We start from the raw sequence: 72,089 nt of genomic DNA, 5'->3' as shown, positions 1-72,089 counted from the left end.
ACACGTATCTATCGCATTTCTTTCGGTTATAATGCTTTTAAGACAACCGTTAGACAAATCCCTGCGTCAGCAATAAAATTTAATTGAGTTAAATTTAGTTCAAAAAGTTGATTGAAGATACTTTACACATTAATTATTTTATATAAAAAGTTACGCTAGTTTCCCGCCGGTATTTTTACAATGAATAAAAAGTGCCTCGCTCGCACAATTGACAAAAAATAAATAAACAATATGTAATTTTAATCTTTCTTCATGAAACAAGACATTTGTCTTCCGCTATTTGTCATTACGGCTGAATAACACGTCACGCTGCCGAAAATAATCGGCTATTTTAATAACAACATTAGCGCTGTGAAAATGTCAATTGTGCATTTTCACGGCGATTGTTGGTCTCGGATGGTTGGTCTTGATGTTTCTTCCATATCTATAATCGAGAGCAATTCTATAATCGAGAGCAATTCTGCCGTGTGGAATTTAGAAATCGCCTACGTTTTACTCCATCACCCTTCAAAAAGCACAAAACTGTAATATCACTCTTCAATGAGCACAAAAACGAGACTTAACGCACCGCTGCGCACAATTCGAAGAAGGTTTGCTACTAGCTTCACAGTGGTGGAAAAAAGCGTATGAGCAGATGCGAAAGGGTCTATAGTTACGTCACTTGCTGCATCTTGCTGATTGGCCAATGATACAGAATGAACAAGGAAAACGATACTTGGGGAAACATCCCTTGGAAAAAAATCGTCATTTTTTCGTGTTATTGCGGGCCAGATGAAAGGACACCGCGGGCCGTAGCTTGCCGACCCCTGGTCTACTGCGTGTCTAGTGGCAGCGTATAGCTTCGCGTTCGGATACGCAACACCTTGCAATGGTACCGGTACTGCACATACACCCAGAAACTGAAGATTGCACTTAGCGACATGGTTCCGGTATGCTCATCTTTTTCTGTTTTGTCACATATTTGATCGAAGCAAAATAAACATGGCTATGAAATGAACTTGTGGCTGTGTGGAGCAGGCAAGCGTACCGTACCGGTAGTTGGTACCGTTGCCGTATCTAACTGTTTATTGTGAACCCACTGACCCAACCAGCTCAATAATAAGATGTTGAGTTTACAATGCTTGTATTTATTAGATAGTCTTTTACATTGCACACCATACAAAAAGATGTTATGCAATGGACCTACTGGGAGTCGAACCCCAGACCTATCTAACGATGGTTTCTGGCTGTTTCATGTCTGCTGTCCTATTATAACGCAGCAGTTCTAAACTGCTGTTATAATTGTTAGTAGGGTTGCATGTCGCCAGTTGCGTATCTAGGTATGGCGCCCATGGCAAAGGATTTAAAAATGCGCCCCCTACTGCGCTAATTGTTTCTTTTCTTCGATAACATGAAATTGATTGCTCTTAATCACGCATCATAACAAGCAATTTAATAACTACACAATAAACAATAGGCAGTAGACGCTCGGGCAATAACAAGATCTTGGAATATTATATTTCGTGACGCAAATTTGCCAATGATTTCATCAAAATTTGTTTTCTTGTTTTACCCTTCTTTATACTTAATATAGCCAGATCACAAAGCCTTCCTGGCTAATTGAAGGTATGACAGAATTAATTTTAGTTTACTAAACGGCCGATCGCAATTTTCTATGGATACTGCCAATGTCAGCAAAATTTGCAAAGCTATCCGGAGATTGGGGAAGTCCAGAAAAGACTCTTTGACACACACTGTTTTCTCGTCATAGTCTATAATATCTTACTGTTGGGTAATTCAATATGGCCCGCCTGATGCTTCTACAACCAAACTAAAACCAACATTTTGATGTTTTAGCTGAAAAATAGCTCGGGGAATTTGTTTAGATTGCGATTAAATTTAGTTTTGGCACGAGGCTAATTGTTTTCCACTTTCGCTTTTGTAATACTGTAAATATTGTCCATAATATGTAACTTACTACGTCACACTTATACATGGCCCGTCACTATAAACGGGCAAAATGTTTGGCCCGTGAACCAAACCTTATTGCTCAAATTTCTTTCCTCGCTGTAAAACACTCTCTCTCATTGACCAATATTCATAAATGTTCACTCCAGTACGATAGCAGAGCAAATATGAGGTGCAGTTAGTCCAGTACCGTATCAATTTCGGCTTAATAATGTTGAAATATGACATCACCGTCAATTGTGCTAAGTGACGGAACAAACTGCATTGACTTTATTGGACACGAAGTGGACATAACGATCGTTTCAATATTATGTTGTTGTTGTTGGACACGTAGTGGACATAGCGATCGTTTCAATATTATGTTGTTGTTGTTGTTCTCGTTCTTATTCTTTGACACGTTTTTAAAAAGTCGCTTTTCTCTTCGAATACTGGACCAATTGCTTTGAAATTTTTAGTGGTTGAAGATAAAATTTTTCCCCAGAAGGCTATTACTTTTATTCATTTTAAATATTTCTGTTAGCTCTGTGAGATTTGTTTTTGTTTGCTATGACGTCATTAAACGTTCTGCGAACATCGGACGCCATTTTGTGTCCTACTGTACTGCTTCGCTTGGTGTGAATAAATTTGTAGACTGTGATCTGACGGTACGGTGAACCGTACTGCGAACAGACGTGTCCATATATTTGGGCGTAGCTCTCTTGTTGTTGTTCTTGTTCTTTGACACGTTTTTAAAAAGTCGCTTTTCTCTTCGAATACTGGACCAATTGCTTTGAAATTTTCAGTGGTTAAAGATTAATTTTTTCGCTAGAAGGCTATTACTTTTATTTATTTCAAAATTTTGCGTGAATTCTATGAAATTTGATATTTCGTCTAAAATTTTGCTGTATTTTTTTTTATCCATGGGAACACGGATTTTAGTCAGTGTCATGACTGGCTGTACGTTTTGATTCTGCAAAATTCTTGCTACTGGAAATTCAGAACTTTTTTGAGGGTACCGGTAGCGTCAAAGGTACCGGTAAGGACTGATTCGCTTTGGTCTAACGTGTCCATATATTTTTGCGTAGCTCTCTTGTTTGAATTTGTTATGATTTAATTAGAAATACGAGTTTCATTTATTTTCAAGTTTTATTGAAACATTATACGTTTAGAACCTTTCGCGTTTTTTGCGCCCCCGCTCAAACTCAGACCATGGCACGAGTCATGGCTGCCATAAGGTCTCGGACATGTATTCCCGTCTCTGTTTTACTGTTTAATTATTATGCAGATACTGTTATATTTTTGAGGCAAATAAACATACATACCTGAAAATACCAAATAGGGTCCATTGCTTTAACCATCTTATAGCCAAATCCCATAAATATTCTGTAAGAGATCTAGTCCAGCGGTTCCCAACCTTTCTACCCTGGCGGACCGGTAAAATTAGATTAAATGTACTCGCGGACCAGAACAAAAATGAAATGGCCGGAACAGAAAAAAATAACATATATTTTCGTAATATAATGCAATGTCGGGCACTAAATATGCTTCTAGACAAAAAAGCACACTTAAAAACATTTCACCCGGAGAAAAACCATCAAATATTGTGCCGACCAAAAATTAAAAATGGTGAAGCATAAAGATAAAATAATACCGTATATTTGCGTAATGAAATGCAGTGCTGGGCACTCATTATGCGTGAGAAAGGTACGCATAAAACATCTCACATTAAAAACATGCACAATTAACTCCTGTGAGAATTTTGCTGCTGTTTCGTTTCCAATATATGATTACAAACGAGGCCTCAAAGAAGTTTTTGCAACACGTAGCTCTGCAGCCGCGTGCAGCCGATTTCTTTGCTTCGTTTTAATTGAATCTAGTGATAATTCTAGCGAAAATGTTTTTACGCATAACGCAGTAATTGGCTGAAAAGACGGACAACAGTTTGATTGCTCTATTACTTGGCGATGGGTATTCGTTATCATCTAAAATTGTGATATGTAATTCTTTTTTAATCTGGACTGTAAAGTAGGGTCGCCATTTTAATCAAGCCTCTTCTTTTTTGTTGGGTGCATCATATTAATCCCTCTGAAGTTGATCGACGCCTCAAACGAAATGAATTTACATTACCATGACAAAGTCGTCGATAACTTGGCAACAGGCTCAAAATCCTACTGTGTCTGGAAAAGATCTCTGCGGCCCATGCTTTTTTGCGCGTCTTGACCACCTGTGGAGTCGCAACAAGTTCATATCTTACTGGAATATTATACTGTTCTTGACAGTTTTCTGATTTAAACATGGAGATATGCATTACGTTTTATATGAATGGTTATATTAATCAGGAAAAGCACGCAGAACAGAAAAGCACTCGAGCCGATTTTCAGGCTTCTTTAATTTTGCGAGATTTGATGGAGCGCATTCGCGATGAATCGGAGCCGAAAAAGCGAAAAGTTTGAATGATATGTCGCGTAAGACGGCGCCGACATGTCGCGAAAGACGTCGCAATATGACGGAGGAATAGAATTGCGTAATGAGCCAACGCAACTTTGTCTACGGTAAAGCGATTGACCGGCAGCGGTCCGCGGACCAGCGGTTGGGAACCACTGATCTACTAGTCAACTCTCCAATGAGTAGCTTTTTTTATTCCTTATTTACATACGTTTAACTGTGAATCTTCATGATAAACTTGGGGTGAGCTGACTCCGATGATCTTATGGTCGTATCGCCCCCTCAAGTCTATACCGAATTAACTTTGTATATATTTTTTCGTATACCATTGTTTGTTCTCTGGTTGACAAAACAATAAATCTCTCTCTCTCTATGGTTGCGACTGGGAATTTTAGGAAATAGAAAAGTCGAAAAAAACCACAAAAGAAGGATTGTACAAGAGATATATTCAACAAGAAATATGACTTCAACAGAAGAAATACTTGGGAAAATTACCGTACTCCCGTCAATACCAAAGCAATTTTATCTGTGTTATGTATTTTTTCGTATTGATGGCTGTTTGTTTTTTGGTTGACAAATCGTAAATATATACTACGGACAAATTGATAAATATATCTCTTTCTCTCTCTGCTTCTCTCCTTTGCCAGTTAAAATGAAACTCATTTAACGCTTGAATACCATCATATGAAACAATTGTTGTTGTATGATATTTATATATTTGGTTTAAGCCTGTATAATATAAAATATGTACTTTGTCTGTATCCCTGAATCCATATACACTTGCGATTCCAATATGCTTGACTTGTGCATTCCCAGTAAATTGTTGTTGTTTTCTCATTGTGAATTTGGAGATTATTGATACATTGACACTATCGTTGCTTCCCAGTCATGTACCGAAAACATCTGTTTATTTGATATTTATATATATATGTATCGACAAAACGAAATAATCTCTCTCTCTTTTCATCACTGGATCTGGCAACTCTGCTGCCGGACACCGCAGTCTCTGCTCATTCACCTCAAAGCCCGTTTCGTCATATGATTCCCTCCTCTCGCTCAACTGCTGTCAAGATCGTTTACGTTTCGCCTCTCTGTTTTATATCCGTTAAAATCTGTGTAGTTCTGCTGGAAAATTAACTTTTCTACTTGCATCATGAGACTATCGAACATATTGTGCGGTTTTGTAACACTCTGAATCTTCTGGGGGCTTTACAAACTTGATGAACACGATCATTCAGTAATTACCGGCAGTGAATCCAGACCCCACTCACAACAGAATAATGAGAATCAAGCGATTGCATAAACAAGGAATAATTTTTGCATTCATTATGAAGATATGAGATATGCAATTGTGAAAATATGTCCAGGCAAAGCAACAGGAGTTGCTGAAACTGATTGAATGCTAAAATAGGTTGTTGAACGACGCAGAAAAAATTGAAGAAAGTTCAGAAGATGTTTTTTATAGAATTACTCACGGTAGGAAATCAATAAGAATTCTTGAATGGTGCTATGGATAATCTTTTTGCCTTGCCTGCTTACCGTAGATCTATTTTATAGTACACTGAGAAGCCATCAAATTGCATAACTTCAAACTAAAATTTTAAATTGGCATTTCTTGACTATAAACCATCCTATATTGCTAATGTATTATAACAAGCACTGGTATGTGTAAATGTAGTCTATTTGTAATGTTGCATATATAATTTTTCGTTAAAATGATGGAAATTTTGCTGAAAAATATCTGCCCGCTATTCAACATTTCAGAACGTTTAGCACATACTTCAGTACTTAGCAAATTTTGTGTCGTTTAGACAATAAATGCTGAAATGGTACAGTTAATACTATAACCAGCTTCAGAGAAATCCATTCCGATTTTATTTTATGATCATAATTTTTTTACTACGATGTGTACTTTAGTAATATTCGGAAATATATCTTTACATTATATCTCTCTCTTCATTACAGTACCAACATATATCATTGAAAACATGGTTCGGCTCATATTCATTGGAAATGAGCAAAATACAGGAATGTAGTAATTACAATGAAGGAAACCTTGAATCCAACAACCTTCACTTGAAGAACTGCTGTTCTTTTTCAGGGAAGTGCAAATTTTGTGCAGTTATTGTGATTTAGTATTATTGAAATCCGGATTTAAAAATATTTTTTTAAAATGTGTTCGAAATTCATGTATTGGGTTATGGCCCCGACTGTGATATACTTTTACTCTGCTAGGATTTGTAGTCAGGCAATTTGTTATTTGGAAGTAAATTTTCGCTAAATGTGATGGGGTGTTGTAGCGTGACTAAACACTATACTTTTTTATTGTTTTATTTTTTAAAATCGATTGAATTTATTAAAATAACCAAAATTGGAATGAATTAAGCCAGGGGTGTGCAAACTGCGGCCCGCGTAGAAGTGCCAATTTTGAATGACATGCTCGCGAAACGAGCTTTTAGTTTATTTATTTTGGAACATGCGAGCAATTTCAATCTCCTTGCGTCGCGAAGCTTATACCAGTATCCTGTTGCAAAGTACACAATGTTTTAAAAGCTTTCTAAATTATTTTTGTAATATTAGTGCTTCTACCAATGTGAGATTTTCTACATACGGAAGGCCGACAACAAAAAACGTGTAGTGACATTCGTTTATTTTGGGTTAATTTAATGCAGTGATTAAAGCAGAGATGTTCGATTCGAATTTGTTATTCGAATATCGTTTTTCGTGTTTGTAAGGAAACCGAACTCCTAGAGCCACCGCCATCGTTTTAATTTGAAACTTTTACACTTTTACATTTTTATCGTAATTGAAGACATTCATGTGCGACACGGCAGTCAATTAGCGCTGTCTTGAAGTTACACGTCGAGGATGTTTTTGATTGAAAATATTTTACAAATATTATTGTATAATCCAATTCAGTCGAGATAGTTTGTGCGGCATCGGCAACAAATCTAAAAGCAAATTGTGTTGTACCGGTAATTAATTGTTTTCATCCTCAACATAAAGGGAAATTTGTTTTATTATTTGCAATTTAGAGCGTATAAAATAGCTCTCAAATATTATTTAGTATTTATTGCGGCGTCGTTGATTACAATATCGTTCAGTTTAAGTTGACGGTATAATTTATATTCAAAATTAAAATCATAACAGGCTAACATAAATACTTAAATCAGCGCCAACTAAATAAGGAAAATCGGAATAAATTTATGGTCCAACCCTAACCTGGTACACATACTACGGTCGTAAAATCATACCCAGTAAAATCATACCTTATATAATTTCAAAAGTACCAGGATGTTGTATATTGAACTGCCTTTCTTACATATGACCCATATGTTTGTGGCCGTAGCCACAAGGTTACTTTAGCTAGATAGTACCATAGTGGTAAATGAGAATACCATAATCTCATTTCATTAAATAGCAAGTTTATTTGTTAGCTAACCCAAAATGGTTGGACTATGATCTAACGGGGAGGGAATACGTTAGTGACAACGATCTAACGTGAAGGGAAGGTTGTTAGACTAAGATCTAACGGGGAGGGAATACGTTAGTGACAACGATCTAACGTGAAGGGAATGTTGTTAGACTAAGATCTAACAGGGAGGGAATACGTTAGTGACAACGATCTAACGTGAAGGGAATGTTGTTAGACTAAGATCTAACAGGGAGGAAATACGTTAGTGACGACGATCTAACGTGACGGGAATGTTGTTAGACTAAGATCTAACGGGGAGGGAATACGTTAGTGACAACGATCTAACGTGAAGGGAATGTTGTTAGACTAAGATCTAACAGGGAGGGAATACGTTAGTGACAACGATCTAACCTCTGAAGGGAATGTTGTTAGACTAAGATCTAACGGGGAGGGAATACGTTAGTGACAACGATCTAACGTGACGGGAATGTTGTTAGACTAAGATCTAACAGGGAGGGAATACGTTAGTGACAACGATCTAACGTGAAGGAAATGTTGTTAGACTAAGATCTAACAGGGAGGAAATACGTTAGTGACAACGATCTAACGTGAAGGGAATGTTGTTAGACTAAGATCTAACGGGGAGGGAATACGTTAGTGACAACGATCTAACGTGAAGGGAATGTTGTTAGACTAAGATCTAACAGGGAGGGAATACGTTAGTGACAACGATCTAACGTGAAGGGAATGTTGTTAGACTAAGATCTAACGGGGAGGGAATACGTTAGTGACAACGATCTAACGTGAAGGGAATGTTGTTAGACTAAGATCTAACAGGGAGGAAATACGTTAGTGACAACGATCTAACGTGAAGGGAATGTTGTTAGACTAAGATCTAACGGGGAGGGAATACGTTAGTGACAACGATCTAACGTGAAGGGAATGTTGTTAGACTAAGATCTAACAGGGAGGGAATACGTTAGTGACAACGATCTAACGTGAAGGGAATGTTGTTAGACTAAGATCTAACGGGGAGGGAATACGTTAGTGACAACGATCTAACGTGAAGGGAATGTTGTTAGACTAAGATCTAACATGGAGGGAATACGTTAGTGACAACGATCTAACGTGAAGGGAATGTTGTTAGACTAAGATCTAACAGGGAGGGAATACGTTAGTGACAACGATCTAACGTGAAGGGAATGTTGTTAGACTAAGATCTAACGGGGGGGAATACGTTAGTGACAACGATCTAGCGTGAAGGGAATGTTGTTAGACTAAGATCTAACAGGAAAGGAATAACCAGAGACTACGATCCAACAAATGCTAACAAATTGCAAAATAACAAAGATTGCCATTTTGTGTAATGAGATTTTTTTTCTTATTTATCACTTTGATATTATCATGTTCAAGTTTTCTTGTGGCTATGGCCACATATGGATCTGAAGTAGAAATTAGACGATGTGAAAAGAAAGGCAGTACAATATACAATATCCTAGTATTTCTAGAATTGTTATATGTAAGAATTTTGTGCTTTGCTAGTGTCCAACTATGAATCCTTCTCTGCCCAGAATCCATGACAAAGATCCAAGGTTTGCGGAAGTTTTTACCTCAGCACCGAAACGCCAAGAGAATTAAATGTTGACCAATAAAAGCTGTTTAGTGTATGTGGATTTTCTTTTTTAAAGATAATGCCCACTTAAGTTAACTTCATTTTTTTCTGTAGAAAGTTCTGACTAGGATTAAAAAAGCTAAAATTTGAACTTCAGGGTATTTGTAAGTTTGAAATTATTACATGATAAGCCCAGACTCTACTTTACAGCTCTGCTTAGACCATCACCACCACTTTTGCCAACTGACCATCACACTATATAGAATTTTGTTATAGTTTTTTGAAATGATGGAGTAAATGTCCATCAATCTAATAAAAAGTTGAAGCCTCACCATACTGAGATTTAGTACAGAAGTGCTGTTATAACTAATGTTAACAAATAAGAACAATCCGCTATCGATATACTATTTTAATGTTACAACAGAAAAAATGTAGTTGGACATTGACAGAATAGCTAAAAAATCATTCCACAAAAAACTTTTATATATAATGTCATGAAAGCAAGGGAAAATACCCAAACTATCTAAACATTGAAATTTCAGACAAGCAAGCAAGCATATTTTCTTCAAAGTAAAAGTTGTAATTGTACATTCCACATGTTTGAAATGTTGAAAATTATAGCTTATGCCACTTTTTATTTTGTGTTAAAAAAAATTTTGTGTTATTAATACATCCTATAAATATTATTTTTTCAGCTGCGGTGTACTTTGTTCCAGAACATTATCCTGTAAATATGACACATGTTGAAACAGGATTTTTCTACCAGGTTTCTTTCCAGTAATTGATTTGAAGTTAACTGATTAGTTTTGAAATCTACTCACACATTCAGTTGGGATAATTTTCAAACTTCCCGTTTTCTTCAATTGCTATCATCCACTGCATAGATAAATTGGTTAATTCACAAAAAAACTATGGTTACCTCGTACGTTCTGGAAAATTCGAGTATACGATTTTGGTCCATCTGATTTTTTATTTTCGAGCGTTGATCCCATTTAGATTTGGGATATGTTGAGGTTTCTTTTATTCACAGAATAATTTATTAAAAAAAAATTATTTAAAAAAAATGATTTTTATCATTTGCACGCATTCTAAACAAAAATCATTGCGACATTGCGATGGACAATAGGTTTAGAGTGTGTTATTTTTCCAAATAATCACTAAGCGGAGAACTACCATATGCACATAGATGATATCGAATATATTGCGGTCACTCAGTTTTTCATCTTCACAATCCTCAAAATCCATTTACTGTGGACTCATTTGTGGTTATTTTTTCAATATTCACTTTGCTGGTTATTTCTTATTGGTTTGTTCGAATTTAACACTTTTTGTTTTGTATTCAGGCAACCATCCGTAAATTTATGATTGGCAATTTATCACAGAATTACAGCTTCTTGTCACATTTGGAATTGTTTGCAACTTCAACTTTGATGTAAGTAGAACTGTTCCAAAAACTACCCTACCTAAAAAACATCAGCAATAACAGTGCATATATGCTCAAGCAGTTTAGTATTCAAGATGTGAATTTGATTTCCATAAGCATTTGTAATGGGTTACATTGCAGAATGACTATTGATTGGAGAAAAATACAAATTTTTTTATTTTTATTCATAGTCATCCCAAGTCACGATAATCATTTCCTGGGCGTTTGAAAAACAAAGCATCAGTTTCAAGCAAGTTTCGTACATGCAAGGATAAAGTTGCATTGAAGCAAGAGTGATCACAGTGTGATGGTAATCATGATATTATTATAGGTCTATTGCCACACAACGACACCCTTATCTAATTTTTCGATTTTAAAAAAAGGGGGTCGATCTCGATTAAAAACTGAGTGGCTTCGAAGGAACATCTTAAAACAAATAACTGGCAAACTAATCGGATACCCGAAATGAGCTGGTAAAAGGACGGGAGGCTGTGATTACCATAAAATTAGTTTGGCTTTTCGAACCCTCTGTATAAATATGGAAATCCTATCATATATCTAAACCTAATGTAACCAATGCCAAAATAAATGATCTGATTTTTTTTTTGGTACTTCTGTAGTATGCGAATTGCGAACCAATATGGTGGACACCGGAACGTAGTATGTGTACCTGGTTAGATTTGTACCATAATTTCAGGTACAAATACTACAGGAGTTATGGTCTAATTCTAACCTGGTACACATACTACGTTCCGGTGTCCGCCATGTGGGTTCGCATGCTACAGTAGTACCCTTTTTTAATTGATGGACTTTTTCATTTATGTATATGTGTCACTACACATGTAGACAAATATGAAATATTGTTTATGCTGTTCAGTGACAATGGGCTTGCCATTCAGCGAATAATTCACAGAGTGGTGCAATTTTTTTAAACTAGAGGCAATAAGAAACATAAAAAGTAAATGGCTTCCTAGAAGAAACATTTGTCTCCATCCACTAGATGTTTAAAAAAAGTAGAGCTGTTGAGCCCAGCAACAATAATTCAGTAAAACAATTCAGGCATAGTTTATGAATAAAAAAATTATATTATGTTCAACCAATTTGAAAAATGGGTGCTCCCGAAGTATGAGAACCAAGATGGTGGACATCGGAACGTAACATGGGTAACAGGTTAGGGTTAGGCGATAATTTTTTCCAATTTTCCTTATTTTAGTCCTATTATCAGTTCGGAGACTAGCCAAGAGCCTCCCGTAGTATTTATACCTAAAATTATGGCCTAACTCTAACCTAGTACACATATTACATTCCGATGTCCGCCATCTTGGTTCGCATACTTCGGGAGCCCCGAAAAATGTATGTAACATGTTTCTACTTTTTTGTTCATTTGTTTCAATGACTGTAAGAAACCGTGAATTTATTCAAGCTTTTCTGTCTAAATAATTTGTATTTTGGAATATCTTCATCAATTTTTCCTGTATTTGAATTACCGTGTAGTAGTTTTGAATCCCTCGTGTCAGGACCCAATTGATCTATATACTTCAACATATGGTTTTCTTGATACTATCTCTCAAACTTTAATACTATCTATTTCATAGGTTTTCAAAGTGCTTCATACGTCGGAGAAACCGATGGTGGAGAAACTGTCCAAAGAAAAGAGAACAGCATTAATAAAAATTCGACAACAGTAGCGTCGAAATGTGGCAACAAGGCGACAATTCAGAAATGGCATTATCTATAGGTTCCAATGAATAATTATTTATTTAAATTTATAATAGTCAACCTCCTCACGGGCTCCATGATTAAGAACCCTTGAATCTATTCAATACTGCAAAATATGGCAGACTAAAACAGGACAGATAGGCTCAATTCATTCTCACTATTGTATTTAGAGCAGTGCTTTCAAGTATCTTTTCAGGATTATCTCATCTGACATAAATGTTTCTGTAACCTTAGTTATGTCCATCCAGCAATATGGGGCTTAGCATATCACCTTTCTGTGTAACCAATTTATTCAGTCAGCAGTGCAAACTGGACAGGAAAAAACAAGAGACAATGGTGATAGGCCCAAAGAAGCATAAAACGCATGTGCTGTGATGTGACAAACTGTTTGCTATTCATATACGCATGAAATTGGGTCTATAGTCTGGTATTAAATGATGTACTACAGATGAAGCAGCTACTCACTTAAAAACATATTAAACGGAGTTTCTACCCGTGATGGAGAAAGTTATAAAAGTGCTGCTGCATTACAACTTAGTGATAAAGTTTGATTGGTCTGCAAAGTGACTCGCTTCAAGATTTGGGGAATAGTGCATCTTGGTATTGATGTTAGGCCGGGTTCATGTCTTGCCAGTGGTTGTACAAAAATGGTTGAGGTCACAGAACTTGTTTGACCGACGAACAGTCGTGATTAGGCTTTTAAATTGGCTCTTTTGTTTTAATTCGAATAGCAGTGAAATACAATAAACACGTGTTGTGAAATGTAGAAAAAATGCAATATTTTCAAATCAAGGCGGTCACATTGCCAGGTTTCGGAATGTTGGATCACCCAAGGCTTGGACTGCACGCGAGTTCGATTTGGCTATCTTGCTGTATTTAAAAACATTTTATGTCATCAGTATTCAACACTAGATGTAGCTTTGAACAAAAGCTTGTGTTATTAGAGTTGGCCTCTTGAACAATTAATTACCCCAATTTCGGAGTTTTATGCCCATTTCAGTAACGAAAACAAAATTAATTTTTCCCAAAATCCGAACAAAGACTTCCCGTAGGAATCAAATTACTCCACGTTTAAGAACATAACAAGTTGCGTCCTGTCATTATCAAATTAAAATTTTATATTCTCAAGACCTTTGACACTGATTGAAATAATTATATTTAAGTTCCCATCCGTACGACGTACATGATTACCCATATTAAAATAATAATAAGAGTTTCTGTTTGCACTATATATACTCAATCAAACAGCAATAATATTAAAAACGTGATTATCTTTCAATAGGAAGCTAGTCTTGATAAATTTTACGACTGTACTCTGTGTGTTGTGGAAATCTATGAATAAAATCAAATAGTTTTCTAACGTACCTTCATTCACGTGGGCGTTAACGCTGAAGGGTGGGTGAATGGACGACTTTCAAGACTGAGACGGTCTACAAATTAGCACTATACGGTGACATCACATTCATTTACAATATATTTGATATAGTATAATCATTGGATTACATTATTTTTGCACCCATGACTATTGCATCTGCATACTCTTATACCCACGTACAGAATGCACCCATGAACATTTGAACCTTGGACCCATGGACATTTGTACCTACAGACATTTGAACCCAACGGACATACCCACCTAGGTTACGTTGTAAACGTAACGAATTTTATTTTCTCGTGCTCATATATAGGCTGTTTATGAATTGCATTTCTACCTTTTCATTCAAAAGAAATTACCATAAAATGGTATAGGTGGGAATAATATATAAGTAAACCACCTGTATATGTTGAGATTTAAGAATAATGTAAGACGTGGAATGAGTGAGCAAACATCTGTCTGTGTTTATGACTTTGTTTATTCCGTCTTTACTACTCCTGCGTAGGCATACAAGAAACAAATCGATAATCTTTATGTGTTTGCTATAATTTTTCTTGTTCTAGTTGAAATATGCTTGTCTGAAAAAATCTGACTTCTATTGAACGAAACATTACAAATATACATTTGTGTTGATGTGCAGCAAAACTCAAATCAAGCAGGGATCAAATCAAAATACAACAGTAATAAATAACGCATATTGGCCACTATGGTTTTTGGTTAGATTCTGGAATCATTATTCGAAAATGCCCAGCCCTAGTTGCACTTAGACATGAGTTGAATAGTAACTTCTTACATAATATCATATCTATCATTTCTTGTAGGGAGCATTGTTGGAGAGAAAAGGGCGAATAAGCGAAATTTTATAAAGAGTGTCGTCGAAGAATTCTCATATGGGCGAAATGCAGGAGATTCATGGAAACTGCGCGGCGGTGTGGCTCATCGTGCTAAGCGTATTTTTTTTACAAAAAGCAGTTGCAGCAGTGGAAACCACATGAAGCAAGACAATACATGCATGACATAAAAATTACCATGCCGATGAAATAAATTTTGGAAATTAGTGTTACCGAGCAATGACAATGGGTGATCCGAGATATATTTTCAGACGAGCGTTCTTATCTCAATGTAGCGGATGGAAATAACGTGTAATAGAATACAGCGTAACCGTAAAAAAAAATTCTGCATATTCGCAATGCGTTTGTCAATATCGACTGCGGGAAAGGGCATTTTCTTAGAAGTAAGATTCGTTAAAATGACGGGCTGGGGGGTCTCGAAGTGATTTGTGTAATCTAAACAAAACAACAGGTCTTGACTTGAAATTCGAATGGCCCATGACCTGAGATATATATATATAGAAACATTTTCTTAATATTGGCGAAGTCTAGAAATTCAATAACTGGAAGTTTCGGTCCATTAGTCAAGTTTTTTTTCAGCAAAAAAATAACGAGAACAAAACAATCAGTTTTACTGGGGAATAGAAGGTGCGGAAAACTAAACTTGGTTATTGAGTAAATGAAATGGTAACAGATGGCCCATGGTCGTCGTTTTGGCAGTGTATTCTGAAGTTTACCCCAGGTTCATATTTAGGTTAGTTTGTCGGATCATGCGAAGTGCGATCAGAGTTACGTAACCTCTCGCGTCGTAGTTTTAGGATTAATCTATACCATCTAGGGCAGGGGTATGCAATGAGCGGCCCGCGGGCCACAACCCGACTCGCCAAGCCATTTAGTGTGGCCCTTGTCAAGACTCAGATTTTTCCACCCACATCAAGCATGAAATCGTAATCCGACAGTTTATGTTTAAGCGTTGCGACAACTTCTGTCACAGCTGATGTTAACAAATTATGCAAGAACTCAAAATTTCAAGTAACCCAGTAAAATTATAAATAAATAAAATTGGATTGTAGGGATTTTTCAATTTCTTTTGTCCATGGAAAACCCAATTTTTTTTTTGTGTGTGGCCCAGCTAGATGTCTGAAATTGGTTATATGACCAACCGACAAAAATGTTCCACACCTCTGAAGTAGAGGCTCCAAAACCGTAGGAATTACGGGATAGGGTTTTCATATTTATCCTGGGAAGAAAGAATGAAGCCGTTAAGACGGCTTAATCATATAGCGAACCACGGTCTCCCGGCCGGTTACCAGTCCATGTCGGGTATGGGATTAGTGAACCAGTTCTTTGTTTCATAGGCATGGACTTGCTGGTGGAGGAGGCCAACTAACCACCCTTCGGCGGCGAGTCCTGTAATCCTCTCGCATGTTATTATCCTCCACGAGATTTGAACCCCCAAAGTGTGACCACAGGTGCGTTGGTGAGCGTAATTCAAACGCTTAGCGCCAGAAGCCACACCACCAAGCCTCATATTCTTTACGCATTTGCTTTCTGTAATACCTTGTTTCAAAAAGCTGTTGTCAACCAAATGTTCATTTAACTATTGGAATCCGCTACTCGCTTTGATCATTGCGTTCACGAAAATCCTTGTGAATGCCAACAAATGAAGTCAATGAATAGTCTTATTACGGCTTATAAGAAAGCTGACAATGATAGTACAAAACTATAAAGCTCCTGTACATTTTCACAGATATTTATTTTATATATCTAAGCATTTAATTCCGTCACCAAACCAATCCAGAAGCGAAGATGAGTTTTGTAAAAATACTTTTCTTCATTTCTCTTATCTGTGTCTTGTTGGCAGAGAAAATATTACGCGGTAAAATTTGTTTCGGATAAAATTTCTTGATAGAGTTCGCGATACTATTTACATCCAGCCTGGCTTATGCCACCTAGAAGCCTAGATCATTTTTGAGTAGATGACTATTGAATAAACAAGTATCATGAGAACTTTCTAAAATTGAAAATTTGAGTTGGCATTCAGCAATTTATCGAATAAATGTTTTTTTATCATTCTTCTATTCAATGGTGAATTACAAATTTTGGCCCCGAGTCAAAAAATAATTCGACTACACGAATGAACAAAAACGCATTTCACAAAATTACCAATTTTCGAACTCTAGTTGAAATTAATTTTTTTTTTGGTTACCATGTTGTTAATATCTTAAGCATTTAAATAAGTATCGAGAATGCCGGAACTTTTAGAATTACAGTTCGAAAACATTTTTATTTTACACGGAAACACATTCACATGCAATTCGGTAATATCTTCGTTTGGAAGTTGGCTTAAGTGGTTGTGGAAATCAGGGCTGCCTGCGAAAAACGAATACATTCTAGAGCAGCGTTTCCCAACCTTTTTTGATCGCGGACTATTTTCTCACCGGCAAAAACCTCTGCGGACTCAACGTGCGTTTATTGCAACCGTATCCTGTGTGAAGAAGTAATAAAACCAAACACAACAGAATTTTAACGAATTTCAAAATCGGAAATTCGCCGCAGTTACGCGTTTGTCAAAAGAGCCGACTTTTTAGTGTATAAATGGCTTTTTGTGTCGCACAATATTCAATCCACGATAACGACGAGAATTTGAAATGTCTTTCTATTTTAATTTAATTGTGTTCATGGATCGCGGTTGCGTCGACTTATGACAAGATGAAAGCATTACTTCTTTAAAATGCCACGGAAAGTAGCGAACATATTAAAGCGAGAATATATGGCCCGATTATATTTAGTTTTGTTAAATACTTTTTGCGATCTTGAAAATTTGTTATCTGCTATCAATTTCCAGAAAGTACAACTTGATTTAGTACTTATTAAAAACGTAATTAAAGTATATTAGTATATCAAAAAAACTATTCATCGCCTTGCTTTAATATTAATTTAATTGTGGTCATTATAATATGCGGTTGTGTTGACGAAATAAAAGCAATACTACCCATAAAATACCATGACAATCCGTGGACACAAATAGGCGTGGTGAAGTGCCCGATTATATTTTGTTTTGATTCGTATTTTTGTGAATTCGACAAATCTGAGCAGTTCGTACAACACTTACGGCGCTCCGGTACTGTACGTACCAATGTGGAGGCAGTAAAGCAAAGAATCCTAAGGGAAAATGCCCTATTACGTATACCACGGTAGCACCCGAAATTTTGCGATTTGCAATGTCTAAAAAGCGATTTTAATCGGTAGCGGAACATCATAAAACAAAACTTATGGTGTTTTACGTTTTATTTTTTGCATTCCCGCTTTTCCATTTGAAAAATTTGGGTTGCCACCATTGACACCAGAAAAAAAATTATTCCTCGTTGCTCGAGCTCGCGAGAAGCGCCGCTTAGCTATCCACGTGCGTGCCGACTCGTGTTTTCGTCGGGAATCCGCAAGTGACCTGTCGCTTCACCTGTTACCAAATTTTCGAATAGTAAATTGCTATTCTAATAGTTGAATTTTCGAATATATATATGCCCAGTCCTATTTAGTATTCAGTAATTATTGACTCGATTAATGTTATGTGAATAAACTTGCTTTTTATGTTTTATGTAAATTTTAATGTAAATCGTAACTTGGCTGATGGATAAGTTTCGCAAAAACCTTTGCGCCCGCAGTGAATTTCTGGCTCGTTGCGGACTCATTCAAACCCTCTGCGGACTCATTTGAGACCGCGGACTCGGGAAACACTGTTCTAGAGTCTAGACCAGTGGTTCCCAACCTTTTTTTTTATATCGCGGCACACATTTAAGCACTTTTACACATTCGCGGCATACCTATCACAAAACATGAACCTTTTCTACTAATAAAGCAATTTTGCTATAAAATAATAATAAACAAGGAAGATTAGATAAGGGGAATTTTATTCATGTATATACAGCATACCCTGTATTCAGTAACAGGTATAGAATAATAATGGTGAATTCTTTACTACTGCTGCAATTTGTGGACGAATGTGAGAGATAAACACTTTTAACGCAGGCGAGGGAGGGGGAATAATTTAGTCTATATTTCAACACATGTTGTTTCCACTTTACAAAATTATCATTTTCTGAAAGTGCGATAGTCGAGCGCGAACAAATGTTTAATAGTTACCGATATTATAACCGTTTTCTTGCAATAATGTAACGAGAGCGTTCGGAGTACCTCACATTATTGTAAAAGATTCGCGGCGGAAGGGTAATATAGAGGATAACCGTTTTCAGTTTCAGATATAAAATAATCGTCAATTCCACCATGCTTTCGTAACGAACATTGGGTATTTTAGGTATATATATAACAGACATTCTAATGTTGGTGAGCTATTTTCACCCGTCCTCTTTTTACAACGACCAATTATTACACCAACGTCGAACGACGAAGTTTGGCTTCATATTCCTGTGAGAACTATGCGTTCATATCGGCAACATATGTTAAACACAGCTAAAAAAGAGTGAATTTTTATCTTTTGCGCCGGCTTTGATCTTTCTCCCCACCGTTTGTAAATTCCCCGTCCCAATTTTAAGCTAACAATATTACCATTTCTGACGCCGGAATGCGGATATGTATGAAGACGATAGTTGACCTTCTTGTGGTTTTACTTTTCTATTGTGCCTGTTTTATTTTCGTATCAATTGAATAGAGAATAAAAACTCGAAAAAGTCATTGTGTGAATCCTGAAAGTTATTTTGATTTTAAATAATGATTCAAATTGGAGAATTTCCCACGGCACCCCTGACAATATTCTACGGCACACCGCTGTGACGCGGCACCCCGGTTGAAAAACACTGGTCTAGACAATCAATTTCATAGGACCATAAAACAGGGGATTGAATTACTATAGCATTACCATTGCTATAAGGCGGCTTACGGCAGCGGTAACACGCTTATCAAATAATTACAATATGGCCTTATCTGTTCAAAAAATACCAGTTTTCTGATAAACTGCGTACCTGGAACAATGAATGGTTGTAGTTGAACTATTTTCATCATTTTACATTTTTACTCGCACTCCCCGAGAAGCCTGGCAAATGTGTTGCACGAATTAATAAAACGGTTAAACAATGTCGATCTAGTAAGATTCCCGAGATCGACAAAACCCCCGCGACTAATGCAAAACACCCCCGTCACAAATTAGTAATTATCCATTTGGGGTAAATTTGCATTTTTAGCGCAATGTGTATTCCTGACCAAAACCCTAACTGGATATTTTGAGTGTTGGCGGGAATGTTTTTGGCGAGGGCTTTGTACAACAGATTCTATTCTTGCCCTTCCAAAAATATTAGCTCGTTACATATCGTTAAAGAGCCTTTATCGGAGCGAAAGGCGAGCATAGGCGTCGTAAAATGATATATATTATGTATATATTAAGTTGAGAATCAATTTTAAATATATATTTTGTATTTGGCAGCTGGAACCTGCGTTTCCAAGATCGTGAATGAGAAATTTGTTCAAGTTGGAGATTGCGAGGTAAAATTAAAGCTTCTATTTTTTTTTATCAAGTGGTGTTTTTGCACCATCAGTCTGAATCATTAGGCGAAATGACCTAGCGGGTGAATCATAGGGTTTACATCTCGGGTTCAAATCTTACGCGCACCACAACAGCCAGGGATTGATAAATTGGGCAATGTCGAAAGGGGAAGATTTCAGTCCTCAAAAAATAAGTAGTTTCTGACATATTGTTAAGATGCCAGTGGCTAAGTATACAGATGGGATGAAGCGTCGTAATGAAAAAGAGGCCTCAGCATCAGCTACCGATACGTCAAGAGTAAGCAACTTTTTTGGGGACATTGACATTGGGATGGTTACACGGTCCATTTCAATAGCCTCCTCCGTCATATTTGACAATCGGTTTAATTTTACCACTGGGACATCATATTTCCTGCAAATTATCTAGAAGATAAGAAATAATCTTGTTCAGACTACAAACAGACCACTGCCGTTTAAACTTCATTAAATTGAACTCCACGTCAATGGAGTTTGCGACACTTGCTTGGAAAACGAAACTGTCGAACATTTAATGTTACATTGTCCCCGCTATGACGTCCCATGATCATTTTTAATAAATCATTACAAATAACTGCCCCGTGCATATTATCAGTTTACTAACAAATCTATTTGAACACCCAATGCGTAATATCATAGTCCTGGTGCACAAAACTACTACGCCAGTTATAAATACCATTAGAAAATAGGAATAATAACTTCATGTGACGTGTACTGCCAATCCAGTACAATGCCAATGTGACACAACAACTTACGTGGTATAATCACTCTGCCAATCATCTGCATTATTTATTTATTTCACAGAAAAACGATGGATCCGGTGAGTCCTACTGATATATTTTAGTATTCAAAAATTATAACTTTCATGACCGCAATTGAATGACTTGAAACTTGTTTTACGACGCTTAATCACAGCATTTCGCCCCGAACAAGGCCGTGTACAAACATACACTGATATCTAACGATATATAAGGAGCTACTATTATCTGAATTCATGGAAACTTTGACTCATAGTGATCACTAAATTTTCCCTGGCGCGTAAGCGGGTTCACGTATTCACTTGTTGGACCAGTGTCTCCCAACGAAATTTTGTTGTAACTTTGTTTTTTAGTGCATTTTTGCTAATATAGTTTAATTTTTTAATCTTATTCAAATTCATATTGACATGCACATTATGAACAATTCGAATTATACAAAAGCCAGAGAGTGTGAGATCATATTTTAAGCGGGCAGGAAGCTTTTTCTCATCCGCAAATTTTCCCTGGCGTGTAAGCGTGTCATAGTATTATTTATCCAGGGTTAATGTGAGACTTTTTTACATCTTCCCCTAAACAAAGCCTGCGCAAACAGACACTCATAGCTGATGTGATTCTAATTTCAAAACCAACGGTGTCTCTCTAGGTAAATTAAATGAGCGAGGGCATTAAAATGCCCTGTGAAAAAAACTAATAGTTTCCCCATAATAGTTCCTTACATATCATTGGCTTTGTTCGGAATGAAAGCGTGATTTTTTTGCAGAAATCGCCGAACTGATTAGAAAGAATCTCGACGCGAAGAAAAAAGCTCAAAGTAAGACGAGGAGCTATTCTCATTACTTAATTAAATGTGGTTGTTTTATTGTCAACAAAATAGGTAAATTTCATCGCTACCGGTAGAAAATATAATGGTTGTTGGCGAGATAAACACACAAAGTTGTGACAATAACAGAATAGTCTTACAGGACGCGATATTTCACGAAGACTTTTGCTGTTTTATTTTAATCCATAGGAATACTTTTATAATACACGCATACAGGGACCATCTTTTACATTAAATGTTCAGTGGTCAAAGCTGTTATTGTTACTAGAAAGAAAGCTATTACTTTTTTTCATTCATTTCAAAAATATATCTGGGCTTCATGGAATTCGTTTTACACTTCGAAGTTCTGTGTGATGACGTCATCGAATTAAATATTGCGTGCCGTGGTTCCGTGTTTACATCTCAGTGATCTGGTGCATAATATTTGATAGTACTTCGTTTTGGCGTTCGTGTCCTATTATTCGAGCATTGCTCTCTTGTTATCATGAAATGACCATAAAAATGTTAAATACGAACAATATGATCTTTTTTGGCGAAATACCAGGTAGATGTGTCGGCTTTCGTTAGATCATAATTTTTTCTTCAGATGAGAAATTCCTGGAGATTTGAAGCTCACAAATTTAGTGCAGCGCGGTGGCCTAGCGGTTAAAGCATTCGATTTACGTATCGTAGACATTCGTATCGCAGATTGCACATTTCGAGTTCGAATCACATGCCCCTTCTCACTGATGATTCATCTCTCTAAAGTCTAAGGGTGTAAATAAATTGGGTATGAGCAATGGTGAAGATTCCGGTCCCTCCAAATTATAATATCTCTTTACATATAGTTAGATGTTAGTGGTTGATTCGTATAGGGCCTGGATATCCGTCGTATGCAAAATATATACCTGCCATTTCGTGGAAAAAGAATTATGTCACTCTCATTTAACCTTTTAATATATTTTCCAAGCATTCTTGTGGCAACGGCGTAGGAAGTATAGGATGAACAAGCATAAAGGACATGTGATTTAATATACAATATCCTCGTACTATAATAATATTGTTTTTAGAAAAGTGTGACGTCACATACGATTCGAAATGCTACCGAGTGGTAGTGTATAATATGAAGAACGTCACTTTCAACGACGCTAAATCAATTTGCAAACCAATCAACAACGGAGAACCAGCGAATATATATGACTCCTCCCATTTCCAGCTGATGCACGCTTTTCAACGTACACAGATCATCCCACCTAGAACAAGGATGTCAGTCTGGACAGGAATGAAGTACAGTGTGAGTTGGATACCGTATTACCGTACCGTACCGTACCGTATGCTGAATGGTATCCGGCAGAGTTTGAGCCTGGCCTGATATTTCATCTCAAATTTCGATGTTTCAACTCGACACGGGTCGTCATTTATCAAAAAATCGAAGTGACTCGAGTCATCTAAATGAAATGACTCGGACTCGAATGACCAGTGTTACTTAACTAAGTGATTGACTCAACTTCGTACTCGAGACTAGGATATTAGGTAGGGATTAATGCCCGAAAATGTTTAGTACAAAATTTAATCAAAGCCACAGATTTTGAAACTGTTTATTTATTTGTTTGATACAGAATGGCAAGATTCGGCTGTCCAGTGGGAAAATATCCTCTCTGCCTTTTAAATTGTGGTATCCTGGCAACCCGTCTTCCAAGCGATCATTTACAAATATTGGAGTCAATGTCAACGAAGATCCGTATTTTAATCAGGGAATGTTCAATAATCCACCTTTCTACAAGCTGCACGGCGTCATGTGTGAGATGTAAAATCGGCTCAGAACTTGACAGAACTTTGTACATTGATTGATCTAACAGACAAACACACATTGACTTGGATTTTACTGTAGTCTGTATAGATACAACTGTTCTGATGTCAGTTTTTCATTATACATCTTCCTTCATTGTATGTCTGTAGGCCGGGGGAAATTTATCCAGAATTTAAAAACAAAAGGCTAAATATTAAAATTTAAAAACAAAATATCATGCTTCTTAAGCTGGTTTTCTTATCAATGTTTAAAACAATATTTGTCAGAGTATTTCAATAAAAAAGAGAAGTTTAAAAATCAAAAATGATTGATTTTCTCATAACAGTTTTTATAAATTTTGACTTTTGATGTTGAAGATTTGGATGCCATCGAAACCGAACCTCAACTCCGGGTTGTAAAAAGTTTTTTGACTCCAGCACTGAACTGAGAAAATTAAATTTTGATAACTAAAGCTTCGGCGTATGGAAGCCTCCTTCAATTGACCGCTAAGAACACCAAACCTAATGAATGTCCCAGTTTCTTAATCTCTGAATGTGGTGGGGTGTGTCGATGGTGTTTTCATTTTAATCATTGGTAGTTTTAACGATAGGAATAATCTGTCCTTGCTGGTAATTTAAAATAAAAGGACATTTTATTGCAGTTATTGTTTAATTCATCCCGTTTGATAGCGTATCCAGATTTCGTACTAACACCTATCATTCCACTTATAGAATTTCTTCGAGTAATATCAACACCTTTGACATTAAATAGTTTGACAAATTTTGTTGGAGATGGTTCGCAAATAAATATGTGTGGAATTTGGAAACGAAGTTGTGAAGGCATTGTGGATGGCTACCTCGTCCGTCGTCCGTGTAAAATATCAAATTTTCTGGGTTTAGCAGTTTTTTATTTGAATCGTTCTGGTAGTGTCGTGAAGAAAACATGAACACGAAGAAAACTGGGGACAAATATATTGAATGTTCTCCGGTATTCGATCTAACGACTGCGAGGTTTTTGAACACAGTTGAGGTAACAAAAAATTTATCAAAATTGTACGTTTATCAATGGCTAATATTGAGTGCCCCATGCTGCAAAACCGCGATACGCCCAGACGCTGATCAGCACAAAAAATCGCTAAAATTGTTCCAAATTTTGTTGCAATACTCGAATGTATGCTTTTTCAGGCGACAGATAATTTGTCAACAATTTCAGTACGTTTATGTTAGTTTCTAAATAAATTTGAATTTCCTTTGAAGTTTCCGTGAGGTAAATGACCCATAAATTCGCCCATATGAATACACCGATATGAGGTAAGGTGAGTTCGGAAGAAACTGTTTGTATTTTTTCTTTTAAACTGTGATCAATTTGATGATCTCTGCGTTTATAGAATGTGGTATAAGAGCATCGTATTTCTATGTTTTTCCAGCTCGCGTTCGTAGGCAAATTTAACACTTTTTTTAAACTTATTTATGCGTACCGTATATCTCTGTGGTGCAATAGCTCACTTGCCTTTCCCATCACGCGCCGCATTCGTCCACGAAACTCGTCGTTTTTCGTCACTGAATTGGTTGTGCACCATAGATTCTATGACATAGAATATAAGCTTTCTTTTTTTTCCACTGGTAATTCAGCCAGAACTTTCGATGGAAGTGTATTTTGAATTATTTTCAAAACTCGTGTTTGTGGTAGATGTCCTAACTTTTCGCCTGATTGAAGTTGTGTAGTGTCAATTTTGGAGTCTTGGTTGTCACTTGTCACTGTTTTATTCTGCATTTTTTTTATATGGTTCGAAAATTGTCACCAGAGGAAATGTCGGATTTTCTGGGCGTTGATTGTGCATAGTTGTGTGTGTGTTGTTTTCATTTGGTGTTATTAAATCGATACATTTACAATTTCCAACATTTTTTCTTGAAAAAGATTGAAATGATTGACGAGTAAATTTCCCTTGAAATAATTGGTGGGAGACCACATGATACGTGCCATAGGGGCCCTTGTCGATCTCACGTCCCTTCCCACGACTTTTCTATTGTATGAGATTCCCTGAATATGGCCAAGCGCTACAATCGGCATTTCCGATGTTACAGGGTTTTCCATTGCGGTGCTGGCTGGGTAGAAATAGATAAATTCATGAAAATTTCCATGTTGCAACCGTCCCGCGGCACATCATTATAATTCGATGTAGCCTAATTAGAATTACCGCTAGGTCATTACATAAAACAAACTTTTTTGTAGAGGAATCATACAATTCAGGATACTACAACAGCTCTAGAGTGAAAGCTAGTCTTATATATATATTCATGTGAAATTCCTTTCCTATATAGGCTATACCAGTGGTTCGTTTCATTTCGTATTTTGGGGATTAGGAATTTACAAGTGGGTTTTTGCGTCTATAATACAATAGCGAAGGTTATCTCGCAGTCTAGTAAAACTACAGGTTAGACGGCCTACCGGGGAACTATTTTGACTGGTAGATTCCAAATTCCATTATGATCAAACAATTCATGCACAAGAAAATGAATACAATGGACCCCGCGATCTCAAATAACCTATTCAGGCAATGAAACAGTGGTGAACGCTGAACAGGGAATTTTATTTTCAACGGAAAGTATGCAAACAAAGTCGCTTTTTTTTCAATTATCAGCCATGTGTCGTGGCCCCCCTTGAACTGCTTTGTGGCCCCATTGGGGAGCCCCCGGCCCCGGGTTGAGAACCACTGGGCTATACCCAAGGCGATAGCTCTGTAAAACCAGTTCCAGTTCCACCAGTGGCCATTCTCATCGTCTTGTACTGATTAATTCAATTCATTAGGTTGTAATATTTGCACGGATGTGGCATTTTTGGCGCCAACAAAGATTTCAGGAACCTCGAGGCAAAAATAAACACTCTGTAGGTTTCAATTAAGATACTCTCTTGTTACCATATAAATTGCGATTGTGCTGCAGCCATCGCGTGAGATGCAGCATATGTCGCGATTCGCTGTAAAGCGAGATTGGCATTGTATTCACCACCATAGAATGCACAATTTCTATAATCAGAATTGTAATCATTGTCCACTCCATTCAAAGTTTTGGTGCCAAATGGATGTCTCACATTCTGTGCACTCGAAGCAGTCATGTGTGCACTGATTGTCGCACGTATTACAAGCATACATATTTTTTATGAATATGAAGTTATCTGCGTGGCAGGATGATGCTAAAATACATGTGAAATATATCGAATATGATAAAGACAAGGAATAAAGCGAGATATAATTCTCAAAGCTAAATTTAATTAAAATATTTGGCCTAAAGAATGGGATTCGGATTAAAGATTTTTGTCTGCCAATATTGAAGCGAATCATGTTTGGACCATTTTCTTAGATCAGGGTAGTTCAAGGATGTCGGCCTCGCGGGCCACATTATTCTTTTTGTATTGTTCGCGGGCCACAATAGTGCCAAGAATAGGTAAACAGTGCAATGGGCTACAAAACAAACATTTTCATTGTCCAAACACAATATTTATTATTTGTCATTTATCAAACTAGAACATGTAAAATCCACCAAAAAACTCAATAAAACGTGCAAAAATCTTACTATATCTACATTTAGTGTAAGATTTCAAACTCACGACAAAGAAAGTTTTACGTTTTAGTTGTTTGTTTGAATTAGTCATCTTTCTTTTCAAACCGATGTTTCCAAAATAACTCACTAATGACTGCAGATTGATTGATTGTCGAATTTTACCAAATTTGAGATACAGAAGGGTAATTAGCAAATTTTCTGGGCAAACATATGGGCAGCAAATTTTGTAATACTGTTTAGGTTGGTTGCGAAAAAACACCCGGCTAGAATTATATTGTTCGGCCATTACATTAATACCTAGTTATCAGACATAACCAACCAAGACTATTAGGTTCCTCGTTTGATTTTTAGTGTTTTATGAAGCCTATTTTGTTAGCATACATTCCCGACAAAAAAGGAAGCCAGTCTACAATATACACTAGCCGAGCAAACTATACAACTTCGATAGTTGCCTCAGCTAGCCATAACACTAGTCAATTCAGTAACATTAGTGATGTAACAATATGCTAAAAGTTTTTCTGGTTATTTTTATGAGTGTGATTTTTTGTTTTTCCTTGCGACGCGGGCCACAGATAATGAAGAGGTGGGTCACTTGTGAACCCGCGGGCCTGGGTTTGGACCACCCTGTCCTGGATTATTAACATCGCTCTCATATAAATTTTCTTCTAGAAAACCTATTCGAACGGTACAATCCCCACATTATAATTATACGCCGTAAAAACTTCCAATCTACCGACAACAAATTTATATCAGCTGTTTTACTGGGTTTCCTCTCGCCCGGGATGAATATGTACAGGTATATCCTATTCAATAAATAAAAAAAACGTGGTTCGCGTACCGGTAACCACTGATAGGTTACGGGTTCCTGCACCATCAAGTACACGCATCTGAAACTAATAACTGGTCAACTATTCCTACACCCGACATGAACTGGTAACCGGACTTGGGGCAGTGGTTTTCCATATGCTTGAGTCTTCTTATCGATATTCTTCTTCGCGAGATAAATATGAAAATCTTATTATACTGTAATATTCGCATTCATCTACAATCTGAACAACTGCCTGTTCTTAACGTTGTTACGAAAGTAGTGTTGTTCTTCATGAGCACCCACAAGATGTCAATCTCGTGCCTTCGGTTAAACATAAAACCGGCGCAGACAACGGATTTTTCGTTCGTTCAGTCGTTTGTCAATTTTGCGTCTGTCAATACTGCAATATGATTACCTGAATACCTAAATACAGGTAGGCTTGTGTCATTGTTTATATGTTCCGAGTTACTTCGTTTATTTCCATATCTAGCCTGCAGGCCTGATTCAAGAAAAGGGTGGTCGCAATACTCATTTGGGTAGTCTATCTCGTGTTTTGTTCTGCATTTTTTGTTGTACTTTCTTCAGTTCTTAGTTTCTTTTATTTGATTGTGTTTAATTAAGTACCGGTATATGTTTAATATTGTAATATTCATTCCTAAGTCATTCCCGTATTTTGTGTTATATTTTCTTTGTGCGATTGTGTTCATTTACAGAATTTTGGAATTAGGTTAAATGTGTACCGTAATATTCGGATATTGGCTCATTCCATTGCTATATTCAGATATTTGCTGCTACAATTCAGCTACAAGTTATTGCTGACTAGGTGACAGGACCCGTCAACTAAAACAAGCCGATATCTGTTTTTGTAATTCTGTAATTTGTGATATGTAATTAAATTATTTTTTCATAATGCTGTAATGTGTACTGCGCATAGGGCAGTAGGGCCATTGCCATACCCATACAGCCATAGGCCTACTCCAAAGACTGAAAGACAGCAAGAAACCGATTTTATTACTGGGAAACCGAAGTTACAATCTCTTTTTCAAACATAAATAACCAACCATATACCTGTATACTGATATAAAAATCACATCAATGTTTGGTAGCACTTGTACATGCAGACATGTATACAAATAAAGAACTATGTTTTGTAATTACTTATGAACTCTGACATTCTGGATTACTGGTACTGATGTTCAGTAGAAGTGTGTCTGTGTGTTTACTCCAAATAGCCGAAATAAGCAAGAATATGTGTGACACCACTAGTACTGTAGTAATTAATGGGTCTGGTATAATTTAGTACCTCACGTACTTCTGTAGCCTACTTCTAGTTGACCTGTCCCAACAATTTTTGCGTATGTCATTCCTAACCCCCACCTGACTATGTCATCCACATCCAAAAATTACGTCACTACGTCGTCACAATGACGTTATAAGGCCCGCTCACTGGAAGTACTTGTGGTAATAAACTATACTAGACCCCAATATTATCTTGTGTAGCTGTGCAGTTTTGTCTTTCAATTGTGAATGGAAAATAGGGTACGGCTGTACTGGTATCATGGATTGCAAAAAAAAGTTGTTGACATTGCTTCATGTGTATAAAGCAGAAAAAAATAATAATTCCAGATGGAAGATGGATTTCATCATAATCGAGTCAGTACCACATATATAATGTGTGTGTCTTATATGTATTTAAACTGTAAATACAAATAATGTACAGATAATAATGTTCCACATTGACTTTAAAAAAGCATTTGGTATGTTACCCCATAGCTGCAGTCCCTCAAGAAAGCTTTGTTGAAGCTGCTGACGCTTCCTCTGCAAATGTTTAATTCAAACAGATCAGTTTTGATTAAAGTCTATTGCCCTGGAAAGAAAGTTTGGGGTCTACCTTAGTGCCTACTCACTGCCAAGTGCTGAAGTGATACATAATCATTCGAAACTTATCAAAAACGAATTATTTTATAACATTGCCATTTTTTTAAAAATAAATTGTTTTGGTCTTCTGTCATTATGGACAGACACAAAAATGTGACTTGAGCAAGCTAATTTGATTCCACTAATGTGGCGAATTATCTCTTGATTTCATACTTTACAAACCATTGTTTTGCTCCATCATGGAGTAATGGTTTAAAATTGGTCGCATGCAGAGGTTTCAATAATCTTTTAACTTTCCTCAGAGAAGAGTTGTGTAGGTATGGGTATCTCTGCATTTGTTCAGTCACATATTCAATTTTTTCCAGGGAATTTTGTAAGCTAATTAATTACTTAGCTGCTATCTTGAATATATAAACTGAACTTCATTTCTCAAACAAATTACACTCAGTCAATTACATATGAGAATTTCACTATTAATTCTTGCAAAATAGCTAACATTGTGATACATCCATGTGTGCATGTTGAAAAACATGTTTGCTATTTTTGTAATGCAATAATCAGTGACTTTTCGAAGCCGAGTAAAATGCTTCTTTTTAATAACTGCTGATATATCAATATATATTTGGATCATCATCTTACTTACATACATTGCCTTGATTAAATCTATTCCTTGACATTATTTGAATCTTGAATTGAGCAGTTCAAACAAAATAATAACAAATTAATTAATGGATCTTTCAAATGGAAAAGAGGAGGAATCTGCAGATGTTCTCACTAACCAACTGAAAGGAATGTTGAAAATTAATGGAAATTCGGGAGGTCAGTATTTAATAAGATTAAATATAGCCAGTGATGCAATTCAAAGTTTTAAAAAAAAATTTTGTGCTAAACTCTGGTTTCCTTATTTCAAAAAATGTATGTGTCACTAGTTTCAATGTAAGCTACATTAATATCATGGCATGCTTCACATAAATAGGCTATATAATTTTTTATAAGTGTAACACAAGTCCTCTTACAAAATGCAATTGAGAAAACTGCAGCATAACTATATCTGTTTTCAGATTCTGAAATTCAAGAATCAGAACCCTCACCTAAAACAGAAAATTCTGAAGTCGATTCAAAGAAGGTAAAGTGGCAATACTCAAAATAATAAAATTTATTTTAGTCATATCTAAGTATGTTATAATCAAATAAATTGCTCATGTTATATATCTGTAATATGGGATTTGATTTTGAGAATTGAACAACTTAATGATTGAATATTCTCACAGATATTTGTTATTACAGGATGCTGTGGAAGAAGAACCTTCCGGATCATTGGATGTGGGTGGTTCTCAAAGAATGTAAGTAAGACTGAGAAAATATAGTTCTATTTTATATATATATATGTATAGTCATTCCATTTAAATGACAATTGTAGTATATACAGTTTCATTTTCTATTTTGATATATCCACATAAGTGCACTCCAGAAGTGTGTGTACCAATATGGAGGTAACTAATTTTGTTTGCCTGATTACATCAAGTTGTGTAGAGGGACTAGAGCTTATGGGCAGGGGGTATATTCACTTGGCTAACACAGACAGTCCCCGAACTCTTAATAGAACTAAAATAAGCAAAATCGGACTAAAAGTATGGTGTAACCCTAACCTGGTACACACACTACCCACATAAGGGCACTTGTGTTTCAATCACATCATGATAAATTTACAGGAACATTATTAAATCATTCATACGAAATCCTACATATGGCTCGTTATCTACTTCAAGGAAAACCTACTTAATGCAGCTTCCTTTTGATATTGCCTAATTGTATTGATTCCTAATTGCTGGATTCAGTGCTTTGACTTTGGTATATTTGATTAAACCATTTAAAATTGATTTTGCATGGCATATTAATGTTTTATATAGTTTTATAATATGATAGTCTTTTTGCAGTTCTGTATAACTGGAAATTTTAATGTGTAAATATCATATTCTGAAAAAATGTACGCCATTAGGTATGAATATTAAATATTGTAGTATGCTTTTCAAGTCAGTTTCCAAACGAGTTGAATTTCAATACATGTGTCTAAAAAAATATCAAATTTAGTATTCTATCACTGCCATTCTGTTCTGACATGAGAATACGCAATTTTATCCATATATAAATATATTTCATTTGTATATCATTTAGTGATCTGTCCCAAGTAAAAGATGGTGAATGCGTTTCCATATATGGTGATCAAGTCTCAATAATAACAAGCGGAAATGCCGATATGGAAGCAGATACCTCTGGAAGTGACAAGGTGCGAAGTTTAGTTATTATCTGCAATCTTGCTCCCTGTGATATTATTTATCATATTTTTTGATTATCATTGATTTTTTTCAGGTCAGAATTAGTCCAATCACAAAGTTTGAATGGGAACACAAATATTATCCTGGAACATTGGTATCCGTAACAAACGACTATACAGCATATGCTATTAAAAGTATGTTTTCATTATATGTTTATGAATTTGTGAGACTCTGATGTAATTTGAATTTTATTCGTATATTGAAATTTTGAAAATTGTTTAGGTCGATCATATGCAGTTCGTGTCATTAGTCGGAAAAACACATCGGATCGTTTGTTACTACGTGGATTTACTGCTCCAGTGTGCGATGTTGCTTTTGCTCATCCGACATCTTCTCTCATATCAGCAGTTGATGAAGAAGGAAATTTTATAATTTGGCAACTATCACAAAATGGGGACAGCACTATGTATGTCAACAATAAGTGCTTGAATATCAAGCAATTTCTGTAACGTTTCGCCTGACCAAAATCAGACTTCCTCAGGTGTGAGGAAGTCTGATTTTGGTCAGACGAAACATTACAGAAATAAATTTGTGTTAGTGTGCAGCAGGACTCAGCATGGTATTTTTATTCTTGCCACAGCATCCTTGCATTATATGCATACACTAGTACAAATGCATTGAGAAAGGATTGGGAGTTAGTCTTGTGCAATCTCTACTGATAGTTATAATTTCTATTACTAATAATATTTAGGTCTACGAAAAAACTTCATGTGAAGTCTTCAGATCCGAGTGCTAGCCCGTATCACAGATTAGTATGGTTAACATACATGCATTGTGAAATAGATGGCACTAATCCGGAAGAAGAATTATTGAAATTAGATGATGACACGGAGGCTGATCCACTAAATCAGAGGAGACTTCTTGTTGTCACTCATGGAAATATTGTGAGTTTAGTGTTGATTTCTTGCTCATATTGATGATATTGAGGGTTTTAAGGCAAAATAATAAAAATTGAAATTTCAAATTTTTTTTGAATATCTCCAAAGAAATAGGTGCTATAGTTTGAAGCAATATTCACCAAAGTACCCCAAAATCACAAATAAAATTTTTTTTTATTGGAATGGCTTTTTCAAAATTCTATAATATATTGACTAGTGATATAATGATATATGGCCAAGTTTATAATTAGATTTTAGCATTTTTAAATGTTACAAACAAAATTGTGCAAACTTCGAAATCAAAACAAATCTAAAATAATATCATGCATAATATAGATGATTTTCATTCTCATTTGTAAGTAACCTTTAATCTTATTATATTTGTATACTAATATTCAATTCTATTCAGGTTGAAATATGGGACATTAATTGTGCATTTGAAATAGCTCACGATGATGAAAATGAAACTGACAGATCAAAATTGTCATCAACATTTATGACAATAAAGGGACATGATGATGTAAGAGAGAATAATAACTTGATATTTTAGTATTTTCCTTTCAAAATTGAATTACAGTAGCTATATAGACTGGCGCAGTGTGTTGATATTGTAATATTTGTACTATTTCGTTTTGTCTATTTCTGGCAACACTGCCTGTTAACTTCTTTCATTGTTATTGTTTTACGCTTCATTGATTTTGTATCTGCTGCTGGCTTGGGATGATTGCAGCATGGGTGCTGTGCAAGCTAATATATATCTATTCTGATCGTGTAATATAAGGTTGTATTATATGATAATAGTCGAATTAACATTGGTAGCAGAGGAAAATGACTGCAAAACAACTTCAACCACCAAAGTTTGGTGAAGATTTGACCTACATGGAGTGGGTAAATAAACTGGACATGTGGAAAGCGGTGACTGAGATACCGGTGAAAAAACAAGGAATTTTGGTGCGACTTTTGTCTTTAGATGGCAATTCTAAAGCTGAAAAGGCTGTTTCTGATCTAACAGCGGATGAACTGAATGTGGATGATGGTCTAAGCCTACTTATTGAAAAATTGGATGTTGCTTTCAAATCAGAGAAGACTGATTTAGCCTATGATGCATATACTGCATTTAATTCCTACACTAGGCCAGCCGGTCTAGCAATGGCTGATTATATATTAGAATTTGAGCATTTGAATTCTAATTTGGTAAAGTTTGATATGAAATTGCCTGATGCAGTTTTGGCATTCCGAATTATGGATGGTGCACTATTAACTGAAGAACAAAAACAGCTTGTATTGACAGTTGGCAGTGATTTAAAATATGAGTCAATGAAATCTGGATTAAAAAGAATTTTTTCAAAACATAATTGTACCGGTAGCACCGGAGGAAGTTTGTTGTCTTTATCACAAACAAATGATGCATTTGTGTCACAAGGTGCAGCTTCAACTGAACTACCGATACCGGTAACTTCAAGAAGAAGATATACTGGGAATACCGGTAATAAGTTTACCAGGAAATCTGATTATCAGGTGAAAAGTAAAAAGGATTTTGATCAAAACATGAATCCAATTGACAGAAATGGCAATATATCAAGATGTTCCATCTGCGACTCAAAAATGCACTGGGCTCGCAAATGCCCTCATCAAAATCGGGAAGTTTTCTGTGCTGATGACTCGGATGATGAAGAATGTGAAAATGTGCAAATGGCATTAATGACCAATGAAAACTGTCAAGAAATCTTCATTTCAGAAAATGCTGAATATGCTATAGTTGATACCGCATGCACAAAAACTGTGGCAGGAAAAACCTGGTTTGAGAAATACATTGAACTTTTGGAGCCTGAGATGCGCGAAAACATCAAGATATTTCCCAGTAGTCGAACCTTTAAATTTGGAGATGGCCGCACTGTTAATGCTATTAAAAGAGTAGTAATTCCCATTCAAATTGGCCGTAAAATTCTGGAATTGGAAGTGGAAATCATAGACACCCATCTTCCATTGCTGATGAGTAAAAGATCTCTGAAGAGAGCAGAAACTCACCTGAATATGAAGAATGATACGGCTATGATGTTGGGACAGGAAATTGCACTCCATTTATCAAATAATGGCCACTACACAGTCAAAATACTGCCTAGGAAAAGGCGTTCAAAAGGTCACAAAACTGAAATTTTATTATCAGAAAACGGGTCAAAAAGTTACAGCAAAAATGATATATTGAAAATTCACAAACAATTTGGGCATGCATCGAAAGAAAATATGAAAAGATTGATAACTAATACTGGAAAATATCGTCCTGAATATAGTCAGATTATAGATGAAACAGTTGATAGATGTGAAATATGCACCAAATATAAAAGGCCTTGTCCACGTCCTGTGGTTGGCTTATCTTGGGCTACGGATTTCAATCAGACTGTAGCATTGGATCTCCATCAGTTAGAACAAAATGTGTGGTACCTCCATATTGTAGACGAATTTACTCGTTACAGCAGCGCTGTTGTCATTCATAATAAAAAGACTTCCACGATTGTTGAAAAATTCATGCAACACTGGATTAGCATATTCGGAGCACCAAACCGAGTACTTTCAGATAATGGTGGAGAATTTGATTCTGCTGAATTTCATGATATGTGTGAGAATTTTGGCATCAAAATTTCTACTACTCCGGCATATTCTCCATGGAGCAATGGACTGTGCGAGCGTCATAACAGAATTCTTTCTGAAATTCTTCTCAAGGTGAGAGATGAAAATAATTGTAATTGGGAAACAGCTCTGGCTTGGGCACTTAGTGCTAAAAATAGTCTTATCAATACTAAAGGATTTAGCCCCAATCAACTTGTTTTCGGTAGAAGCATCAGACTACCATCTGTTATTCATGAAAATCTTCCAGCACTAGAAGGAACAAGTACAAGCATGTATGTGGCAAAAAACATATTGGCTCTTCATATTGCTCGGAAAGCATTTATTGAGTCGGAATCATCTGAAAAGATTCGAAGGGCACTACGAAAACAAACGAGAGAGACGGTTGATGCCTTCACAAAGGGAGAGTATGTGTATTATAAAAGAGATGAACAACAGAAATGGAAAGGACCTGGACGTGTAATTGGTCAAGATGGGCCTTTAATCTTTATTCGGCATGGAGGCCAATGTGTGAAAGTGCATTCTTGCAGAGTCCAACATGTGGCGGAACCTACCGAGATGACTATTTTGCCTGATAATTCCAATGACAAAAATAAGGCTCCAATATCACAAACTGCTCAAGCAGATGTTAGTGACGTCAGTGGAGATGATTCAAATACGAATGTTACAAACAGGGACGATGACAGTGATATTTCATGTCACTTAGCAAGAGGTAAAATTGTCACATATTCGCATGATGGTATGGATTATGAAGTGGAAATTATAAGTCGAGCTGGAAAAGCAACTGGAAAATATAAAAATTCTTTCAATGTGAAATATCGATCACCAGAAAGCATTAAGGGAAATACTGGATATGTTGATTTTGAGCAGGTCGAAAACCTACAAGAAGAACTCCAAGCACCTACAGAAAATGTTCTGGTTACAAAAGATTTTAACTTTGACGACGCAAAATTATCAGAGTTAAAAAGTTGGAAAGAAAATAATGTTTATGAAGAGGTTGACAACACTGGACAAATAACTATTTCAGTACGATGGGTCTGTTCTCTAAAATCTACAGAAGATGGTGTTGTACCTAAAGCACGACTTGTGGCAAGAGGCTTTGAGGAAAACAATGACAGTGTCTTAAAAGAATCGCCAACATGTTCTAAAGATTCCCTCCGCTTGCTGTTGGCAATTGTCGCTCAGAAAAAATGGAAATTGAATACCATTGACATAAAGACTGCCTTTCTGCAAGGCGAAAATTTGGATCGTGAAATATTCCTGGTTCCCCCTAAAGAAGCTGGCTCCAACAAACTCTGGAAACTAAATAAGTGTGTTTATGGACTGGCTGATGCATCTTTGAAATGGTATAAAAAGCTCAAAGATTTTATATTGAATAATGGGGCAAAAATGTCATGCGGAGATTCTGCTTTATTTCACCTAAACAGTGATAACAACTTGCATGGAATTATGGGAATTCACGTTGATGATATCATTTGGGCTGGAACACAGAATTTTGAAAATACATTTATAACAAGCTTACGTTCCACTTTTCAGATTAGTCGTGAGAAAAACGAGGCTTTTAAATATCTTGGTCTTAATATTCAACAAAATAAAACAGCAATAACAGTGGATCAAGAAACATATATTGAGAGTCTTAAAAATTTTACATCAAGTTCAAATGAAAATGAGTTGAATGAAAAAGACAGGGATGCATTGAGAGCTATAGTTGGTCAATTGCTTTGGACATCGAATCAAACCCGGCCAGATGTGAGTTATGATGTCTGCCAACTTGCCACAAATCTAAAAGAAGGCAAACAGAAAGATGTTCATCATGCCAATAAAATAATTAGAAAACTGAAAGCTCGAGAAATGAAGCTGAAGTATCAATATCTGGGAAAAGACCAATCACTCAGGATTGTGGTATTTGCAGATGCTGCATATGGGAATTTAATTGATGGAGGTAGTCAAGGTGGACACCTAGTATTTCTAGTTGGAGATGATGACAAATGCTCATTGCTAACATGGCAATCGAAACGGATTCGTAGAGTGGCCAAAAGCACTTTGGCAGCTGAAACACTTTCACTATCTGACGCCGTGGATAATGCTGTATTTGTTAAGAGCATGCTGTCAGAAATTTATTTTGCAAACTCATTCAATATACCAATTTATGTAATGACAGATAATTGCTCACTTCGAGATGCATTATACTCCAGTAAAAATGTTTCCAACAAAAGACTTCGAATTGAAATTGGAATGCTCAAAGAAATGATTATGAAGAAGGAAATTTGTGGCGTAGAATGGTTGCAGTCAAAATATCAGTTAGCTGATGTGCTCACAAAGCATGGGGCTTCTTCAGAAAGATTAGTCTCTATAATTTGTGATGGACTACTTTACCTCTGTTAAACTAAAAGTTAAAACAGAGTGAATATGTTGATATTGTAATATTTGTACTATTTCGTTTTGTCTATTTCTGGCAACACTGCCTGTTAACTTCTTTCATTGTTATTGTTTTACGCTTCATTGATTTTGTATCTGCTGCTGGCTTGGGATGATTGCAGCATGGGTGCTGTGCAAGCTAATATATATCTATTCTGATCGTGTAATATAAGGTTGTATTATATGATAATAGTCGAATTAACACAGTGGTGTGGCGCATCATACTAAGCGTTAGGAATATGCCTGTCCATCGCAACTCTGATTACTCTGTGTGGGTTCGCAGGTTCGAAATCCATGCTGGGATATTTATGTGCGAGAGGATTGCTGGGCTCCTCACGCCGTAAGGTGGTTCACGTAACCATTCTTCCAGAAACAATTCTTTGGCTAACTAATCCCATACTAGACATGGACTGGTAACCAGACGAGAGGCCGTGGACATATTATTTAGCCATCTTATCGGCTTTCCTCTCTCCAAGATAGATATGTAAATTCTATCCCATCCTACAGAGTTTTTACTGAAATGTGGCGATGATTTGTGTGTGTCTAACATTGACTCCATTCTAAATCAAGTCAGTAATAGCATGCAGGCCAACTTTTCTCGAAATCGGAGATTTTTGTATTTGAAAAAATAAAAATTTGTCAATATTTAGGTAATAACTGACTGTGAATTGTCACCAGAGGGCAGTGTTGTTGCGGTCGCTAGTCATGACGGATATGTGAAGTTCTGGCAAGTTAGTATAGAGAGTACAGAAGAACCAACGTGAGTAGTATATTATCAACACGTTTTTCTATCATCTGCTCTCATAAGCACCTTTACGACAAATTAGAATTCTTTTTCAGATGTCTGCATCGTTGGAAACCTCACGGTGATCGGCCAGTATCTCTCGTCACATTTTGTGATGATAGGAAACAACCACAACTGGTGTAAGCTATATATAAGATTTAAGCTATTTCTCTAGTTACAGATAGATAATTATGAGGGTTTCAGTACTTAGCCTAACCCAAGGCTTCTTAAACTGGGACCACGGTTGTCTGGGGCTATAATCCAGTGGCTATAATGAGGCCCACACTGGTAACAATCCACGATAACAATACTAATTTAAAGCAAATTGACTGTGAACTGTCTAATTCTTTGGCTGTAATGCATGCATTCAATCGCTTTCGGTTGTCTGCTTTTAATTCTTCAGCGCGTGGCATAAAATAGCTGACGGGAACTTGTTTAAAAGTGAAACTAGGTGTTTTTATGGAAGAGCATGTGGTCACAAGTTGTGAAGCTCTTTTTTGGAAGGGTCCACAGATCGTGAAAGTTTGAGAACCAATGGTCTAACCTGTCTATGTGAGGAAGTGACCAATTGCTATTTAAATTTACACTCGGCTACTATGTGTGGGATTACACGCAATTGGATTTTTATATTAATTGCTGATCATAGTGATTCACAGTATTTGTGCAGTTCCTATATTCAGGTAAATGTGAGAATAGCTAATTCGTTTGTTATTCCAGATGCACAGGAAGGTGTGGTTTATCGTGGGTATAACAAAATGTTGTTAATTGTTCCTATTCCAGGTTGTACTGGAGGTTTATGTTGACTGGTTGCAGCCAAAACAATGAATTGAAAATCTGGTGCACTGTGTCATGGACTTGTCTTCAAACTATAACTTTCGAATCTCCTCCTGTGACTTCATCGTCATTACCTGCATTGAAATGCGGTCTCCATGCAGCTTCTGATTATCTCATTGTTTCAGACATTAACAGAAAGGTAGAGTTAGCTGATTTGCTATTTATATTAATTTGTTCTTGCTTGACAATAGTTCAGGTTGTCATGTATGTATGTCATGTAAGGTATTGTTTCCATGTTGGTGCGTTCATTAAATAAGAGCAGAATTAATAAAAAAAATCTGGGTCATTGAGTTTTTAAATGGTGCTCCGGACACAGCTGTATACAAGCAGCTAATGATATCTGGATAATATGTAAAGAAGACCGGAAATCCTCCCAATTCTGCATAGCATAACTAATTTATTACACCCTGGGTGTAGAATAGGAGGTATAGAATTTGAACTGAAAATATGTCTGCCAAGACAGTTGAGTATACCTTTTTAACCATTGTATCACCCAAAATACTTCTAATATGGTGTCTTCTTATTTTAGATTTGTTTTAAAATTCCTATCTTCAATTATTTTTATTGCTTATAAAATTCTGTGTCAATAAATATATTATTTATTTAATAAGTGATAATAGTCAACGTGTGGCTATTTTAAATAATTTGAAATTATGTTATGTTTTATCAGGTTATGTACGTCATGGGTTGTGTCACTGACCTTGAACAAGGTCGTGCTTCATTAAATTCTATTGCGCAATATTTTTTGACAACACCACTTCTGAGTTTTGCAATTGTGGATGCTCAGAAATATAAATTTAAGAATCTTGTTGCGATGGATGAAGAGGAAACTGAAGATAGAAACGGAGAACAAGCGGAAGCAGCTCATGGTATGACTATGGAATTAAGTTTTATCTCTTGCTTGAATTCTATGTGAAATTTTCTTCAGTCTATGGTAAAATTGGCTTCTAGGGTTGCCAATTCTGGGTACGATCTTACTAATTTGATTTTATCAACGATTTCCGAATTGAATCTTTCCAAACCTGGAAGTCTCAACCCAAGCTATTTTTTAAGTTAAGCCAGGGGTCACCAAACTACGGCCCGTGCTACGTCAAACTACGCGACGTCATTTTATCCGGCCCGCGGCGTCATTTTATCCGGTCCGCAATAACACACAAAAATGGCTAAATTTTTTTCCAAGGGAGATTTTCACGAGCATCGTCGTCTTTGTTTATTTCGTAACATTGGCCAATCGGCAAGATGCAAAAAAGTGACATAATAATAGGCCTTTCCGCATCCGCTCAGACACTTTTGTCACCCTGACAGATTTTCAGTCGTGGTTGTAAACAAAACTTCGTTTTTGCGACTTTGAATGCTACCATAACGTAACGTTTTCTGCGATACACTTGTACACTCGTGGCGCGTGCTTTTGACGAAACTGTTTGTTTTTTGTGCTAAAATAAACGTAGAATGTGCATTTTGTGCAGTACTGTAATCCCTCGCGTACTGATCCAATTTCAAGAGCCACACTAACTTTTGTACTGCTTTAATGCGGATATTCATGTAGGTATGTTACAAAAAAATTGAAGTCCATCCGATTTAAATAAATACTGCTCCAGTGGAAAGATCTGAGTAAAAATAGAAAACAATACCAAGTTTATAATAAACGGTCAAGAAATAACGGAGATATCGGAATTTTAGTACCGCCCGACAGGCCAATTTTTTCCATAATGATTGTATTACTTTTTTGATAAGAACTGAACTAAATATGGAAAAATAACACATATCAATCACTAATCTTTCGATGTGCGTCACATCTATGGTATATTGAGACTATTTCAGAATTTTATTCTGGCAAGTGGCAACGGTCATTGACACCGCCGAAAGATCGTCGCAAATAAACGCTGGAGTTGTTCATGATAGTTTGACAGTGGTTCATTGTGGGTAATAATTAACGATGTGCTGATTGTACGAACTTCATAAAAATTGTATCAAGTTAGGAAAGAAATACACACGTCCACATACATTTTATTGGTGTCCATAGACAATATCATTAATTTGCACTACGTATAACTGGAGCGTAATTTTTAAAAGCGTCGAATGTTGGGAAATTTATGCGCTAATGAAAAAAATCAAATACCAGATAATAGTTGTTTATTTTATCTAAATTATGTCAAAATTTCATAGAATTCCAAGCTACAGCAGGTTTTTACAGCTCGTTTTTATGAGAGGTATTTCAACTCGGCGTAACGGTACTTAGCAGACCGTAGTAGTATAAATTTATGAGCAGACGGGATGCGTACATTTTTTGCCGAGGATTTTGTAACATTTCTAATTCATGACAGCAACGTTTTGATAACAGCTAAACTCAGGATAATTGTCTAGATATAGAAATCTTGTTAATTTTTTTCCTAGGATGTTCTCGATCTATATTCTGCGATATTACCAACATTTGTGAATTTATTGTATTGCATTGACAAAAATATTCATCCGGCCCGTTTCAACACAATTTGAGTCATACCCGGCCCGCGGTCAAAAAAGTTTGGTGACCCCTGAGTTAAGCTATCAAAGTCACAATATAATAAGCGCATAATTATAATAGAAAAAACTGACAAAGGAATACTGACACACAAACGTGTTATATAGCAAGGATGGCAAACTCATTTTTACTGAATGGGACACATTTTAAATTTTTATCATAAAGAAGAATGCTGCTGATATTCCGATTTTCCCTTCCAGTGATTAGCGAATGTTCAGCGTTAGTTTCTCTTTTTAAATCGCCTTTTTTTCTGACTCTTGTAAATCAGATATTCAAATTAATGCCCTTTTTCAAGTTTTTCGTGTTTCTGCACCCTTAAAGAGCCTTTGTTCTGTTAATATATTTGTTTGATCTTCCATATTAATTACTTTTCATTCATGTGCAACATAGATTCTGATGATGAAAATTCAGATGACGATGATGGTGAAAACAACACTGATAAACAGAACAATGATGTTGAAAAAAGAATCAACGGAGTTCTCATTAAACTTGTGTCAATTCATACAAAGTAAGATATTGCTTGTTTTTTTTGTTGGTTACTGGTTGCTTCAGAAGTGTGTGTACCAATATGGAGGTAACTTATTTTGTTCGCCTACTTTACATCAAGTTGTGTGAAGGGACGGAAGCCTATGGGCAGGGGGTATATTCACTTGGTTAACACAGACAGTCCCCGAACTGGTAATAGAACTAAAATAAGAAAAATCGGAATAAAGTTAGGGCCTAACTCTAGCCTGGTACGCACACTATGGGAGTACCAATTACTGTACAGTTTACCATCAGTCAAAGCTCTCACTTTCTGACATTTACTATAGTAGACATAGAATATCCACAACAAGAAAACTTTACCACCAGCATGGTGATGCCTGTATGTTTAAAAAATTTCATTTCTTTCTTGCTAGGAGTTTACAAAGCCTTGATATTCGATTCATACCAAATACTTTGGCAAATGATGATTCAATGGGATTGAGTACGTACAACACTGTCTCAGATGAACTAAGTGAGTTATTACTTAAGTTATGTAACCAATGTATAATAGTTTCAGACAAATTTCTTTTTCATTTCGCAGAACAACTTATTCCAAATAGATTCCAAATGATTTTTCGACATTTAGATATATTTATTCATATGTAGTTTTCCTGAACAAGGTGGGATTCTTCACCTATTATATGTTACTTTTATTAACAGTTAAAAATGCTAAAAAATACTATGCGCAAATTTTTTCCCAAGAACTTTAGTTATGTGGAGTTCACTTCATCTTAACTGTTTTTGGATCTTTCTTATTCTCAGTCGTGTTGTCTATCTGTTTAGCTGTAATGTATTGTCTGAAATGCTGGGCCGATCTGGTTGAAATTTTTCATGTGGGTTATGCTGTCACTCTGGTAATTTGCGTTTCATCGAAAGTCCGGATTGGTGTTTCGTTTCCGTTGCATCAGCAAAAAAACATGATCGTTGAGAAATTTCTAGTTTTTTCACAATATGTCGCCAATACCTCGTAAACTACCTCGAAAATTAAAATTCTAAGATAGCTACCCCGCTCAGAAGTGAAAACAATTTCAAACAAGCCATTTTTCATATCGCTAATCAATAAACCAGCCTCAGGAATTTTATTGAATGTGACTAATTATTAGCCGCTGTATACTGCTCATAAAAAGGATACCACGAGACACGCAGCGTTCAAAAAGAACTGGCATTTCGGTTCCCCGGCCACTGCAGTATGTTGTTGTTAAAGGTGCAATTTTGCATGGATGGTAGCGATTCACTGAAGTGCGGGCCGCCTCATGTATCAGCTTGGGTGCCTACCGGCATGTCTTGATTGTATTGAAATGTACTGCTTCTAATCTTGTGTTAACACTAGAAACACTAGAGTTAGTTATAGTGTCAGTTACTCTTGGCCCATAGTTTCACTCCGGCAAATATCCATAATTTTTTTTAATTTTCTATACTTTTTCTGTTTTAGACATTGTGAGTGTTGATGAATCATTATCTGTAATTTCACCTTCACTCGACAATGGACAATCTATGGATGACTTGATGGAAGTTCCTCAACAAGAGGAAGAAGATGAGGAGGAAGGAGATTCAAGCAAAAATAAAACTGCTCTCACAGCGAATGAAGGTGATCAATCAACATTATTAGCTGTTGATGAAACAGATATGACAGAGAAAGGTCAGTTTCAAGTTTCGGTTTGACAAAGGCTCTGTGCATACAAACAACGATATTTAAGGGACTATGATTATTAGGAAGGACTGGAACCTTCTCAGTTCGCCTACCCAATTTATTACACCCTGAGTAAGTAGGGTCAGTAAGTTTGGCCCCTGGTCCAAAAACCTTGCCCACTTCTGCTCTAACTTCCAGGCTGCGATGAATATCGAGAGAGTTGAGTGAGAATCCCCCACATTTGTTTATTTTGATTTTTAGATGAAATGCAAGAAAGCGCCAAGTCTGTCGCGGATCCCATTTCTCTTTCAACCAATGAACCAATCCGCACAACTGTCATGGATCTTGTTGGTGATGTCACAGATGAACTTCCAGTTGCACACTCTTCACCCAGTGGGGGAAGGCAATATAGCATGCAGGAGGATTCGTTAAACAGGGGGCAGGGTGAGGGTGAAGCTTCTGCTTCCCCAGACAAACCTGACAGTCATCCTGTGTTACTGACTCCAGAAGCTTTCACGTCGTCACTGAAAAAGGTGTTGTGCTGTGTTCAGATCAAATTTAAAATAAATTTTTCTTAATCATTTCAATTTCAGTTTGTATAATTTCGGACTCAATGACATAATAATTGATGCAAAAATGCAATCACAATTATATATATATTTTTTTAAATATTGAACAAACAAAAAAAAAGCAAAACCACTGAAATTTTCAGGTTGTCCAATTCCATACTACAGTAAAAGTAATAATTTTTTGTTTGCCTCCCCAATCTAGAAATGAAGTTTTATTCAATACATCATTTTATTCATGACAGAAATCAGTTACTTTAGTACCTAATTTATGACTATTTATGTTTCAGCCTGATGATTTGGTGTCTGTTGACAGTACATTCACTCATGTTACACCATTCAGTGTTGATCATCCTTCCTTGTTCGGATCAGAAATAAATAAATCTATGCAAGGTCAGATTATATTTGTTTAATAGTCTGAACTGAAGTCTGTTGACGCTAGCTAGAGACTATAGTTGATATTTTTAATTTTAGAATCAACCCACCAAAAGTCTCCACTCTTGCCAACTTCATCATCAATTACGCCTCCACCCCCAACATTTCCATCTAGTGTTAATGCTTCTGGTAATGTCAAGGGTATGTTGTTCAAATCGCCAGAATCGGAATCACCAAAAATACAATCAACAACACCGCTTGTATCGTTAAGCACATCACAGGCTTCTATTGAAATGGGTGAGTGTAGACTTAATACCAGTGGTGGGCAAGGTTATTGGACCAAGGGTCAAAAATTTTGCCCACTCAGACTGGCAGGCCATGTAAGTGTGACGTAAGAAGTTACATTTTATGAACAATATTTACAGTGTCACAAAAGCAAATGCGGGAAACAATAAGCCTCATGCCAAAACTAAATTTAGTTTGTGGCAGCGCAGCACCACTCAGGTCAGATTGAACAACCCAACGGGTTGGATTTGGCTCGCCGGCCATAGTTTGTCTCTGTCTGTTTTATACTTTTCTGTTGTAACTTGCGACATTAAAATCTTTTTGTTAGACTTGACCCGAACCGATGTATTCGAATTTTAAAAATGTGCTTCAGCTTAAAATGTGACTCAAAATACAGAATCTATAAATTTCTTGGACCTCCTGAAGTATGCGCACCAAGATGGCGCACAACCTGAACTCAGGTTGTGTACCAGGTTAGGGTTCAGGTTATGCGACATCTTGGTGCACATACTTCAGGAGTACCAATTTCTTATTACTTTACGAAAATGAAGAAAATTGAAACACATGAACTTCTGTTTGTATATGCTTGTACTCTAATGTTTCAGTTTTCTGGAACGTTTTGCACAAAAGTTTTAAAAATTTTCCTGATTTCTGTATTTTTTTGAATAACTCTATATATCTTTTCCAACACTATCATGTTCAGTCTCAGGCTTCATTTATTTTCATTTTTTCTAGGGCCAACATCATCATACCACTCTATTTTACATTCGTTACCAATGAATGAACCGGGACCGTTTGGGGATGTGCAAAACACACGATTCATGATGTCCAAATCTAAGGTACAAGAAAGGATTTGAACAAATTTATATATTGTCAATTTATTTGACTTTTTTAATGATATTTTACCAAAAAAATATTTTTTACCTAGGATAAATCTCCTGATCTTATATCTTCTGCATCTACAATTGAAAATGTGATCGTGTCTTCCTCAGAAGCTAGAGTTCTGATTGGTGGCCCACTTGCTGGTGCAGTAGGTGGGAGTGGTGATTCATTATTTATGACAGGACATCCTAAAGTTTCTCAGGATTTTGATGCAGAATCGATAGGTTCAAGTAAGTGCATTGCTGTTGTAATTACCATAATTTGATATTCAAGTCGAAGTTCCAACAAAACCATAACGAAACTTTTTTTATATTCAATTTTCATTTGTTGTTTATTTGTTGTAAATGAAGTTTCGAAATTAAGGTTTACAGGTATTTTAGGTGTACCAGGGTTAGGGCTTAATTTTATTCCAATTTTCCTTATTTTAGTTCTATACGAGTTCGGGGACTGTCTGTGTTAGCCAAGTGAATATACCCCTTGCCCATAGGCTTCCGTCCCTTCACACAACTTGATGTAAAGTAGGCGAACAAAATTAGTTATCTCCATATTGGTACACATACTTCTTGAATGCCAAATTTTATAACTTGTGTTACGAATATTGGACAATTTATTAAATTTTTTGTCTAAATATACCTACATTTTTTCAAATATAGTAACTCTTTTATAGATACATCTAAGAAATCATCATCTTCAATGCCACCAATGTCTTCTGCACCATGGCCAAAAGCACCTGACGTCACAATGTCAAGACCTTCCATCAGAAAGTATAGTTTGCTTTTCATTATTGTTTTTTTCACTCATTGACTTCACTATTCATCAATGTCTTAAAATATTTGTTGTTAAAGGCCAACAAACTCGAGCACCACCCGAGATGATTTTCTCAGAGCGAGTGATTTATCTCAATCACAAGTTCTTGTGAGACCGGACTCAGTGCTGCATGCGGACCAACGGGCAGACGACCAAATTAAACCACAGTCTTCATATAGTGCTAAAATGGTAGAGATTTACATTTTTTCATGTTAATTTCACACTTAGATACTATTCCCCCTAATTGCCTCTATGCATGTAATATTATTGTACAGCACATTAATGTTTAGCTTTTCATATTCGCTGGTGTATTTATTAACTCAACATTTTTTTGTAAGAATTTTGCTAGTTAAAAGGTTTGTCAAGTCATGTCAACTGGTATTTTTTATATGGCGCATAAACACCTTTCCATGCCCTATATCGACAACCACTTGTATGTGAGAAATTACTTTTTCTGTTTGGAGGAATCGTAACGTTTCCGGTACCGCATAGTTCACTCAATTTATTTCACCTGGGCGAGGTGCATGGGATTTAAACTCGAGATGTGTAATCTGCGATGTCAGTCCAAGGCTCTAACTGCTGGGCACTGGAATTATGTTATGCAATTCTCATTTGCTATCATTTATGAACCAGGGCGCAGATTTGGTGGCGGCTATTGTGAATTTGCAAAAGCAACAAGAAGATTTGATGAAATCTCATCAAAAAGAAATTAACAAGAAAACAAATCAAATCATGAAAAATGTTGATGTTGCTCTCAAGAAGTTTGACCAACAACAAAGTAATATTTTATTTGTCTTTTACTTTTTGAGAAACAATTCGTAAATTTCAATGGAACCGAATACGTAAGTGCTGTTAAGAATTGAATTTATAAACATGTATCAGACGTCTAGTTATTTGCAGAGCCTCACCGATGTCACTTTTTGGCACAGATGCCGATATCAATATTTGCCGATAGCCTATATCTATAAATTCTCCAAAAAACCTGTAATGTATTATGATTTGCTACATATTGTCAAACGAAGGGCTAGGTTTGGCCCGTAGAGGGGTAAATTTTCGGGATTGCCTTCTAGAAAACATTTTCCAATAAAGCGCCCTCAGTTTTATTGGCTAAAACAGTATTTTTATTATTGGTGATTTAAGAGTCTTGCTGCACATTAACACAAATATATTTCTGCAACGCTTTGTCTGACCAAAGTCCGACTTCCGCGGCAATGCATTATACAACTATCAAGTGAAATTACTAAGGTCATAAAGGTTTTGTAAGATTTTCAGTTTCACAATGTGTTCTTCCAGCATTTACAATTGTTATTCAGCAACAGTCTGTCAAGTAAATAACAATATAAACATTCGTTAACAAAAATTACTTCTTCATACCAGATGAAAAGCTTGAACGAGCTCTAAAGAGCATGTCAGATTCCCAGCGTAAATTTCAGGCAGAAACTCGAGCAAATATGGCGTATGCGAACGAACAAGCTGTCGGTAAAATGGAAAGGAGTATTAAACATGAAGTAAAAAATACTGTGTTACCTGGTGAGCCTTCCTAATGTTACAAAACTTGTATTTACTGCCTATGAGAGTAACTGGACTCGTAGTGGACCTTTGGATCGTTTTGTTTTTATGTTGTTGTTCTTTGACATAGAATTTTATCGTTATGAAAAAATCACTTTTCTCTTTGATTACTGGACCAATTGCTTTGAAATTTTCAGTGGTTAAAGATTGAATTCTTCACTAGAAGGCTATTACTTTACTTATTCCTAAATTTTCTATGAATTCTATGAGAACTGATAATTCATTCAAAATGACGCTGTATTATTTTTACTTGTGGGAACACTGTTTGTAACTAATTTACAGCGGTCCCGCGATCAAATATCAGACTACAGGTACGGTACTGGTAAGTTACCTCACCGCATATGATTTTCGGGGATTTATGATAAAATATTTTGTTTTGCCCTCCGTGTCCATATATTTGAGCATCGCTCTTTTGTTTTATTATACTATGTTTTGTATCAAGGTTTGAGCAGAAGTCTTGATCCGCTTAAAGATCAACTTCACAGTTCTTTTGCGCAAAAGTTGACTGCAACTGATTCAGTTCTTAAAGACAGTTTGGGAAAGCTAGTGAGGTCAAAGGTGAGGTTGTATTTGATACCATTGAACGATTAACATAATGAGGGGTTGAGATGTTTTTCATCAAAAAATTTTTGACCAAGATTAGTGAAGATTCTTTTAACATTAATGATATTTCTCTGTGAAAATTTTGTTCGTTGAATCATATTCTGTTCGAAACATAGACTTGAACTATATTTCTGAACAGTCTTTCCATACTCCATTGGGCGCTCCAGAGTGTGTGTACCAATTTGGAGGTAACTAATTTTATTCGCCTACTTTACATCAAGTTGTGTGAAGGAACTGAAACCTATGAGCAGGGGGTATATTCACTTGGCTAACACAGAACCTGTAATAGAACTAAAAAAAGGAAAATTGGAATCAAATTATGGCCTAACCCTAACCTGGTACACACACTACGGGAGTACCCAATTGTGTACTTTTGTATCTCTCTTTAATCATGTCTGAATGGGATAATAACCAAATAGTTTGGAATTTGTTGCATTTAAAGAGAACGTTGATATCAATAAAACTTGAATTTAGTATAGAAAATCAACCAAGTCCATGCATCTGTAATGATTTGCTGCTAAATTAGCACGTCTAATATCCAGTCTGCCATGCCATATGTTCATGTCTTATCGGCATCGTTTTGGAATCAGTATAAAAAATCCTATTTGCCTCCAATATTTTTTGAAGGAAACTGTTGAAGCAATTGGGAATTCAACAGGTCGTGCAATTCAATCTCAAGTTCATTCCGCATTCCGTGATTCCTTCACACAAATAGTTGTTCCAATGATGGAGAAATCATGCAATAATATGTTCGTACAATTGTCCACAGTGTTTCAAAAAGGAATGGATGAAGGTGGGTTGAATTATTTGTAGGGCTGATAAGCTGGAGCCAAGCTCACCGTATTAGCGGAAACCGGTGCTACCAGAAATTTTAGCAGCAGTGGCTTCTAACCATTATTTATTTTTTCACATTCACAATTTTCTAATGCTTCGTACATACAGTAAACTCTGAGTTTTCAGCTTAAAATTTTGTAATAACAAAATACGAGACTTTCAGTCAGGGCATTCCTGATTTCAAACCACGCCCCCAGCCATAGTTATTCAAGCACATAATAAATCTTTTGATTATACAAGACTTGTGTGATGATATATTTTTAAATATTTATCATTGCTTTAGCTATTGTGCATTGAAAACCCTTTTCCAAGCAGCTTAATGACTTATAAATTATTATTAGAGAAAGTTTGTATGATATAACCCGGACTACAACCCTAGATTATACTTTTCACGCAAAACTTTTTCCCACAACTTTTTCCTTTTTTCTTAACTTATGAAAAAGAAAATTTTTTTTGTGATTCCAATTCTAGTTGTACTGAAGCTCGAGAAACAAATTCAGTCTCGAGTAAAAGTTGATTTGGATCGATTACAGTCAACTGAAAAACAAGCGAGAGAAGCAACGGCTGAATTGAGAGATGTAGCTGGACATGCTCGAACAAAAATTACGACAGCTGTAGAACAAGACATGCGAACACTTATAAATTCGGAAATGAAAAGGTACAACTACAAAAATATTATTCTTGTTTAAGATTTATCCTTGTTGCTTCCGCTGAATGGTATTGCGATGAACAAGTTTAAGCATATTTTAATAATAATGCAAAATGTTATTAGAATTTGTTGTTTTTGTTCGTCATAACATATTATATGACTAACTCGCTTTCTAAGGATGTCTTAGTAAGTGAGCGACTAAAATCAATTTCGTATTTACGGCCAAATCTCTTACGTAATGACCTCATAATTACAATATTTTTAACCTCCCTTCTAATCTAAATCTGCTTTTTGTCCAGTGCACAAGAAACCTTGATAGCAGAGATGTCTAAATCATTTCAACGACAAAATGAATTGGCTCTCAAAGAACAAAAAGCTTTGTTGACCCAATGCATTCGAACGACAATGGCGGAAATGCCTATTCAACAACATCAAATTCGCACAAAGATACCAGGAGACAAGACCAACCACCCGTCCACTCCTGGAAGATCACCTGGACCTCTTCGACCAACCTTTGAAATGCAACAGCAGGCGATTCTGAATCTTTTACATCAAGGAAATTTGAATTCTGCTTTCCAAAGAGTAAGTGATCTAATTAAAATGAGATTATTTTGGGTTACCAAGTTATCATTATGGATGTCTAAAAACAATAGCAGCTCTGTGCTGTAGCAGCTCTCTAGGCAGGCTACCACTAAGAGGTACAGGGCTTTGAAAGATGGTTTATTTTTTGACATGACCTACCCTTTTTATTGGCCATGTTCACAACACGACGTAAGTACTTCTAGATGGTGTGGCACAACCATTTTTGCATATGTTATTCCTAACCAGTGTTCCCTCTAAAGTGTGCGCGTGTGCGCGCGCACACAGCTTTCAGAGGCTGCGCACAAGCATAGATTTACTGCGCACTAGGGATGGGCCGGGATTCGGATCCGGACTCGGATTCGAGTCGAATCCAGGCATTTTTTGGACTCGGATTCGATTTCGAGTCCACGTCGTTTTTACCGAGTCTATAATCAATTCTGTTTTTACTAATTAACGCCTATGTTTGTACTTTTACCCCTATAAATCTCACTACATACCTTAACTAGTTGAAATTCAAGGTTAGATATCGTCACGCTAATAATCGAATTGCGTAAGTCATTTCTGGCGGTTTTGAGTTTTTTATAAAACAGGTATTTATGTAATGCTGCGCACCTGTCTGTTAACTCAGATTTTATTTTAAGAATTCCGAAACCCATAAAAATAGAGATTTTGTATAATATGCAAATTTGTTCAATTGTTTCGTCATAATGAATTATCACTGTTAACGCAGGACTATTGTGACGTCACAAAGGCAAAATAACCTCGGCCAAGGATTTTCGAGTTTTTGCATCTCAGATTCTAGCTTAGCGCTTATAAATTTCAATTTATACCACAGTATAGGAAGGCGTGCGCTTGTGATATTTACTGTCTGAGTCCAATTCACCTTGGTTGGCTTTAATATAAGGGTACATCGCTGTTTTATTCTTCATATTTAACTTTAGTCTTATTTCGGTGGATGTGCAGAGCGTGTTGTATTGATGAAATATATATTTTAAACATAAAAAATAATGTAATTGAAACAGATTAGCTATTTTGGGGATTAGACTTCGTATATACTAAGAATTACATTACGTTTTTGGATTGTTTGGTTTTCAGGACTGGTACATGTAGTCAAGTTGCAAAATTGCGTATGTCCCCTAGTCATAGACACATTTCTGCCTAAGTCACAGTGCGTCATTATGACGTCACATGACTGCGTCATACAAATTAACTTAAATCCGGATACGATCAAAAAATTCAACCATGGCAAATTATTGACTCTCAATGGCATAGCAATTTCATTAGGAAGTTTTTTACGTTTTTCTCAAAACTGCTAAAAATGACTTACGCAATTCGGTTATTAGCGTGACGATATGTAACAATATCACCCGTGTGTATTATAACACTCCTAATAAAAACGACGACAGATATCCAGATAATATACCGCAAGGTAAAAACTATTGATAGCTTATAACAATGATGCGCCAGTCGCCTTCAAACTATCTATCGTTTTTGGTATACATGTGGTACACAATAAAATATGTGTCAGCGCAATATTTTTGAGTTTTCGATTTGCGTAAATAAATATGAAACATGCGCTCGTTCAACCCAAGGGGAAATCTCACCAATACTTCTTTTAAATCGAGTTTATTACGTGCAATCTTTTCTCTAAAAAGGGAGCAATGGAAAGCATGGAGCGTTTCAGAACGTTTACATGAACTACTAAATTGCAAGCATTGTATTGACGACGAGTGGCATCTCTCTACCATTTGCACACGCGGCATAGTAAATTTAAGGCTAGAAAGATCTGAAATTATGGGAAAGCATTGTAGTCAAAAGCTTTTTATTTTCCTATTTGACATGTAAGAATTTCTAAATAGCCGCCCAGAATTAACGCAAGGTGGTGGGCTGGAAATCCAGTTCACAGCCAAGGCGCACATTGACCCACGTTTACGTTTGTATTATGGGCTTTTATGGCCGCCAAAAAAGACGAAAATATATTTTTATATTGATTCAACAGCTATCTGCGGAACCATTAGGCAAAAATATGAGCTACGACGTATGTTTGTGAGCGCGCGATGCTGTAGTATGGTCGAAAACGTGTTTTTCTACTTTTACATTGTGACGTCACGGACTCGGAGGATTCGATTCGAGTCCCTGACCTATTACTCGGATTCGTCGAATCTCTGTAATGCCGGACTCGTCCCATCCCTACTGCGCACAGACGTGTTTCGATGTAATGCAACAATGTTCTTGAATGGCAGCTTGAGAAAGTTTGTTGTTGGCCCACCCATTACCCGGTTAGAACGCCAAAATTTCTGAATTGGTTTTTGCACAAATGTTAGTCATTTCCAAAAAAGTGCGCACACACCAAAATTTCTGCGCACATATACTACAAAAAATTAGAGGGAACATTGTTCCTAACCCCCACCTGACTACGCCATTCAAATATTCCGTCACTTCGAAGTCACATTATCATAATAAGGCCTTCCAAACTATACTAACTGTTATCCAAGACTCGCAGACGATCACCCGATATGAGAGAGATCGCTGACGTAAGTGAGTTTGTTATCGTTGGCAAAGATGCCCATTCGGGTGATCGTAGGTATACTTTGGCAAGCTCTTTGACGTGATTGTGAGGTCGTAGTGACATAATCCTTGGATGACGGAGCCAGGTAGGGGTTAGGAATAACATATGCAAAATTGGTTGTACCACGCCAAATAGAAGTATAGAAATAGAACTTACGTTGTTTAGAGAACATGCGCCCATTTTATTACATTGATATTGAGTATCATACTTTGAATTGAGGTTTTTATAACTATCAATTGGGGTTGCACAGAACTGAATAAATACCTATCCTTTATTTATGGCTTTGATCTGGTTGATTCAAATGCCAGTATTGTAACTTGAAGGGATGCTTTAGTAAGACCTCGGTCACCTAACAACTATTACAGAAATACATTTTTGCTGGTGTGCAGCAAGACCCTTGCATCACATATAATGCTACCATAGCTGACTAGAGAGTATAGAACATTGCATTATATAACACGAAGTGGATCGTTTTGTTATTAAGTTTTTCTTCTTGTTGCGACCGTATGGAAAAATCGCTTTTTTCATTAACTACTGGACCAATTGCTTCGAATATTGCTTTTATATTATTCAAAAATTACCGTGGCCTATAAGGGAATCAATTTATTTTTGTGTGAGATGACGTCCTCAAATTTAAAGATTGCGCTCTTTTGTACCGGTATGGTACCGGTAGGCTCTGTGACAAACTGCATTCCGGAACTACTTTGTGTCCTTATATTTGAACATCGCTCTCTTGTTCTGTTTTACATTTTTATTTAATTGGGACGATTCATATTCATTTACATTCAACTATAGGCATTGACAGCCTCTGATCTTGCTTTGGTAATGTACGTATGTGAAACTGTTGATCCTGCAATAGTGTTTGGAACTGTTCCATGTCCACTTCATCAACCAATATTATTGTCTCTAATTCAACAATTATCATGTGATCTTGGACGCAACACGACAACTAAGATGAAGTAAGTGATTTCAATTTCAGACAAAAAATATATAAAATAGGATACAAATACAAGATGTAGGCAATAGAATAGTAAGTTTATTCGAGAATATTTCAATCAAGTAGGAGCACTAGAATTGTTTTATGGTCATGTTGTATCTGATCAGCTAGATTGCATGATATTCAAGTTATGCGAATAGTATGAAAGTCGTTCTACTGCAACGTTTCCCAACCGCAAAATTTACTGGTTTGGGGAAGGTAATTTTTCTTCATAAGTGTTTGAGTATTAGTAATATTGGGTTTTTCAGTATTGTTGAAATACATATTTATGTTGACGCTGATATAAACTAATCGAGGCTGAGTGCAAGTTGCGCATATTATTCACCGGTGAATGTTCCGCTGATGATTGAACTGTAAACGGAATTGGAGTATTTGTGTACTTTAAGGGGGTGTTAAAAGTCTCAAAATGGGCAGAGGGAGGAAAATTTCAAGAAAAGTTAGGAACCACTGCTGTATTGTAAATCAGGGGTATACAATGCGACCGGCGGGCCTAATGCGGACCACACACAAAATTTTTTCGGCCCGCGTAGAAGTGCCAATTTTGAATGGTGTGTGGCCCACAAAAGCAGTTTTTATTATAGTTTAATCTTTTGCGTGCGAGTGATCCAATTCCTCCGCGTTGCGAAGCCTATGACTGAGTCCAAACTATTATCTATGCATATGGCGCTACAATGCCCCAACAGCTAGCTTGTGCGATGCGTACAACGCATGTCCTACGATCAATAACAAAAATTGTTGTGCCTGCAAGTCTGCAACTACTAGAAAGCCTATATCAAATAAAGGTGCGGCCTGCAGTTTTATGCAGGTATTTGTATCTGGCCCTCCTGTTTTAAAGGTTGCACACCCCTGATATAAATAATTATAATTAAACTCAAATTCTCTTTAGATATCTTCAAGAAGCTGTCATGAATTTGGATTCATCGCATCAAGTTACGCAAGAACATATGCAAGGTGTCCTGGAGGCACTTGTCAAGAATTTAGAAGCTCATGTTGCTACGCTTGTGTCATCACCGACGGATGCATCTAATACTCCAGTCATAAAACAAATGAGGATGCTTGCCATGGCAGCGAAATCACTCATTTAATTAATTATTAAGTGCTATTCACACTCCTATCTCATTATATGTTTGGGATGAGAACTTGCCTTGTTCCTATTAGGAGAAAAATATAGTTTAACTGGAGTGACTAATTGAATGATCATCCATCCCAAAGGTCATTTTACAGACTTTCATAATGTTAAAATAATTGGTGATTATTGTTTCTCTTTAGTTAGAGATATTGCTTTTGTTTGTCAGTTTGTCCGAAATTTGATAATTAGTAATAAGTAGCTTATCCTAAACAAGCTAATTTTGGTACATTACTGCTTCCTAATAAACAGCTATTTATACAAAATACAATGATTGGATTGGTTGTCAATAACATCCATTGCTCAACTTCAATGATGACGTATCACATACAATGGTTTAAAAATCCTGTGCGAAGCTAACACTTTACAAGCGCAGTGCAGTTACTAGTTATTTCTGTTTTGTTTCAGCGATTTATTTGATATTTTCTTCATTTTTTATGTAAATCTTCACAGAAAATTTCATTCGTTTCACGTGCACAGGTTCACTAATTTTAATACTGCTTTCCATAATCGATTTATTGCGCAATGTATGATATCTTGTGATCCAAGGATTATGGTTGGTTGGTAGCATAGTTATTTCACACTTTGTAACAATTTTCTTTCGTGGTAGTTCTGATGTAAAACTAGGTCGATAATATTATGTATGATATTGCGTGAAGACCTAATTTTCAATAAAATTTCTACATTTTCTATGAAATGTGTGTAAATTCGCAAAGGCGAGGATACAGTTGACATCTGATCACATCCAACTATTTTTAGATAAAGCGTTTTTTTTATCATGCCTTGTTGGGTTCAAGATTAACTTGTGGTGAGTGCCGTGGTACGAAGTGTGAGGAATGCGCTGATATAGGAGGATAGGATTTACATATCAAGTGCAAGAGGATTCCAGGCCTCTAAGCCGCCACAAGTGTCTCGGTTACGGAGTCATGTGCCCAGTGGAGTTGTGTATTTTACACCCCCATAGAAAACGAATCGTATTAATAATGAGCGCAGTGCACGCCGATGTGATCCAGGTAATGTTTAATAAAAAAGATAGGTGTGGCGCATCGTGCTTAGCGTTAGGAATACGCTCGCCACCGCATCTCTGATTACCCTTCGTGGGATCGCAAGTTCGAATCCCAAGCGTGGATGATCATGCGCGAGAGGATTGCTAGACTCCTCGCCGCCGTAGGGTGGTTCACGTAACCGCTGGTCGGTTACGTCTTCCTCCACCATCAAGCCCATGCTTCCGAAAACAAATAACCGGCTAACTAATCCCATACCCGACCTGGACTGGTAACCGGACGAGAGGCTGTGGTTCGACATATGATTAAGCCGTCTTATCGGCTTTACTCTCCCCCAGGATAAATATATAAATCCTATCCTAACATTACCGCGACCGCAATCTCACATACCGGTACAAAATTCAGACGCACATTACGTTTCGCGCTTCTCTTGCGAGCGACTCCAGCTTGCGGGGCACAGCCAAGTGAGGACTGCAAGTATATCGTGACTGTCATACTATATCGATGATAGTACATTGCTGGGCTGCAATACATGGGTTCTAAACTTCTAGTACCTGGTTCGAGTATAAGCAGCCTACCATATATTTGAAACAAAACCTGGGACATTACGGATCGGACAAACCTTGATTTGATTTCAAGGTTTAGTTCAACTTTTACAGGTAGATAGATACCGGACATCAAAACTAGCTGTAAATCGTATTAAAAATATCTCCGCTACTGGTATTTAACAGCTTTGAAAAAACACGAAATTATTGTTTATTCAGACTAAAAATATTTGTCAGCAGATAAAATCACTTTTCCATGTTGGGCCTGACAGCAGTGTGAACATCATTATATAGCCCTATACACGAGAGACATTTCTAGTGAAATTCACAAACATCTTTTTAAACATTGTTACGTCGGTTTTGCGTTCCCGGATTCAAGAAGTATAAATTTTTAGCTTCACCTCTAAATATTTGCAACAACTACGATTCCACGGTGTACATTTTCTTTCCCAAAATCAGAGCAATTTTATAGAAGTAGGTGAGCCGGGTCAAGGATAAATTTCAAGTAAAGTTCGTATGCTGGACACGAGTAGGATATCAGTCTCGAGATTTGTATAAACTTTTAAAACCTCCAATAATCCTTTGCTAGTCAAGTAATAAGAAGAGAAACCAACCATTGCAATGCTGCAAAAAGCATTTCAATCTCAATATTAACGAAATTGCGGAATCATTTTCAGTTCGGTCAGTATAAATATAAAAAATGACTGAGAAAATGGGGCAAAGTATTTATGGCACGTTGGATGCAGAGCTCCTACCAGATAGAGATTTAAATTCTGAAATTTTATCTTCTTACCAATTTCAGGTAAAAATAGCGAACTACGACTGGAATATGCTTAATATATTTCTGTTTGAAGCATATATGGTTACAGGTATGGAATTATAGAGTGACCGCAAAAAACGGATCCCAGAAATTTCCCAATTACTTCTGTGAAAATGAAGGAAAATTTTTGATTTTGTTTGTGTATGATTATACCCAATAATTTCAGAAATCTATGGCTTTTTGCACAAAAGTCATGTTCTCACAAGATAATGTTCCAAATCACCTCTTGGGTATAGAAGACTGATTTGTTTCCTCTGAGCAGAATATTCAATCCTCAACTCAGTTTTCTACCGAAGTGCACTTTCTGCTGCCTGGGTATGTCAATGGCAAAAAATTGATTATCTGGGTACAACACCTCCAAAAAAAGGCCTACAGAGAACCCTTTGACTCAGTATATTGCGCAGCATTGGGATGCCATTTTCAAACATTACATAGCTGGTTCATATTGGTCTGAAAACGCAAATGAAGCGTTGAATAATTACGCGACGGTGCTGAGAAAGTGCTGGGCATCATTTGGGCGACGTAGAGGAGTGGTTTAAGCAAGGCAGGGCGATCCTCCACATATCAAATCACTCCATCGACTGGATAAGAGAGCGATTTCAGAAAAAGTTGGTCAGCGAGAACCGAGAAGTGTGACGTCGACTGAGTGAGTACCTCATTCATTGGACTTACACATCAGATTTTCATCTGTGGTGATATTCGGAGAAAAACGTTTATCATAACATTCTCGAACAATCGGTGAACTCAAAACTGCAATTCCAACACAAATCTGAAATATCTTCATAGCGGAGTGTGTGTGAGTGTTTTGACTGTTTGCGCAACGCGTGCAAGTCTTTCTCCTATACTTCGAGGTGATTTGGAACTTTCGTGCAAAGCGTCCTACTAGATTACTGAAACTTTCGGGTACCATTATGCACAACCAGAAGTTGAAGCATAAGCAAAATCTAATTGCGCCAAAGGTACCATGCGCAGCACCGTAAGGCGTTTAAAGAACTGAAAGTTTTGTGTAGTTTGCAGCGAAAGACCGTTGAATATATTCCAGTATTACGAGATGTCGCCTCGCTTTGCCAGTCGTCGTTTGAAAATACTTTCATGTCCAATTTCAATCACCTATATTCGGTGGTATCTATACGACGTTGGCCGATCTTCATCGTTTCATAAATAGGTTAGATCAGTGGTTCTTAAACTGGGGGGCCGGCTTTTTCGTGTTATAATAAATTTTTCTGTCTTGTAATAACTATAATAATTCAAGATGTTTCTCTATTTTAAGTCATTTGTGTTCAAGGTAACTCGCGGTTGCGGCGACTCATGACAAAATAAACTCATTACCTATCTAAAATACCACGCCAATCCGCGGACATAATAAAGTGTGATCAACTGCCCGATTATATTTAGTTTTTATATATATTGCACTCATGCGAATTCGTTGTCGTCATTAGAAAAATCTGGTATAATATTCCAGAAAGTATAAATTAAAATACATGTAAAGTATATATATTAGTAGATGAAAAATACATATTCATCGAAACGAAATCCCCGCGGTACGGCTTCTGAGTCAGTCCTCGAGATTACGCCAGTCGTAAAAGATCGACTTTTTCAACGGATATGTAATAGTTTTTCTGTTGAATAAAATATTCAATCCATGATTGATATACTTATTTAAAATGGTTGCTTTATTCATTTAATTGTGATAAATTAAATCTGCGATTGCGTCGATAAAATAAAAGCACCAGTACTCCAAAAATAACACGGTAATCCGCAACCATAAAAATGTCGATTACATTTTGTTTTGATTTGTATTCTTGCCAATTTCACCAATATGAGCTGTCCCTGCAACTCTTACTCCGCTCTATCGCAATGCCGCCACTCGATTAATTTCAAGATATCACAGTTACAGATATTCCTGCGATCCCACGGAGTAAAATTTATATCAAGTCTATAGTTTTAGAACACTACTGGTGTGCCGCGCGCACAGAGAATTTATTTACAAGGTCGCGGTCCACCCCGAAACAAAACTCATGTCGTTTTCCGTTTTATTTTTAGTATTTTATAATGCCACTTTTACAATAAAGAAATTTTAAGTTACGGATTCACTTCTTTATTCTATCTTTAGCATCTCGTCGCTGATGATTATAATAAAACTAACTCGTTTTCCTCAGAGGTGTCATGGTTCCATTCGAGAACAAAAAAATTAATTATAATCGTCTTCGCGGCTCAAGAATATGTCGAGGGAAATTTCGGATTTAGGAAGAATAAACACCGAAATCAAGATTTTTTGGGCTTAAATAACACGCCACGCTGACGTAAACAATGGAGATTTATACAAAATGCAATCGCAAACGCCTTAGCGACAACAATTAATTGAAATTTTACGTGTCTTATGTGAACGTTTAAGCAGAAAAGACATTAAAGCATAGTTTTATTGCTTGTTTGTTTAGTTTTACTTAATAATTGGATTGACTTTGCCAAGTATTGAAAACTGAGCGGAAAAACGAGAATGTATGATGATCAACCACTATTTGGCTTATACATACGACAGTGAATGGCGAAGATGTACTCCGAAGCGTTTTATGCCTAAACAATCTGAGCAATAACGCTATGAGACTAACACTCAGTTATAGCGCCATCTTAATATATAACAACTTGTCCATCACGAAAGCATAAGAGGGGGGGGGGGGGGAAGTGTGTAAAATTTTTCAAAGGGGGGCGCGGCTCAAAAAGTCCAAGAACCACTGGTTAGATATTAGGTAATTACCGCAGAGAAACGTATGTAACAGCACTGTCGCGAATGCTGTAAGCCTGGGACAAAATTTTGCATTCTCGATGCCCGCACATTGCTGCCCTATTTTTGTATCATCTGTATATAAATTATGGCACAAACATGAATGTGTACACAAAAAACAAAATCAAATTGTGAAAGTCTCAAAACATGACATGAATATAGAAAATGAACGAATGATATACGCAAGTGCTATTTCATGCTAAAGTGCTTTTATACGCCTGTATTTAGAAATAAAAAGTTCAAAATTGTGGAAATAAAACAGAAAAATGTATGGCTGAAATTGAACCAAGCTTTGGAAGTTCAATTTGACAAGCTATAAATAGACACAACAATCAGATTGGTCATTGGCACTTTATCTGTGTTCTTTATATTAATAATAAAACCCATTGTGATACTAGAAATTTATATTGAAGGTTATGTGGGCCAACGATTTCTTTTGACACTGAAAATGGCCCACAAGAGACCAAACGTTGAGAACCACTGTTCCAATTTATCAGTACATAACTGTGGTGATTATCCCATGGTGTAACTACACACACTCACTCGTAAGTAGAGAACACTCATCTCTGAGCATATTTACATACGACAAATGGAGCCCAAACGCTACTGAATCTACGTAGAAGTGAATTACTGTACTGTGTTTTTAGGGACTTCTTATATATATTGACTGCTGACAAATATACTCAAATTCATTAATACATTAGGGTGGAGATTATCTCATAGTGTATTGTGCGCACTCACTCAGTAGTTAATTACACTCATCTCTGAGCATAGTTACAGGCAACCCATGGATTGAAATAAAACGTAAAAAATTGGGGTGAAATAACCAGTCCCATAGGACTCGAATAAAAGTGATGACCTTTCACCAACGTTTTCTCATATTCAAGTACGGTGTAAATTTCAAATCGATTGGTGTATTAGTAACGTAGAAAACTTGAGACAAACATTCTTACACGATTTTTCACATTGACAAGAAGTTGAGCGCGTTTAGTCCGAATAATATATTTCAATTGCGCAGAATCCCATTATTCAGATGAAATCTTGCTAAACGGCAAGCAAGGTTCAAATTATCAAGAAGAGTTACAAGCGAACACTCTAAAAAAAAAAACTCCATACGCTATTCTTGAATATATCCTTGTAACAGATCTGCAAGGAGGTAGAGTTTGATACATAAGATACCAAGATTTGATCAAATATTCGGTTCGCTATGGACATCCTGACAACTATAACAACAACAATTTCGAAAAACGATCCATAGGTTTGTGTGCCAGATAGAATCCTTCACCAGTGTCTTGTCTTATCACGTATTCAAACTATTGCACTCCAGCTCTTCTTTCTCTCACCATTGCAATCTCGACACATGTTACATGTCCTTACCCAGAACAAATCTCTTACAAAGCCTTAGGATAGAATCGGAATGATTTCCGTTCGATAACTGCTATTAAGCGCCCAGCGCTATAATTTCTAGTCTAACAGGGTTATATCAGGAATAACTGATATAGTGGAGTACAGTACATTTCATTTGTCATTTATAGACAATCTACAATTATAAATGGCCATCTTTGATATCTTTAAAGTTTTTCAAAGCATCGCCTACGACGGAATGTAGTTTGAAATCTCAAGCTATTTGAATTTTGGAAAAATCGTTTGAGCGACCGTTGCTATATATTTGCGGAGCTATATAGACACTCATTTTATGATGAATATCTTCAAAAATTACCCAGGAAATGTACCACTGGCAAATCAAGTAAAGCAAGGCGATACGCAACATTTTTGTCACGTTACTTGTGCGCGACACAAAATCCCCATACCGCCAGAATGAAGAATGAATATGCAAACTGTTTTTTTTCTTGCAGAGTCGCAATGGGTGACTCATAAAAAAATTTGTTTCAGCTACAACGCGAAAAATTTCAATGTGGAGGGGGGAAATGACGTGAATGAATGCTGCTGTGTAAAAAAGAGCTTTTTGCTTGGAAGGCGTTGGTGATGATCTTTACATATATTTATTATACAGCTGAGAATTTATTTGCGTCAACAAACCAATCTGGAAGAGAATATGGAACTCGTCAATATAATGTTTTTTTATCTCTCTCATCTGTGGCTCTCTTGCAGAGATGAAATTACCCGGTAAGCAAAGTTTCGGATATAATTGTTAGATTTTGCGGTACTCCCAAAGTATGTGTACGAAGATGGCGGAAACCGGAACGTAGTATGTGTACCAGGTTAGAGTTAGGCCATAATTTTATTCCAATTTTCTTTATTTTAGTTTTATTACGAGTTCGGAGACTAGCCAAGTGACTCCCGTTGTATTTGTATCTGAAATTATGGCCCAACCCCATCGTGGTACACATACTACGTTCCGGTGTCCGCCATCTTGGTTCACATACTTCGGATTTTGCAATACTTGTTTGCAGACAATTCTTGTTTAAATCCACCACTGGCTTCGGATTTCATAAAATAATTGATTTCATAATCATTTTGAGGGCTCCCGAAGTATGCGAACCAAGATGGCGGGCATCGGAATGTAATATGTGTACTAGGTTAAGGTTAGGCCATAATTTTAGGTATAAATACTACGGGAGGCTCTTGGCTAGTCTTCGAACTGATAATAGGACTAAAATAAGGAAAATTGGAAAAAAAATTATCGCCTAACCCTCACCTGTTACCCATGTTACGTTCCGATGTCCGCCATCTTGGTTCGCATACTTCGGGAGCACCGTGGAAAATATTACGTTCACGTCACGTTTTATTTTCGACAGCTGGGCGCTGCGTTTCCAAGATCGTGAATGGGAAACTCGTTCAAGTTGGAGATTGCGAGGTAAAATTAAGTCGCTATTTGTATCATGCTATTTATGTGTTTTCACACTTCGACTTCAGACGAGGCTTTGGGAAGGTAGAATCCACTAAAACATAGAAGGCTACCCATTTTGGAAAGATTCGAAGCTTTTCAGTTCAACATTACCTTCCCAATTTTTTCACTCTATGTGCTAGGCACAGGCATTTAGACCAAAACAACTAAAATAATCTAAAACAACTTACGTGTTATGATTATTTTATCAATCATCTACATTTTTTATTCATTTCTCAGAAAAATGATGGATCCGGTGAGTTCATCATAATCTATGCTGTATTTTGGGTATAAAAATTTTTACTCTAGAGACCGAAAACAAATGATATACTTTGAATTCAAAATCAAGCAATGATCTAAAAATTTTATTGACGTTATTAATCACAGTTAACGTATTCAGTGGTTGTATTTTTTTTCAAGAGACGACGTTTCATTTTCGTTTCGACTGAGACCTTGCAATTTAATTACACTATGGTGGGCTTCTGATATCATCAACCACGACGACAACGCAGCTAGGTTTAAAACGAAAACATAAATAGGTTCACTCATTAGATTCTTGCAAAGAAAGATTGGCATTATAACATGTCAAAACTTATTCACAACGATCTTTGCGACTCCAAAAATTTGTAACAGTATCCTATTTACCCAAAACACCTCACTCTGCACACAACTAAAATATATAAATTTTTTTGAAAAGATCGCCAGACTGATCGAAAAGAGCCTTCGTGAGAAGAAAAAGGCTGAATGTAATTTATGTTTATGATTTTTGAATTTGCCTATAAAATACCCCACACCCGTCAAAGCGGTAGAAATGGATTTGCATGACGCGTTGGTTTGAATCGAGATTTAATTTTAAAATATTGGACTCTTAGCCGTCGCTGGGTGATCGAGCCGGCCACTAGTTGGTTACGACTCCGTCCACCAACCATGCCTCAGAATTTGCTTTCTGAAAAGGCTTTGTCCTGTCGTTCTTAGTTCGACTTCTTGACTTTTTTTCTCCCGGAATTAATAGAATGCAGTATTTCTGGAGGAAGTCTCACTAAACTAATAAACCGGCAAAAACTTTATCCCATATTCGATGACGTAATTTTCTGACATTTTCACGTGAAATATTCAATGGCCACATTAATGTTTTCAGATAAATATGGCTAGAAATACGATTCGAAACGCTACCGAGCAGTTGTGTATGCGGCACAGAACGTAAGCGTCAACGATGCTCGATCAATTTGCAAATTAATTAAAACGGAAAACCCGCGAATATTTACAACCTCGCTCATTTTCAGATGTTGCGCACATACCTACGTTTACTGATCTCTGCTGGTAAGACATGGATTCGCATCTGGACGGGAATGAAGTATAAGGTCAGTTTGATAGGTCACAAACTGTTGTATAAAATTTACCGTTGTCAAAAAATTGGCCTAAAACAGTATTAATGAAATTACCTAATAGTAAGTAGGGAGGCTAACGATGCCGTATGATTTATGGGGAGATTGAATAATTTGAAAAACCGAAAATATAAAACATACTTTCCAACGTATTGTGACGTCATATCGGAGTTGTCCGGTGGAGTGTTTTTATTTTTATTTTTCAAGTATTGTAATTTGTGATATTTTCTGTGATTTCTGTTTTTCACCCATTTTCGTATAGCTACTAACAGTCTAATCTAGATGAACCTACCATACTTCGTTACAGAACAATCGGCTTCTGCTGTCCAATGGAGGACCAATCACTATAGCAACCGAAGTGTGGTTTCCTAGTTATCCGAGGTTAGATGCATTGCACACAGATGTTGCTGTTCGTGTAGAGAAAAATCCACGGTTCATATATCAGGGAGTGATCAATTATCCACCACAATTCACATTTCACGGTGTCATCTGTGAAACATAAAACCTGACAGGACTTCGTTGATTGACTGAATAATTTAAACGACAAAGAGTTCAATGTTCACGTATAATATTCTTTAACCGTACTGTTATCAACTGTATAACCCATGCTATGGGTTGCCTTGTCTATTGAAACCTTTTGCTCAGAAAATCAAAATTCATAGGTGTTTCATCCCATGTGATTTTTGTATATAACCAAGCATGATAATAGATATTGATTCGATCGTTTGTGGGATTTCTTTGTTATTGTTCTGAACCAGTGAGTCAGCTATTTGAGGTTCCCGAAAGAACGACATCAGTTGTAATAACTTGTGAATGTAAATCAATGTAGCCTAACTATTTGTATATACAATTGCGGTCCAGCGATGATTGTTATAGCGCGTTTAAAATCAGTCAACAATAATTGTTGTGCTGTAGTGTGTTGAACTTCATTCAACCTTAATCATTTTTCTATCGACGCGCTAATTGTTAGCGTCAGCAATTTGATACGTATTTATTTTATTTCTATAGTGATATTTACTTGTGTTGTATCTTACTTTAGATTCATTATGTACTTTAGATTTCAGTTGAATAAAGCTTTTTATGAAGGTAGGCTACTCAAATTCACTACACCAGTTGATATATTTGCCCAGAACAAGCTGTTACTGATACAGAAGAATCTACATTTTACGCCTTCACACAGAATATGGTTCTGCACAAGCAGTCTTTATACTATGTAGGCCTACGGTTCTAATTTTGCCGATCCACTTTTACAAGTTTCCACTAATATGTACGCATCTACTTTTCGCAATGCACGATTTCCATTACGTACTGGACAAGACACGACATAAATGAGTTTGTCCATGTGCAACTTCGACTGTTAGTTAACTGGGAGAGATGCAGTGGCTGTCTTTTATGGCCACCGAAATAGTCTATTAGATTGCAGTAGTGGTCCATTCCACAATGGATAATAGGATAGGATGTCCAATTTCAAACATTTACTAATCGTCGACTATTCGGCGTTATACATATTGCGTAGCCCGCACATGTGGCCCGCCGGAGGTTTCCGAGTGGCCCGCGTACTCCCGTAGTACGTGAACCAAGATGGCGGACACCGGGGCGTAGTATGTGTACCAGGCTAGGCCATAATTTCGGGTACAAATACTACGGGAGTCACTTGGCTAGTCCCCGAACTCGTAATAGAATTAAAATAAGGAAAATTGGAATTAAATTATGACCTAACCCTAACCTGGTACACATACTACGTTCCGGTGTCCGTCATCTTGGTTCACATACTACGGGAGTACAAGATAGTACACCACCACTGCATTCCCGACCGATGGATTGGAGCGGATGGGTCGATTCTATGCCTCTATGGCCATCACCTTCACCATACATCACTCCCCTGAACATCTTTGCTTGAGGTTACATTAAAAGTACAGAACATGGCTAACCTGAAACAAAAATTTCCAATGCCATTGATGGGGCTATGCTACAATGAACATGACAGGAAACTGAGTATCGTCTAGATGTGCTTCGTGCAACTAATGGTACCCATATAGAAGTGTATTTCATAGAATAATGATATTTTTATTTAAACGTGTATTAAATGTGTCAATAAAAACGTTATGAAATACTGATTAACATAAAACAACCCACCTTCCGATATCATACCGTTTGTTCACTTAGAGAAGCAGTCAGACACATTACTTCCTTCGTCTCTAATTACTTTATTGTTAATAGTACTGCGGTATAATTTAGACGTCACAAAAATTAAAGAGGCGTATCGATAAAGTGGATAACGTTGGATACATAGCTAGGTTGAGATCTACTTACGCAAAGTGACAAACCGAAAGTTGTAATTGTTAATAGCCCAAAAGGAAATGGAGTATCAACATTTATAATTCAGTCAGAAATGTTAAATGATTGGCAAACTTAACGATATTCTATTCAGCCGAGAGACCGCTAATGGAATGAGATGGAAAACGCGGAAGATAGAGATAGTTTTGTTAAGAACTGTACCATATTTTAAATAGTCTGTATCAGTAACCACTTTTCCAAATTGCTATGCTACAATGAACATGGCAGGAAACCGTCTAGACGTGCTTCGTTCAACTAATGGTGCCCATATAGAAGTGTATCATTGCGATATCTTATCATTGCACTTTGCAATATTTTTTCAAATTGTAAAGAAAAAAGACTTTATGAACACCATGCTCTACCCCTACTTCATAATCTGTGTAACAGATAATGAAATAAATAAAAATTGCACCCACAAACTGGCTATGGTTGGCTTGCGACAACGTCTTCCATTCAAAGTTGCATGGACCAAAGGAGGCAGCATAATGTGTTTTGTGGTATTCAAAAACTAGTTACTAGATGCTTTTTTGCAGTGAAATTTCAAAGACTCAATGTAACAGTGTCGAAGGAATGATTTGAAAATTTGAAATTCCAGCGCAAACTGTATATTCCTAACTTATCCCTAATTGGATAACTACTATTTTTTGGAGCGGTGGAGGGACCTTTCTACAAATATGCCGTAATTGTTTCTCACCCAGTTATATCGAGTCATCAGAAACAAGACTTTAAGTGGGGGAAAATGTATAAATAAGTACAGGAGTATGTTGTAGAAATTCGTCGCTGAAAAGCTGTTTTCCATCAGATTGTTTGCTTCGAAAAGCAGTTAGCCTCGTTAATTAAATGAAAATGATTTGATTCAATTTTTGGAACAAAATATAAATGACAATACGTACTCTCGACGTCAATCTTGCGTTTATCGTGTGATAAAGTTTTGAAGTGTGTCAGTTATACCTCAGTGTAGCATATATAGGTATAAATATTAGTTGCATTCGATTTGTTCTTCACTCACGTAATATATCAGTTTATGAGCGATCTGCGGGGTGAAATGTTAAGTATATATTATGCTGTAGAAACTCGACGCTGAAAAGTAATCTTTGCTGTGCTTTAGTTTGTTTACCTAGAGAAGCGTTCAGGTAGTTCATTCTACATTTCTCAGCATTTCCTGTTAATCAATTATTAGCAACGCTGCGACATAATTAAAACATTACCAAAATTTGCAGGGGTGTGGCGAAAAGGTGCAACAGTGGTACATAGCTAAGTGGTGATCGAAGAATTTTATTCGCCTTGCCAAGTCTTGTTCAATAACTCAAATGATTTAAATAAGACGTTGGTAAACCTCTTTGAAGTCAGAGCAAATCGACTTATATTCTGAACTGGCAGTACGAAATTTCTCCTCCTTTCAAAATGATATTCTGTCGGTTTTCGAATTTGTTGTTATGCGTTCTATCAGTTTTGCGGTAACCACATGAAATGAATATACAAACGCCGGTGGCGAATTGCTGTCATGACGTATGCAGTTTTGAAATAATGTGCTTTTATTTTGAAAACAAAATATAGATCGCAACACATACGTTCTCTCGACGTCGGTCTTACGTTTATCGTATAGTGAAATCATACACTGTTTCCAAATTTGGGTCAATTAGTTAGGCGTAGGGATGGTTATATAATCGAAACTGCCATTTGAATGGCCGCGCATGTTTGTTTACCTGGCAAAGCAGCCAGCCACATTACTTCTTCCTTCATTTCCCATTAGTAACACTGCGGTATAATTCAGACTTTACAAAATTGAAGGGACGTATCGAAAAAGTGTAACGTTGGATACATAGCTTGCTAGGTTGAGATCTATTTACGCGAAGTGACAAAAAGAAAATTGTAATTGTTAAAAGCACGAGAAGGAATGAAGTATTGACATTTATTATTCAGTCAGAAATGTTAAAAAATAGGCAAAGTTAAAATCGAGGCAGGAATATACCGTCTACTCTCGGCAAGGTGGTGATTCTAAGTTTAGATTATATAGAATTTTGTGTCTCTCTGAAAATGACTATACGCCTATGGAGGGCGGTAAATTGAAATATACATGGCATTTAAAACCAATAAACGTCGGGGTGATGGCCAGATGGGCTTTGTTGTATTAACACGCCATGAAGGCACAGCGATTTAAGATAGGAAGACAAATGGTACGTGTGGGCTTAATATAGGCATACTCCCGAATGCACAACTTAATTTCATGCCCGTATTTGTACAAGTACATGTAAAACACTCGACTTCGGGAATTTCAACTTACAATACAAACTATGCGGTGATCCGTGTTACAAAGGGAAAGAAATATAGCTAATTTCTGAATACTTATATACCTGAATGGAATATTGTCTGACGTCGTTGAATGTTTTTGTAGCGAATTTACGAAGTACAATAGTGTGGATCTAGTCTAGGTGGAACGATTATTTATCAGTGATTAATGCCGTAGAAGGTCACTGTTTTTATAAGCGAATAAAACATATCAACAACAAAAACAACATGCTATAATATTCTATGATTATGCCAACTTAAACAACTGTTATTTAAACGCTCGTGATTATATACAACTAAACACATTTTAGTTTCGCAACGGATTTAGCGATTCATGGCAACAATACAAATATTTAAAATAAGATTACCGTATAAAGTTTGCTTCCATATTCCGCAAAGGGTGTAGTTTGTAACGACGAGTAAGCATTTTACGGCGACAAAACAAATATTTGAAGATCGTGATACTAATAATTCTTCGAACCATCGTTCGCATCGCCTCATTCAGATGGTGGTTACCTTATACATAGGTTTAATAAAACTAGTGTTGCGTTAACGGTACTTGAATTGAATTTGAGGCAGGCATGTCCAGTGTTAGTGTCGCGGGCCCCTTTCACATGGGGAAATTCATTGCGGGCGGCAAACGTTTCTCCCAAACTTGAATACCAAGCCAACTCCGATTTACATTAGAATTTGAGCGTCGCAAAATCGAACGCCTGGATTGCACAACACTTTTGCGGATTTCTGAACACAAGATGCACATAAAGACCATGAACCATGAAATTCAACTTAACTTTTATTCGAAATGCACATGCATAGGCGTAAAAAATGAAGGGGAAAAAATAAAGTCAGCAATTTTTCTAGTGCGAAACTTGCCTTCGATTGTCATTGCTCAACTGTTCAATATCAACGGGTAGTTTTGATACCGCACAATGTAACTAACTGACTTGGCAAATTTTTGTTCGTCAGCGTACTCCTATGCTTCGATTTCATAATTTTTAAATTATAAGACTCCAAGCTCGAAACAGATTTACGGCATATATCGTTGTCTTACATCTCTTCCCAATCATTTTGATATTTCCGATTTTCATCCTCAAGCTTCATCTTTTTTTTGTTCCAGACATACCGGTGGATTTGTTTTTGTGGTTTAACAACCATCAATAAAACAAGTATACCGGTATGTGACTTCTACCTTGATGACTTTACAATGAATAGCAAACTCATGGTATCGCCACAGATGTTGCCCTTTGAGTGGCCCTCTGTGAAATCATGTTCTATGGCGCTTAACAACGCTTTTCTTATGGCGGAGTCGCGTGAAATTATAGCCTGAATTCTAGTGGGATTTGATATAATATCAGGTAATTTTTATGTTAAATATGTGTATATGTCCGTATTTATATAAAAACTTCAAGTGGGCCGCACGAATTCATCCTGTGGGTCGGTCGCATGCGGCCCGCGAGTTGAACATCCATGGGCTAGGGTATACAACGAACAGAGATATATCGTACAGGATGTAGTAGCATGAAATGTACGTATAGGTAAATTTTATTATTTTCGGATGCATGTAGACCACAGCACAAAATATAATTTTAAGGAAATATTGCAATAAGTTCTCTTTCATTTTTAGATCTAGCTGTCATCTGTACGTCTTCAGTTTAATTTTGCTTGTTTTGCTATCAGCACAATGGTTGTCTACAAACTAACTTACTTCAACATAATGGGACGGGCAGAACTGACACGCGTTATGTTCGCTCAAGCGGGTGTGGAATATGAAGATGTCAGACTCACATTCGAAGAGTGGGGGAAGTTGAAACCAAGTAC

General features: G+C 36.6%; 3 protein-coding genes and 2 long non-coding RNA genes across 11 annotated transcripts in view; all 5 read left to right on the top strand.

Moving 5' to 3' along the window:
* Positions 1 to 8,940: 8,940 nt before the first annotated feature.
* On the top strand, positions 8,941 to 14,099 carry LOC120332936 (uncharacterized). Of its 6 annotated transcripts, none has more exons than XR_013479911.1 (5): positions 8,941 to 9,149; positions 10,094 to 10,164; positions 10,742 to 10,830; positions 11,013 to 11,131; positions 12,417 to 14,099. It is a non-coding gene; the product is annotated as an uncharacterized LOC120332936 (long non-coding RNA). The 6 variants fall into 6 exon arrangements; XR_013479910.1 differs by having other exon boundaries at positions 8,945 to 9,149; positions 11,023 to 11,131; XR_013479908.1 differs by lacking the exon at positions 11,013 to 11,131 and having other exon boundaries at positions 12,837 to 14,099.
* A 6,359-nt stretch (positions 14,100 to 20,458) lies between these two features.
* Positions 20,459 to 23,798, top strand: LOC144431229 (uncharacterized). The gene is made up of 5 exons (XM_078119067.1): positions 20,459 to 20,539; positions 21,082 to 21,097; positions 21,796 to 21,846; positions 22,905 to 23,128; positions 23,454 to 23,798. The coding sequence occupies exons 1-5, from the start codon at positions 20,459 to 20,461 to the stop codon at positions 23,643 to 23,645; spliced, it is 564 nt and encodes a 187-aa protein (XP_077975193.1). The 3' UTR covers positions 23,646 to 23,798.
* Positions 23,799 to 30,537: 6,739 nt separating this feature from the next.
* LOC120332444 (enhancer of mRNA-decapping protein 4-like) lies at positions 30,538 to 56,518 on the top strand. 2 transcript variants are annotated; one of them, XM_039399688.2, is made up of 30 exons: positions 30,538 to 30,688; positions 30,931 to 30,995; positions 31,157 to 31,212; positions 32,045 to 32,156; positions 32,240 to 32,339; positions 32,428 to 32,611; positions 32,897 to 33,089; positions 33,493 to 33,603; positions 38,777 to 38,886; positions 38,967 to 39,050; positions 39,691 to 39,883; positions 40,415 to 40,613; positions 42,653 to 42,770; positions 43,162 to 43,259; positions 44,220 to 44,375; positions 44,679 to 44,950; positions 45,274 to 45,376; positions 45,458 to 45,655; positions 46,379 to 46,482; positions 46,572 to 46,755; positions 47,193 to 47,289; positions 47,371 to 47,521; positions 47,966 to 48,110; positions 48,710 to 48,862; positions 49,344 to 49,459; positions 50,132 to 50,297; positions 50,810 to 50,996; positions 51,287 to 51,569; positions 54,934 to 55,097; positions 56,022 to 56,518. In XM_039399688.2, exons 1-30 carry the CDS (start codon positions 30,598 to 30,600, stop codon positions 56,218 to 56,220), a joined length of 4,392 nt encoding a protein of 1,463 aa, XP_039255622.2. In that variant the 5' UTR covers positions 30,538 to 30,597; the 3' UTR covers positions 56,221 to 56,518. The 2 variants fall into 2 exon arrangements, with proteins under 2 accessions (XP_039255622.2, XP_039255621.2); XM_039399687.2 differs by having other exon boundaries at positions 44,220 to 44,426.
* An 8,375-nt stretch (positions 56,519 to 64,893) lies between these two features.
* LOC144431190 (uncharacterized) lies at positions 64,894 to 66,719 on the top strand. Its single transcript, XR_013479865.1, has 3 exons — positions 64,894 to 65,006; positions 65,399 to 65,621; positions 65,953 to 66,719. It is a non-coding gene; the product is annotated as an uncharacterized LOC144431190 (long non-coding RNA).
* Positions 66,720 to 71,875: 5,156 nt separating this feature from the next.
* The window catches only part of LOC120332881 (uncharacterized), a 6,722-nt gene continuing 6,508 nt past the window's right edge, over positions 71,876 to 72,089 (top strand). The window contains exon 1 of the mRNA XM_039400211.2: positions 71,876 to 72,085. Coding sequence (XP_039256145.2) covers positions 71,953 to 72,085 — 133 coding nt within the window. The 5' untranslated portion in view covers positions 71,876 to 71,952. The remainder of the gene's footprint in view (positions 72,086 to 72,089) is intronic.

The sequence above is a fragment of the Styela clava genome, chromosome 13 (genome assembly GCF_964204865.1).
Source record: "Styela clava chromosome 13, kaStyClav1.hap1.2, whole genome shotgun sequence".
Classification (NCBI taxonomy): Eukaryota; Metazoa; Chordata; class Ascidiacea; order Stolidobranchia; family Styelidae; genus Styela; species Styela clava.
The sequence above is the reverse complement of the archived record's forward strand: the minus strand, read 5'-3'. Positions and strand labels throughout refer to the sequence as shown.

What these genes read in the sequence shown, in the direction of transcription:
- LOC144431229 (XM_078119067.1), top strand. Translation starts at nt 20,459, where the DNA reads ATGCCAGTGGCTAAGTATACAGATGGGATGAAGCGTCGTAATGAAAAA. An exon ending in CGCGAAGAAAAAAGCTCAAA is followed by an intron (nt 21,847 to 22,904) that starts GTAAGACGAGGA and finishes TATTGTTTTTAG; the next exon opens with AAAAGTGTGACGTCACATAC. An exon ending in GGACAGGAATGAAGTACAGT is followed by an intron (nt 23,129 to 23,453) that starts GTGAGTTGGATA and finishes TGTTTGATACAG; the next exon opens with AATGGCAAGATTCGGCTGTC.
- LOC120332444 (XM_039399687.2), top strand. Translation starts at nt 30,598, where the DNA reads ATGGATCTTTCAAATGGAAAAGAGGAGGAATCTGCAGATGTTCTCACT. An exon ending in CACTGTCTCAGATGAACTAA is followed by an intron (nt 43,260 to 44,219) that starts GTGAGTTATTAC and finishes TTTCTGTTTTAG; the next exon opens with ACATTGTGAGTGTTGATGAA. An exon ending in GAAGTTTGACCAACAACAAA is followed by an intron (nt 48,111 to 48,709) that starts GTAATATTTTAT and finishes TCTTCATACCAG; the next exon opens with ATGAAAAGCTTGAACGAGCT.